The sequence below is a fragment of the Hakea prostrata genome, chromosome 7 (assembly GCF_041222555.1).
Source record: "Hakea prostrata isolate BN-2017 chromosome 7, UWA_Hpros_2, whole genome shotgun sequence".
NCBI lineage: Eukaryota > Viridiplantae > Streptophyta > Magnoliopsida > Proteales > Proteaceae > Hakea > Hakea prostrata.
This window is the reverse complement of record NC_142606.1, coordinates 34,782,112-34,853,535: the sequence shown is the minus strand read 5'-3', so window position 1 is coordinate 34,853,535 and position 71,424 is coordinate 34,782,112. Positions and strand designations below refer to the sequence as shown.

Sequence of the window (71,424 nt, the reverse complement as noted above, 5' to 3'; positions counted from 1 at the left end):
ATCTACAGGTTTATGGAAAGATTTAGAGTGACAGATTCTACCGGGACAATAATAATTACAGTATTTGATGCAATCAAAAGTATTGTTGATTGTTCAGCAACTGAATATGTAGCATCGCCAGAAAAGGTAAATATAATTTCTATTTATATTTAATTAGTTTTATAAAATTATATATTTATAATATTAATTTAGATGACTCAATTATAAGTTTAATATTATTGTTTTTGAATTTTACAGCATAAATGCAAATTGATTCATCGTGAAGGACGGACACATTCATTCTATTTCAAATGCGATAGGAGAAACAGATACAATTTAAAATCAAAAAAGGGTATCGTTGCAGATGCCATAGAAAATGAAGATGATAAGCTGAAGGAAGTAGTTGATTTAGACAAATATGAAAATGTTAAATGTAAAAAAATCAAAATAGAGAAATGTTAGATATGAGAAGTTTAATTTGTTTCATATGTATTAAATACTAAGATTTACTTTCATTTTCTTCCAATGTAAGTTTTTATTTTAATACACTATTTTAATCAAATTTTTTTATTTCATTCTTATAAAATTGTCTATTTAGCATAAATAATTTTTTATTTATCTTTTGGTTATTGGCTAAAAAGAGCAATATAAGTTGGTGGAAAAAACATTCAAATAGGTTGAGCTTCTGTAGGCAGACAAGTTCGCAAATCCCTTGGGGCAATTCAACAAGCTCATTGCAATAGTTGATCTTAATCTCCCCAAAATTAGGCAATATGTATGGGAAATTGAGATGCAACTTTTTCTTTCTAAAGGAGAGAACATTATATGCAGCAGAGAGAAACCGAGTTCATTACTGAGTTAAAAGCTGTCATTGTTTCTCTTTAAAAAATTCAATGGAGATCTACACGTAGCAGAGCACCACAGAGCTTGCTTGTTTATTTCATTGATTATTCCCTCACCCCAAAACTTGATTGTTTATTTCAATTGTCTTCTTTCTTAATATAAAATTTTTCTCTCTGTTTTTTTTACTCGATATCGTTTCTCTCTCATATGGCCATGTGCATTTGCACGTGTCTTACAAGTATGGAAGCTCGAGATATAATTGATCATACATGATCGAGAGAAAGGAGTTCTACATACAAGCAAAAGTTCTTTGCTGGATGAAGCATAACAGCTCAACAAAGACTTGACCTATCATGCTCGAGGGGAGTAAAGAAAGATATAAACATATCACATCTCGACCTCCTCGTACAAATCATAAAAAGTTTAAAAAGTGATAAGTAGCCATGCTCGACGAAAGAGGTCTAAATATACAAATCTAAAAGACTACTATACTAGAAACCTATGAGTCGACCACAATCACTCTGCTCGACCGACATTGGAAGGACCACCCATTGAATTTGAAACCTAAGTCTTCTCTAATGAATAAGACCACCCATTAAAGTCTTTGGGCTTCCTGAATAAGACCTATGAAATTAAGCATAAAAAAGAAAAGACCTAAAATTATATATACAACACAATAAGTGACGTGCATTTGCACGTGCACAGTTTTACTAGTATATATATATATATATGGGCTCGTATCTATGAAGCCCGTATTAATGAAACCTCCCAGGAGATTCAGCGAATCCTTGCAAGAACTGGTTGGTCCAATTTTGATCTTGATAATTATCAACGTCTTGTTTCTGATCTCATCCGATGTCGTCGACTCCTAAGCCAAATACGATACCGATTAAGGATGTATACTGCTTAACTCTTTATCATTCTAGTCTATGATCATATAATCATGAAGTATTTCATGATTCACTGCAGACAGATTATGGTCTACAATCTCTTGACTAAAAATGATTGCCTGAACAATCCTTCCAGTTCCCAGGATGCGAAGTTGGGAAACCGTTAACCATAACGGCATCAAAGAATAGTCTGTAAGCCGTGAGGGTAATATCGGCACCCTTTTACCCAGGGTAAAACATGGGTTACCGTTATTATTCCGGCACTGAATAGTCTGATATGTCTAGTCAGTAAAAAGGGCAACCGGTTCATCATTCTGGTTTAAGAATGGTCCAGCCAATATCCGGCTTGGTCAAATAGGATAAAACAAACCAGCCAAAACCCGGCTCAGCCAAATTGGGTTAATCATTTTTTCGCCAGACCAATAGGGAAAACAGTGTCTGTGACACATGGAATGCCCTGGAATGGTTCATCATCTATAATTTCTACATCCAACGATGCAAGATGAAGATTTGCATCCAATGGTGTAAAGCAAGCTTATCAAATCAATGCAACATCAAGGGTCAAGAATCAAGCCTCCAATCGGACGGTCAAGGTTAAAAGGAATCTTATCCCACCAACCTTATCTTATCCTTATCCTTGAAGATTGCTAGCAATCCAAAAAGATTTAATCATGGCCATCAATCAAGATTTCAAGGAATCCAACGGATGTCCATCTTCTACAAGGACCCTCCTTCTTCTATAAATAGCAGAGTGCTCTCAAAGGAAAGGAGGTTGGTTTCTTTGCAAGATTAGAGAGTTCAGAGGAGTGCTCCTCTAGGAATAGGAATTCTTCCCCCTTCCCCTCTCTGTATCATCTTGTAATGGTTGTAACAATGCAGTCTTGCATCTCCGATGCATGTAACAATGTTCTTCACCACGAAAGATCCTAATCTATCCCTAGTATCAGAGCCATGAAGGCGTGGTGTATGATTAGAACAACTCCGGTGTAACCCAAGCTTTCTCCGTGTAAGTCCGGTTACCCTTACCAATGCTCCGGTTACCCTTCTCCTTGTAACCTTATCTCTTCATCAATGCATTCTCATTATCATCTATGCATGAAAGGGATGGCTCTGCCGACCTTTCTTTTATTTTTCTTGCATCATTTGCATATGGTCGAAATATCGCCTAAATCTCTTTCTGTTATGCATTTAATTTCCTTAATGCTTTAAATTCTTTATTTTTCTTGTATTATTTTCTTATGGTCGGTTATACCACCTAAAATTTTCTTTAATTTCTGTTATGCATTTCCTTTTTATCACTTTTTTAAATTCTTTACCTTTTGTCCTATAATTTTCTTTATGCATATTTTCCTTTCTGAAAAATATTGTTCATACCTTGTTTCTTTCTTTTTAGTTTGGGTATATTGATGGCTGGATTTTCCGCCTGTTGACTTACTGTTTTGTTTATATGCTTTTGAAATCCATACTTTTATTTTCTTTCTTTTAATTTTCTTCCTAATAGTTTGGCTAGGGTATCCGAGAAGTAAAAAAGACCGTCATGGTTTGATTCCTAGAGGTGAGGCAGAAGGTGTGTAAGTCCTCTTTTGTGCTAGGTCTTAGTGACGGGAGAAGACTTCTCTAAGTAGACCCCTTTCTTTTAGGACGGAAAGAGAGAGTTTGAAATTATGAGTGTGTTTTCCCGAAGCATGTCTTCATCTACCGTGCGCCAGCAGGAGACCAATTTGGCTACCAGTATCCTTAACCAAGAAGAATTGAATAATGACTTTGACCAATCCTTGGCAGAATGGAGTATGCCCAGAGTACCCAAAAAAGAAATTTACCAACAATCAATCTTCGATTTTAGGGAAACCATTAAGACCGTTGAACAAACAATTCGTGTTTCTTCTGAATTAGAAGAAATCCCTCTTCTACAGAAGCAAACAATCCTCAACATTAAACAACAGTATAATTACATCCATTTTGGGTGTGTCCAAATAGCTATTAAGCCTCTCCATCGTGAAGGATTAAACACTTCCCTCATTCTGGCCCTTAGAGACCAAAAATTTACCCAATTTCAGGATTCCCTGTTAGAAGCGGTCGAGACAAGTCTCTGTCGAGGACCAATCTTCTTTAACCATTTCCCAAATTTAACAATATCCCTTGATGATAAAACATTTTGGATTCATTAGTTGTTAACCTCCAAACCAGTGGTTATGACATGAAGCCTGGATCCATACCAATTTCCTTAGTTTACAGAATTCAATACAAGGTTATGAAATCTGTAGCCCCTAAGGCCCTTAAGAAATCCACCAGAGGACGAACGGAGTTCTTTGAAGGCTTTGATTGCCAATCAAGAATGATTCAACCCAAGTACGTTCGTTGGGAAGAGGTTAGTTTTCCCGCACAATGGACCTTTTAGACTGTGCAGCCTCAGGTCAGACCTGCCTCTACCATTGCATCAATAACCCAGGACCAATCTGGTCTGGTAACAATGTCTTTTGACAGGATGAACCCCTCCGGCAGGCTACGAGGTGAGTCCTCACAGTCTATTAAATACCACCAACCATCCAGAGCTTCTTGCTCAAGCATTCCCTCAGACTCTAGTAGTCTAATGTCTGAACCTACTATCAGGCTCAGCAACCTAGTCACCAACAACCAAATTGCCCATGGTGTTTACACCAAAAGAGATCAATATGAACTATCTGAGGACAGCCAAGCTGACCCGGGGTCACCGACTCCTTCGGCTATGGAAGTTCCCCCCAGGAATTCTTCATTAATGATGATTATGTCCGATCGACCTTTCTCGATCGATAAAGAATTGCTCCGGCAAGACTTTAGCAGCCCTGACAATGCCCTTAGGAAAAATTGGTTTAACAATAAATTCAATCTTCCTGAAAAAATTCAGATTCGTGATGCTTGGTATCATGACATGGAACAATACAAAATTAACATGAGATTCTTTGTTTGGTTTACCTCTTATGCTGAGGAACATCAGATAGATTATCCATGGAATAATGGAACCATAAATCAAACAATTTACCCTTTCAAGAAATGGCTCGTCAACAAAGCCAAAGAAGCAATAACCTCTGTTCATCCCCCAATAGACCAAATCAAATTAAAAATTGAAGGTATAGACGTTTTAGATGCCGCTTTTAAAAACAACGAAGTTCTTAAAGGTAGAAGTCCTAAAAACGTTGAAAAATTAAGTAGATCTGAAATGCTTAACGAGATTGAATCCCGTTTAAGCAGCCTCATCATTCTTGATACTCCTGCAAAATCTGCAGAAGCGTCTGCCCCCAATACCACTCACCGAATCAAGATGATTCAAGATGAGTTTGATTCTAGATCTGATTCAAGTATGCCCATCATTGAGACAGTCCATGAAATCAATACTGATAACACCAATACTCATCATTACCCTCGAATAACAAATAGCTTTTGTAAGTATAAAGATAAGTATCGGAAACGACACAAACCCTTTACACCTTACCATAGATACAACAATACCAAAGCTTTAAACAATAGGCATACCAAGCCATTAAACAATACCATCAATATGATCCAAAATAAGGACATTACTACTCATTAACCCTCATCATATTATACACACCCAGGATTTAGACAATCAAACTTTGCAAACAACAACTAATGATCTCAAGAGTGAAGTTAAACTGCTTAAAAAGGAGCTTGTCCTCCTTAAAAAACAACTTCCTAACAATCCCATCCATTACCCCCTGCCTTGTGTCCCTAATCCAGACCAACTTATCAATGGCATCCATTCCCAACAATGGCATGTTGAGGTTAATCTCATCATCAATAAATCATTTAAACTTTCAACTATTGCCTTAGTAGATACTGGTGCAACCTCCAATTGTATCAAAGAGGGACTTGTCCCTACTCAACATTATGAGAAAACCACCCATAGACTTTCTGGTGCCAATGGCCAAAGTCTAGGAGTCAATTATAAATTGTCAAATGTCCACATTTGCACCAATCAAATATGTTTCCGACAAGTCTTTATCCTTGTCAAAGATATCATCACCAACGTCATCCTAGGACAACCATTCCTAGAAATGATCAAACCCTTCACTGTGTCTAACAAGGGAATTTCAACCAAAATCCAAGGAAAACAAATTTTCTTTGCTTTCTTACGAGAATCTCAAGCTCGTGAAATAAGCCAAATTAACCATATCCAAGCCAAAGAACACCAGCTCCAATTCCTACAAAATGAAATCACCTAAAAACGTACTGAAGAACGATTGTCTGAACCATTTATCCAAAAACAAATCCAACATTTCAAAAATATCTTTGAGAAGGAACTCTGTTCTGAATTTCCTGATGCCTTTTGGCATCGAAAGCAACACATTGTCAGACTGCCTTACATCAAAAGGTTTTCTGAAACTCAAATACCAACAAAGGCTCGTGCTGTCCAGATGACTCACGAGCTGCAGGAGGCCTGTAGAACCGAAATCAATGATTTATTACGTAAAAGGCTGATCTGCCCCCATAAATCCCCTTGGAGTTGTCCAGCATTTTATGTCAATGGTCCGGCTGAGCAAGAGAGGGGTACCCCTCAACTTGTTATCAATTACCAACCTTTGAACGAGGTACTCGAATGGATCCAGTACCCTATTCCAAACAAAAAAACCTCCTTCAAAAAATACATCAAGTAACCATCTTCTCCAAGTTTGATATGAAGTCTGGATTTTGGCAGATCCAGGTTCACGAACAAGATAGGTACAAGACCGCTTTTACTGTTCCCTTTGGCCATTACGAATGGAAGGTAATGCCCTTTGGCCTTAAAAATGCCCCAAGTGAATTTCAGAATATTATGAACAACATCCTCAATCCTTACCAACACTTCACCCTGGTCTACATCGATGATGTCCCGTGTTATTCCAAACAAAGATCCGATTTCTAGGCCACAACATTCACCAGGGAACCATTGTCCCCATTGACAGGTCTTTAGCCTTTGCCGACAAATTCCCTAATCTCATCCTTGACAAAACCCAACTGCAGAGGTTCTTAGGAGCCCTGAATTATGTCAGGGATTTCATCCCACAAATTGGATCCCATTGCAAGCCGCTTTACTCTCGGCTCAAGAAAAATCCAACGCCGTGGTCACCAAACCACACCAAGGCTGTCCAAACCATCAAACACCTGATCAAGACTATACCATGTCTTAGCCTTGCCAATCCTGACCTTCCCAAAGTCGTTGAAACAGATGCTTCTGAGCTAGGTTACAGAGGTATCCTCAAACAGACTGATCAAGGGAAAGAAGTACTTGTCCAATACACCTCTGGAGTTTGGAATCCGGCCCAGAGGGATTACAATACTATTAAAAAAGAAATTTTATCCATTGTTTTATGCATTCAAAAATTTGAAACGGATTTACTTAATCAGAAATTTTTAGTATGTGTTGATTACAGTGCTGCAAAACAAGTATTGAAAAAAGATGTTCAAAACATTGCTTCAAAACAGATTTTTGCTCGTTGGCAAGCATTATTGTCCAGTTTTGATTTTGACATTGAGCATATCAAAGGAGAATTCAATTCCATCCCTGACTTCCTAACCCGTGAATTCTTACAGGGATGCAAGACTACCAATACTCCACCTTTTGATACCATCCAATAAATCCCCTCTTTGACCGAGACTGTTTAACAATTGTCTTTTCCCCCATTCTTGAGAAATGTTAGCCATCAGACATCTTTGCAACTGGGCTCGTATCTATGAAGCCAGTATTAATGAAACCACCCAGGAGATTCAGCGAATCCTTGCAAGAACTGGTTGGTCCAATTTTGATCTTGATAATTATCAACGTCTTGTTTCTGATCTCATCCGATGTCGTCGACTCCTAAGCCAAACACGATACCGATTAAGGATGTATACTGCTTAACTCTTTATCATTCTAGTCTATGATCATATAATCATGAAGTATTTCATGATTCACTGCAGACAGATTATGGTCTACAATCTCTTGACTAAAAATGATTGCCTGAACAATCCTTCCAGTTCCCAGGATGCGAAGTTGGGAAACCGTTAACCATAACGGCATCAAAGAATGGTCTGTAAGCCGTGAGGGTAATATCGGCACCCTTTTACCCAGGGTAAAACATGGGTTACCGTTATTATTCCGGCACTGAATAGTCTGATATGTCTAGTCAGTAAAAAGGGCAACCGGTTCATCATTCTGGTTTAAGAATGGTCCAGCCAATATCCGGCTTGGTCAAATAGGATAAAACAAACCAGCCAAAACCCGGCTCAGCCAAATTGGGTTAATCATTTTTTAGCCAGACCAATAGGGAAAACAGTGTCTGTGACACATGGAATGCCCTGGAATGGTTCATCATCTATAATTTCTACATCCAATGGTGCAAGATGAAGATTTGCATCCAATGGTGTAAAGCAAGCTTATCAAATCAATGCAACATCAAGGGTCAAGAATCAAGCCTCCAATCGGACGGTCAAGGTTAAAAGGAATCTTATCCCACCAACCTTATCTTATCCTTATCCTTGAAGATTGCTAGCAATCCAAAAAGATTTAATCATGGCCATCAATCAAGATTTCAAGGAATCCAACGGATGTCCATCTTCTACAAGGACCCTCCTTCTTCTATAAATAAGCGAGTGCTCTCAAAGGAAAGGAGGTTGGTTTCTTTGCAAGATTAGAGAGTTCAGAGGAGTGCTCCTCTAGGAATAGGATTTCTTCCCCCTTCCCCTCTCTGTATCATCTTGTAATGGTTGTAACAATGCAGTCTTGCATCTCCGATGCATGTAACAATGTTCTTCACCACGAAAGATCCTAATCTATCCCTGGTATATATATATATATAACCTATGATATGTGAGTATATTTCTAGATTTTCTACTAAAATAGCTACCAAAGTTGTTAAGTTCTTAAATTTCAAGCTTAGTCCTCACAAATAAAATGGTAAAGATGTAAATTGCTAGTCAAAAACTTATATTCAATATGTATTCATGTCTATTTAGAATAATTTACTTAAGAAAATAGCTATCCGATTATCATCCGATTGCAACTGAATCCATTCGAAAACCAATAGGATATTACCCGAATCCGTCTGAATATAATAGGATGCAGATGTGGTAATAATCCAATCCAAATCTGGTCCATTTACATTCCTAACAGAAACCAAAAAACCTAGCCCTTACATAGTAATACCTTAGCCATTTCGAGGTGGCTGGAATGGAACCCTTTCCTAATAAGATTAGGAACTACTATAATTATGTGCACCACCATGTGATGAATCTAACTTGTATTATGTAATGTAAGAATACTAATACTTATATAAAGAGAAATACAATGAATTACCAAAAATACCCATATGAAAGAATGCAATGTACAACCAACTTCCTATGTTGACTTAGATTTAACAAAGCACCTTCAAGAAGACAAGTGTTGATATCAACTTAACATCGTCCTTGCTTGAGCCACACACCTTGCCTAAAGATAATCTTCTTTGTCTGACATCAACCAAACTCGCATGGTCTACACTGAGTCTCGATCCTCTACCTTATGTTCCCTTCACCCTCCTCTATACAATTAAGAGGGAGATGCCCACCTCTAAGTACTGATAAGGTGGACCATAAATGAATTTTCTTCCAAATATGTGGTAGAAAAATGTAATAGAAGCACAATCCCCTACATATCCCAACTAGCAAGACATCTTCTTGAGATCTTTTTTTTTTTTTCATTTTTTCCTAATGTAGTTATCTAACCCATATATTTCCCTTCTCCCTTCCCATGACAGGTGGCCAATTTGGGTTGGCCAAGCCTGGCTTAGAGTGGTATAGATCAAGATTAGATTATTTTGACCCTTATTTGGTGGGTCACAACTAGGCCTAGCTAAAGGTATGTAGGGTTTTGAAAAACCCAGCCCAATCCAATCTTGTTATAATTGGACATGAGCCAGAGTGTTCATCCCTTGTAACTCATAAAAACCCAACCCTAGTTCCCAAACCCATTAGTGCAATTAAATTACAAAATTACCGTTTCTGACACTTTCACATTCCCCTTCCATAACCTCGTCATCAAGTCTATGGGACCCCTCAAATTTATTTTTAATCTCCGTGTGGTTTTGGATAGATTTGTATGGAGAGCCTGGCATGGATCACATGAAAACCATAGTCCTTAGTGAAATGTTAGCCACGTTTTTTCTTTTCTTTTATTCTCTTTCATTTTTTCTTTCACCGTCTAGTCTTTTCTTCTGTTGTTTAACTATTCAAATACGAATGTGATTGACGTGATGTTAGTTTTGATACCAAATATTAAGTATTTAATTATATAATAAAAATTTAAAGTTGATGTCAGTTTTGATACCAAATATTAAGTATTTAATTAATATAATAAAAGTTTAAAGTTGATGGCACAGATTGAATTAAGCCCTTCAATCTTCTTTTTTTTTTTTTTGGTAGACGCTTCAATCTATCTTACAGACCTAATCTAGTGATCATACACAAAATTGGATTCCATTAGATACGTAATTAAATTTGCATATCAACAAACCAAACAGTTTAATAATAATTTATTTATAATTTTCAACAGAGAACATGGAGCAAGTCAGCGGGATCTACGGCCTCGAGCTTCTCTCATGTTCCCAATCACTCCAATTTGGCAATTTATTGAAATTTAAGATTTTGGATTTATTCTCATGAGCATTAAAATTTCAATGTGGTACAGTCAAGTGACTTGCTGGACACCCGATCATCAAGCCAATCGTACAGTCCATAAAAAATCATTAAACAATGGGCTATCTATGCTCATCAATGGATTCCATGGTTGTCTCTTTGTGTTTCATAGCCGTCATTCCTCTCTCACTCGCTCACTCCATTTTCAGATTCTAAGAAAATCAAATCAATTGTGACATGCAACAGAGAAGAGAAGGCACGGGCCATACTGAAAATCTCTCATTCCATACTAAAAAATGAGAATTCAATGGGTCACATGTCGACCCCATCTGCTATTTAAGTGGTTGAAAACTAACGAGGGAGTACATTGTTCTCTCATGATGGGGAGATGATCTGAACTCAAATTTTGTTGGGGGAGGAGAGGGGATTTACTAACACATTGTCCTCATGTACTAATAAATCCTTAAATTTCTTCAAAATTTTAATTGGGATTTTTAAAGGAGATAGTTGCTTCGATCAGGTTTTACAAATAGTAGAGAAACAATGTTGGTAGCTGAAATAAAAAAAGAAGCCATAGTAATGGTTAAATGATGGTTTTCCCTAATATGGACAATATGATGGTTTTCCCCAGTTTGACTTTTACTGATTTTAGTTTTCTTTGTACTTTTATCAGGCTATATAGTATTGATAGACCACAATTTAGATCTATAATTAAGCAGACCTTAGAACTTTTGTATGTTACTTCAATGTTAATTTCTTTTTTCCTTCACAATATGAAACCACCACAACTTTATCTTTCCCTTTTCGTCTAGAGATTGAGATTATAGAATATGATGAAAATAAGAATGTAAAGAAAAGAGAAGAAAGAAAGAAAAAAAGAGACTTAGCTCGACACATTAGGCTTGAAAAAGAAATGCCGTTGAGTGAAAACTTAATTTTCCAACGATGGTCTAGAGAACTAATCAGATACATATATTAAGACATGCAACATTAATGACCGCACCAGCCAACAATCACAATAACATTTATTGAGGAAATAACCAAAGTGCATCTACTTATTACTTGAGGAGATGACCAACATTAATATTTTTACACTCCTCAAGGTCCTAAAACATCACTTTGCTCTCAAGGAAATAACAAAATTAACCAGCTTACCCTCTTCCTTTAAGAGGTGCTTGCTGACATACTCCATGAACCTGCTAAATAAGGTACTAATGATAGAGTCTCCAAAGTGGTCAACAAGCATGGATTCAAAAATAGCCCTTATATACTTCGCAACCTTCTGCCCTCTTATAGAGGTATCCAACATAAACTCATTGTCATCAGTGTCACTTGCGTCCAATTGGTATCAAATATTTCTAAGTGATCAAGATAAAATGATCCTTCTGCACAAACTATACTCTCTAATTCTTTGCTAGAAGGCATATAGAATGGCAAATTGAAAGAATCCACTTTGGCTTCCTCAATGCGACCCTAAAACAAGATAAGAAAACTTGTACAAATTTGAAATACTAAGAGGAAAATTGTACGCAGTCATTAATTAAGCATGTATACCTCGAAGACCAAGTCATTTAGTGAATTAGATAACAGGTCCAAAATGCAACTCTCTTTGCCAAAAGGATCTTCACTTCTCCTACCAAGAAATTTCAAAACCATTCTTCCTTCCGGTGTCATTTCCTTCGAGCGCAAGCTAAGAAACAAGGAAAAATCCTTTTGAAATTGCACTAGGTAAGCTTTTAGCACACTAGGAGGGCTTGTCTTTGCCAAGTAAATATTCCCCTTATTGTTACTTCCAACTATTGAAGGAACCTGTAGTTTTCATTATACATAAAACACGTGAGCGTGCATGATATGTATCAATTAGGTTTCAAACCTGAGAGAGCCAATGAAGGCTGTAAGTGGAATGAAAGAAGTCTATAGTACTGCTTGGAAAGAGCCTCTCATAGAAAGAACTAGGTAATCCTGTGATAGAAACTGGCCCAAAATTTTCACCAAAATCCTTCTTTAGCTGATCGTAGAAGGTTGGCAAGGTTCTGAAAATGGTGTTGAAAGTCATTACTTGGAAGATCATTGAGGAACACTAGGAATTCCGGTGTTTTACAATTCAACTGATGACATGTTTCATAGATCGCTTCAATGATTAAAGTAATCACTTGTATGGTGTTAGGTCCCGATGAGCAGCCCAAATCTGCTATCCTTAGACATTGAGATAACTTGGTGGAATACAAATCTAAAATGCTTCGAATTACCAGTGGCTTTGCCCTAGTTATTGCTAGTTTCTGAAAGGAAAAAAAAACAAAGTTCATGCTAAGTTGCTTGAAAGAAATAAAAATGAAAGTATTAGAGAGAGAGAGAGAGAGAGAGAGAGAGAGAGAGAGTACAACTATAGATTACAAAATGCAATATAAATTTGTTTTTAACGTGCGAGTATAGATTTTTTTTCAAAAGATATGGTTGATCTTACTAGTGTAGCTTCCACCCCCACCCTCACCCCCAACAACCTGATAAACTCGTAAAACATGCAAGAGTTTTACCAAAGACGAAATGTGCACAATTATTAATTAAGTCTTCATTGGAAGATTACCTTCTTCTTTTTTTATTATTATTATATTTTTTTATAAAAACATATAAAATGAGAACCCCAGGGATAACTCTTGCAAAAGATCAACACTTCCTCATTAGAGATTTAAGTTTGAATCTCCTCCGGGTTAGAGGCAAAGTCTTGCCTGTATTAATTATAAAAGCTTTCTTGAGGATGTAGTCAAGGTAAGCAAGAGCTAGCCCGAATGAACATCGGATATAATAATAATAGAATATATATATATATATATATATTATAATCAAATCCACGTAATGTGCATCCAACGGTGAGTACTATAGGCACCACCACGTCAGACACACCACTAAAGCAAAATCTAGAAAAAAAGTGTAACATGAGTCATGCTCTACCAATGAGATATATATTATTAAAAGTTTTTTTCATGCTGTCAATTTTGGTTGGGCCAAAATTCTTGATTGCCCACTTAAGTGACAAATTACATGTTATTCACAGTGTATGTTTTCGAAAATTATAAGTTATCCACAGTTACTTTTTGGTTGACTTTGAAATTAAAATGATTATTTTTCCTGTGGGATAAAAGAAAGTATAAATTTATATTTTTACCAAACCTCATTTAATTTTTTAAAAATGACAAAAAGATAAATCCTTGGTTCGCACAATTCACATTGGTTGCCAAAAAAATATCCACCACCCTAGCATGAAAAATCTCTCTTTGCAATAGGTTGGTTTGTGGTCAAGAGGAGATCTACGTCCTCCTCAGTTCCTCACCAAAATCAAAGTGGTTGAGAACCATATCAAACCGATCGAGAGTTCTTCGAGTGATGATGAACCTTCAATTGCCGGCGGTGGACTCAGATAGGGGAAGGAGTGGGTGCTATTCGAGGAAGTAGTGTGTGTGTTTTACCCGAGGAAGAAATGGCAACTCTTGAAAGAGCTTGCTTGATCGAGCGATGGATGGAGAAGAAAGTGACAGAGAAGATCGAAATTCTTCTTTTGTTGAATTCTACATCTAGCTCCTTAGATTCCAGCTGTGAACAGGGAGTTCTTTTTGTAAATTTGAAAAAATTAAGTGAGTTTTTGTAAAAGAAAAAAATTATATTTTCCTTCACACCATGGGCAACATGGTCATTTCAGTTTTAAAGTTAACAGAAAAATAATTGTGGAGAACTTGTAATTTTTGAAAAGGGTCAGTGTGGGCAACATGTAATTTTTGCAATGAGTACTGTCAAGAGTTTTGGCACAACTTACGTGAGAAGCATGAAAAACGCTCTATAATTAATACTATACTTGTGCACGCTACTTTAGTGTCTGTATTACTTATCTTAAACGTCATTTTCATGAGATCAACATTTATTAATTGATTGCAAATGACAAATTAGCTTATTAGTAACATAAGATGTAGGAGAGATGAGGTATATATTAAACAACATTAGAAGGTTAGAAAATAAAGTAAGCTTTGATTACGATGGGAGGACTTGTCCTTGCCAAGCAAATATGCCCCTTGTTCTTGACCCAAAAAATAAAATAATATTCCCCTTGTTATGCTGACGTACCATTGAAGGAACTAGCTATACCATGCACACATTATGGTTATTAAAAAAATTGATCTAAAAATAATTAATGTAAATTATTTATGAAGTTCCAAACTTAAAAGTGCCAATGTAGGCCATAAGAGAAATGAAAGGAAGTGGCGTACTTACTAAGCCCCCCCCCCCCCTTTTTTAAAAATAGATTAATGCCTATAATATCTCCTTGTTTTTCTCTTTTTCTTGTAAAATACCAATATTTGCCCCCGCCCCCAATATTGGAAACAAATTTAAACATTAAGATAAATGATTTATTTGTCATTCTAATTTTCTATCTAAGGGTTATATTTGAAATCCAAGTTTTAAGGAGGAAACCATTAACTCCCAATTAGAAACTAATTTTCTCCCTAAAATTTCTCTCTATTTTTTCTCCCCCCGAGGAAGTAAATCGTGGTGCGCGCAAGCTGACCCGGATGAACTTTAGTTTAAAAAAAAAAAAAAAGTTTTACAACTTTTCTCGTGGAATCCTGGATTTTCTCTACACGATTACAACCACTCAACCAGGTTTTTTATTTATCTCTCTCTTTTTCGGTTTAATTTTTTTCTTTTCGCCCTTAATTTCTTTTCTTTGATTTTTATTTTTATTTTTTTTTCTATTGAATACTTGAATACACGATTAATGCTTTCTATTTCTTTTCTATTTTTTTTCGGTTTAATTTTTTTCTTTTCGCCCTTAATTTCTTTTCTTTGATTTTTATTTTTTTATTTTTTTTTCTGTTGAATACTTGAATACACGATTAATGCTTTCTATTTCTTTTCTATTTTTTATTATTTTTAATTTATGTTGAATATGTATTGCATGAAAGTTTATGTTTATTGCTGTTTTTTTTATTAAATTAATTATTTTTATTTGTGGTTGATTTGAATTTATTAAGTTTATTACGTATTAAAATACTTGAACACACCCTTAATGCTTTCTATTTCTTTTTTTTTCTTTTTTCCTTTTGTTGTTTTTTTTTTTTAATGTTGAGTATGTATTAAATGAATTTGCCAATGCAGGGTTGGTTGAGTGGAGAGGTCGTGGGTTCGACCTTTGCGGACGGCATTAAATTTCAAGTATTAAAAAAGCACCAATACAAAAAAAAAATATGTATTGCACGAAAGTTTATTGCTGTTTTTTTATTAAATTATTTATTTTTATTTGTGGTTGTTTTGAATTCATTAAGCTTATTACGTATCAAATAATATTATGTCATTATTGTAAAAAAAAAAAAGGAAAATTTTTTTTACAGTTTTAGGCATAAATTAATTATATACACTTATTAGTTATAGTAGTTAATTTTGGAAAACAAGGAAATTTTTAGAAAAACTTGAGAGGCCTATAGGAGAGGAAAATAAAAGAATCCAAAAATATTTGAATTTTTTTTTCTTTTTTTAGTAGTAGATCAATGAATCTTTTTTATGTTTACTTATTTCGTGGTTAATTACAAGTTTAGGAGAATGTTTTTATTCAACTTTTCAAATTTAATGATTAATCAAATCAAATGGATATAGGAGAACGAGCTACTTCTAGGGTTTCCTTGGGAGTGAATCGAGTGGTGCAGTCGTCAAAAGTATAAGGATTTGTTTAACCATGGGAAAGAAGTCTACCATTGATTCTTTCTTCAAAAGAAAAGGTGTTGAGAATGACATGGTTGATGCATCATTGCCTACCTCTATTCCTGAGACCTCAACTCGTGAAAAACATCCTAAACAGACTCCAATGCCTGAAAGCGAGCAAAATAATGATTTTGAGCGTGATCCAGGGTTGAGAAAATCAATTTGGGACTATCCAATTGATCAACGTGATGAAATTAGGCGTCGTTACCTTAAAGCTAAACCATATTAGCCTATTCTTCAAGAGTATCCAAAATCTTCGTGGTTTAAGGTTCATCCTTTTTTGTTAGAGTATTCTCCTTTAACAAATGCAGTATTTTGCTTGCCATGTTTTCTTTTCAATAAGCCTGGAGCGAACATTGGACAGGGGACATTCACTATTGATGGATTTAAAAATTGGAAGAAAGTGGGTGGAAAAGAGTGTGGTTTAATAAATCATGTGGGAAGACAAATCAACTCATGCCACGAAGTTGCTCAAAAACATCCACAATAGGATGCGGATATAGTATACCCATTTCTTACCAATTATTATCCGTCCAAGACAGGGGCGGACCTAGGATTCAATATTGTGGGGGGGGGGGGGGGAACAATAATTACAAAATTTTTAGTACTAAAATTCAAAAAGGAAAGCGTACTAATAATACTTCAAAATCTATGTTAAATTCTTAAAAATACAATAATAAGTGAAAAGGCACAAAACAAGTGTCTCATAATGGAACTCGACGATCTTGGAGATCGCGAAAATCCTCAATAATTGATTCTGTATTGATTTTCTCTGCAATTTCTTTTTCAATATATAACATCATAGAATCTGTGAGAAAATCATCCATCATCATGTTCCGCAAATCAGTTTTAATAATCTTCATGACAGAAAAGGCTCGTTCAGAAATTGTAGTAGAAATGGGAAGAGTAATCAATGGTTTGATTAACCGATAAATAAGTGGGTAGAAGTCAAATTTTGTTGACCTCACCAACCACTGACACAAATTGCTAATGGTTGACATGTTCGGATAATCTGGACCTTTGACTACATCAATCTCATAGTGTCGTAGTTGAACTTTCAAGTGATCTGTCTCATGCTCAGTAAAATCTTGGGGATAATATTTAACCACAAGTTTGCAAATATCATCAATTCTAAAATTCTCGCATCCGCTTATAGGATTCAAAGAAGAACTAAGAGTAAGCAACTCTATAACATGCTCATTGAATCTACTATTTAGCTCATTCAACTCGCTATCAATTGTAGCACAAAAATATTTGCTTGATAATGTTGTTCAACTGTAAAATCATCCTGTTGCTAGTGAGCTCGACCTTTCCTTCCAATAAACTGAACACTCATGTTAGGGACATCAATATTACGCTTTTCACATAAAGATGTCACCAAAATCAAAAGCTCATCCCATCCAACATCTCTCATTTCTTGAATAACCTTTTTTTTGTAGTGGACACAAGTTGAATAGCATTTAAAATGTCTTTAAACTTCTGCTGCAAAGCTTGACAAAGCAAATCAGTGATGCTCATAATTTTTTGCATTAGATGCAGAATCATAACAAAATCAAAGGAGGCCAATGCATCGTATGCCGATTCTGCTTCAACTCTCTGTGATGAAGTAGTCCCATTAATAATAATGGCGATCAAGACCTCACATGTAGCACCATACATACTTATCAAACTTAAAATAGATCTCAAATGAGAACCCCAACGAGTATCTCTAGGCAGTTGTAAAGTTCCAATTTGATTTAGCCCACTTCCAGTTTCAAGTTCATTGATCAATGGAGATCAAGTATGCAGTTTCAGAAGCATGAGCAACTTTTAACACATCATTTCGCTTACTGGAGGCACCAGCAAGATTGATAATAGGCACCAATTTGGAGAAAAATTTCTCAATTGGGTCAACACTTCTAGAAGTTGCAATTAATGCCAACTGCAGACGATGAACAAAACAGTGGATATAATAGGCATGTGGACAGTCAGTAACTACTAAGGCTTGTAACCCATTCCACTCACCTTGCATGTTACTTGTTCCATCTTGGCCTCGAATATTGTGAATGTTAAGCCCATAATGAGAAAGAGTAGAAAAGATAGCGGTCTTCAAAGTCAAGGCCTTTGTATCTGAAACACGAACAAGATCAAAAAAACGCTCTTGTACAAATCACGCGTTGTCAACAAACCTTAAAACAATAGCCATCTACTCTCTTTTAGATTCATCGCGAGATTCATCCACTATTAAGCAAAACTTTGCATCACCAATCTCTTTACAAATTAACTTCTTCACTATATTTGCTATAATATGTAAAACCTCCTTTTTTATCTTAGGTGATATGTATGATTCATTTTGAGGAGCATTATCCAACACAACTGCTGCAACTTTATCATTGTAGGAAGCTATCAACTTTAAGAATGCAATAAAATTTCCCCTGTTGGACGAATATTTGCTCTCATCATGACGTCTAAGAGCACAACCTTGAAACACAAGCAATCTTATCACATCAATTGAGCCTTTTAAACGCAATCGATTGTTTTCAATTACTTGAGATGTATACTTTTCAATCATCAAATCAATATGTTGATCTTGCTTCATTAAGTTTGCAAAATATTTTTGAGCAACTTCGTGGCATGAGTTGATTTGTCTTCCCACATTATTTATTAAACCACACTCTTTTCCACCCACTTTCTTTCAATTTTTAAATCCATCAATAGTGAATGTCCCTTGTCTAGAGTTCACTCCAGGCTTATTGAAAAGAAAACATGGCAAACAAAATACTGCATCTTTTAAAGGAGAATACTCTAACCAAAAAGGATGAACCTTAAGCCATGAAGATTGAAAACGTCAAGGATGACTTGATGGCCCAGATTTTGGATACTCTTGAAGAATAGGCTGATATGGTTCATATTTAAGGTAACGACGCCTAATTTCATCATGTTGATCAATTGGATAACCCCAAATTTGTTTTCTCAACCCTGGATCACGCTCAAAATCATTATTTTGCTCGCTTTCAGGTATTGGAGTCTGTTTAGGACGTTTTTCACGAGTTGAGGTCTCAAGAATAGAGGTAGGCAATGATGCATCAACCATGTCATTCTCAACGCCTTTTCTTTTGATGAAAGAATCAATGGTAGACTTCTTTCCCATGGTTAAACAAATCCTTATACTTTTGATGACTACACCACTCGATTCACTCCCAAGGAAGCCCTAGAAGTAGCTCGTTCTCCTATATCCATTTGATTTGATTAATCGTTAAATTTGAAAAGTTGAGTAAAAACATTCTCCTAAACTTGTAATCAACCATGAAATAAGTAAACATAAAAAAGATTCATTGATCTACTATTAAAAAAAGAAAAAGAAAAATTCAAATCTTTTTGGATTCTTTTATTTTCCTCTCCTATAGGCCTCTCAAGTTTTTCTAAAAATTTCCTTGTTTTCCAAAATTAACTACTATAACTAATAAATGTATATAATTAATTTATGCCTAAAACTGTAATTTTTTTATTTTTTTACAATAATGGCATAATATTATTTAATACGTAATAAGCTTAATGAATTCAAAACAACCAAAAATAAAAGTAAATAATTTAATAAAAAAATAGCAATAAACTTTCATGCAATACATGTTCAACATAAAAAAAAAGATAAAAATGAGAAAAAAAAATAGAAAGCATTAAGCGTGTATTCAAGTATTTTAATACGTAATAAACTTAATAAATTCAAATCAACCACAAATAAAAATAATTAATTTAATAAAAAAACAACAATAAACTTTCATGCAATACTGATGCGTCAAAAATCTGCTCAGCCCTTAGATCACTTGATAATGACCTGCAAAACAACCGTTAGATGTGGCCCGACCGTGGGGGTCGGGAATCCACCTCCGATGGCTAAGTAAGTTAATGAACTGATCACAAAGGCTCTGACTAGCTGCAGAGCTGAAATAAGAATACGATAACTTGGAATACGATTCAGATACCTTCTTTGTACGTTGGTTTTGTCTTATATAGAATTTACCTTTGAATCCCGTTCGTTGAACTCGTACGTGCCTTCTTCGGTGACTTGTCATATCAAGACGGTTAGACTCGTTAGTGGGGTAATGGATAACTTCCCTTGATTGCATGATCTTGATGCCACGGTCGTGGCAGTTATCCAAGTTGGCACGATCGTCCGCTCCCGCGAGTGCTGATAACCGTCACTTTGACAAGTTATTCATCTCGAGAATCTCGGACTCGTGCTTGCTAGCTGATCGCGTTAGGTTTCTTCCTGAACACGCCATCTTCGAACCCGGTTCACTCGAACCTAAATCAGTCGATTCATCCCCGATCGGGGTTGAGGGTTGAACCAAGGACGGACCAGGTTCAACGATATTTTTCCCGTATCACAAGCCCCCTAGAACAAGCGTTCAGGAACGCCAAGGGCTTGGTTGATTTAAACTGAATGTGAAAACCGAACAAGGAATCCAAACGATTGCTTGTTCTCATAAATGTCAAGTTGCATTTAATGTTGCTGCGTCACCACTTTCCTCAAGTTACGCGAACACCTTCAGCTTTCATGCGGGAGTCCCCACGTGTCTGTTACAGCCAAAACCATCATTACTTTTAACTCAAAATGACGGTTCCTCAAAACCTCAGCTCCGATTCGATTCATTTACACATTTTCGAATCGTCACTCAATCGCGATCGTTAATCTGAATTGATCTTTGATCATACACATGCCCACTAGCTGGCTTATTTAAAAACCGCCTGTTGCTTTTTCAAATTTCATTTTCGTCTGCAACTCGAAAACTCGTCGTCGTCTTCTTTGTGCCCTAACTGCCTTTCTGCTTCCAAGCTTCTTACTCTGGCGAACAAGTAAGTTTAGTAACTTTCTTGCCTTCTTTGCTTGCTTTAGTTACTCCTTTCACTTTCGCATTTGTTTCTTTTCTGATTTAAAAGTCACAACCAGACTTTCCTTGTAACGGGAAGTGGTAAAACTTCTGACGAGGGCTCTCCTGAACGTTACGCCGGTCAGGGCGATTCTAGTGGCAAGACCACTGTCTCTGTTTCTGTCGAACAGTGTTGTAAATATGTTTAAAACTTATTTTATATAAATATTTGTTTTAATTGTGTCGTTTATCCATGTTTTATTTAGTCCCACATCGGGTTGAGAGGATCTGATTATATGGTTTATATATAGTAAGGGCCCATGTATCATTAATTTGTCTGAATCCTGTTTTGACCCTGCCATGATTATATATATATATATATATATATATATATATATATATATATGACTTGGGACTTTGGTCGTGGGCTTTGATCCGGAAGGCCCATTTTGTCATGGGCCCTATTCTGGAAAGCCCGCTACTGGGTGATTACGTGGAGATTCCATTAGAGAGGCACTCTCCAGTAGGGAGGTCAGCTGGATAGGTATCTTCTTGAAGGGAGTTGAGCTGAAACTGTCACACCCCGCCCGCCAGGCCCGGGTTACCTACCCGACAACCCGTGGGTGCGATCCGTCACAGGATCCATGGTTTTAGTCTATCAATAATAATAAATACAAATACATGAATCAAGAGCAAGAATAGTACAATAATCAATAAAAAGGTTACAGGAGTCCAAATACTCCAATAAATATCCAAGAAATAATCAAAGGAAAGAATCAAGAATCAAATGTAATATCGAGTTCAGCGGAAGCAAAATAAATAACTAGATAATCTTCATCTTCAGGAGGCTTCATGCTCTGCAAGTCCATGTACCACTGTCTGTGCCACATCAGCTTCAAACGAGAAGGCTCTTTCATACGAATCATCTCCAACTTCCGACGTTGTGCAACCATCTGTACAGTTTATATAATACATACAATGAAAGGAATGAGTTCCAACGAACTCGATGAGGACAACAAGCAATTCTCATATATATGTCAACACAATCCACAAATGCACATATGAAATGATATGGATGATATGCGAAAATATGAATGCTACTAAGATCTAACTATGCAAGTCTCTAATGGCTGACATGCTTTAAGATATACACCAGCCCTCCTCTGGGTAAGTCTCATCACTCTGATCCGGCAAGGACTGGTTACCTCTGTAGGGATCCTGGGCAAAGGGGTAAGTCCATACCTGGCTCTCAAAGCCGTGGCTGGGGGTTAAGTCAACACTCTCTCACCACGACCATTGGCAATGAGTACTGGCGCATGTCGGGGTTTCTAATCCAATGCAAGGTCATAATGGTAACATACTATATGAAGTCCAGATACTTCCCCTATGGCACCAACCAACTCGGTTCAGTATCCTTCGCAGCCTAGGAGTAAGAATCCTCACGGACTGGCTACCTCTGTTGGACTCCACTCCTTAACCCTATGGTCATCCACATATTATTGGGGCGGATGCTCTCATGACTCCTCGCGACACCCGGTCCGCTCCTTGGACGTCCATGAGCCCAACCCTAACATATGCAACCCTACCATTACATGACCAATAGTGGACCACTGAGTCTCCGCACGGACTGGTTACCGTTGTTGGATGAAACATAGTCACGTCACCATTGTCATGGGTCACCCGGCTTCAATTCCCCTGCCGAAAGGGTAATAGCATGTGGGGTACCTAGCCATGCAATTCTAGACTCCCTAAGTATGTCATCAAGTAATCATGATAGTGCTTTGGAGACATCAGCGGCATGTGTCCCATTCCACAACCTTCGATATCCCAAGCCAAGATATCCCAATGGAATACCCCTTCCATCACAATCACACTACAACACTCTTTATCATACCATGAACAGTTTGTGCAATATCATGAAAGATGAAGTACATCAAGGAATACCACAAACAGCAAGTGTACAATAAGATTCACATACTTTATACAATTACAGCAAGTTACATGATCAAAGAATAGTAAATAGAACAACAGAATCATCATGTATATGTAATTGCATATAAATAAGAATGCATGTCCTTACACCGTAATTATGTAAAACTCCTCTAACTTGAATTCCAGAAACTATTATAAGACTTCTACTTGAAACAGAGAACACCTATATAGAGGGTTACAAGAATATAAAAGAGCCAAGAGTCAAAACAAATCCAAAATCAAACTTACACAGACACTGGAAACCGGCCGGTCGCTTGAGCCGGTCGCTTAGGTTGAGCGACCGCCACTAGTGACCGCCCCAAAAACAGAGAGTTACAGATCCGAAACTTAGGCTTCTGATCATCCGTTTTCAATCCGGATTTCGAGTGATCATGGCCAAAGTCTTGAATCTAACACTCCAAGACACACTAGGTGAAAAGAAACCTAACAATTATCATAAATGGATTACCCAGAAACTTTTACCTTGACTAGATCCATCCATTAACAAATGCAGGGATTCGTTTCTGGACAGGATCTCATCAAGAACATTGGAAAGGGAGTACAACAAATCAATTGGGTAACCACCAACAAAAAGGGGATGGGTTCAAATCAATTAGAGGTTAAAAAGAAGAGAATTGCAGATGGAGATTCATTACCTTAATCAGAATTACCAAGAATAGTAGAGAAAAGGTTTTATATCATTAACAGCACTTCAGACCTGAATCCCGTACGATTCCACAGCCGCCTAATCGCCCAAAATAGCAATCCCGAACATAATAATGCGTTAAAAGGGCGAGGGATGCTATTTATAACGAACAGGGGGCAAAATAGGGCATTTTCCCGCAAGCAGAACCGGGCGGTCGCTTAAGGCGGTCGCTTGGTTTAATCAACCGCCACTAGTAACCGCCCCCAAGTATATTGCTATACAAGGGTGCTTTGCTCATGGGGTTGAAGACCAAGTACAACCAAACCCAAATGAAGACATGGGGGAGATCATAGTCCGAAAAATCAATCATAATAGGTTTGTAACAAAGAGGTTAGGGTTTCATCATAACATATGGCTCATCAAAAGGTTATGATCACGGAAAGAGAGGGAATGATTGTTATCAAGAAAATAACAAGAAATCATAGGAAATCTAGTTTATGTTAACAGAAACATTACCCATGAGGTTTCCCGCACATGGAAGGTTACAAGAGGTTTCCAGAAAGGTCATTCAAGGGTTAGGGTTAAGGTTTCAAGAATCTATTAGCTAGGGTTAAGATCATGATGATGATCATAGATCTCAAAGAATAGAATGAGATCATGGAATAGATGGTTGCAAGGATGCATCATCTTTTTCCTGATCTCAATCAAGAATAAGAGCGAAGAAAGAATAATTAGAAATCCTAATTAGGTTAAACATGGATCATGAATAAAATATAGTGATCAAGTTTAGGTTAACACAAATATCACCCAAGGGAAAGAGAAACAACAAATCAAGATTCACCCATGGGAAAGAGAAACAAAGAATGCACAATCTGAAAAAGGTGTTGGGGAGTTTCCAACAAATAAAAGAACAATAGGGTTTCATATATGGTTACCTCTCATAAGAGTTTGGTTACCTCTCATGAGAGTTACCCATAATTAATTCTCACAAAAACAACCCAAGATAGATAAAGGAATATCTCATTAGTATTTCAAAATAAAGAATGGAATTAGGAAGGATCTACTAATGAGAGAAAATAAGGTTCTCAATTAAAGTGAAGGGAAAGAAATTCAAATCATACAATTAGGGATTTACTAACAAGAATCCGTGTATCCCACGAAAAGACTAAGGAGAATAAAGATTCACCCTTAGGGCATGGAATTTACAATCAAGAAAGGTTTTGGGGAGGGTCCAATGAATTAATAGAAAATAAAAGGGTTGCCAATTGTTCCAAGGAAAAACAAGGATCAACTCCTCAATCATGAGGACACAAGGGAAGGTCATGGTAATAATATGAGACCTTCCCCACAATAATAAAGATAGTTAGGAAATTAGGGAAAGTATCATTAAGAGCTTTGGTGGAATCAAATTCAAGGATCATCGCCATATGGCTTCAAGATCATAGAGTGAATTGGGGGATTCACTCTAGGGCTAAAAGAATTAAAGAAGAGGTCATTACAGTAGTGTAATACCCTTCTCATGATCAGAAAATCAGAAGTAGAGAAGAAAGAATGAATTAAAGAAGAAGCGAATTGAATACCAACCTTTTAGAAGAGAAACCGCTGAAGAAACCTGAACAGATACTAGAGGATCTTCCTTGGCTTCGAAGAAGAGGTTCTAGGGATCTTCCCACGTTCTCCCAAGGCTTAGAAACAGATTGAGAGTGAAACACTTGGAGTTCCCCCCTTTTAAAATGCACAAAGAGTTCAAGAGTTACTAGGGTTTCACCAAACTGACCAAACTGACCCTGGTGGTTGATTGGTTGCCAAAGAGGAAGTTCAAAGGTCGATCCCACACTATCTAGAGGTTTAGAAACATGGTGGGAATAGTTTACTACGAAATTAAAAGAAATAAAGCTTTTGAAAACCTTCAAAACAGATATTTACCAAAATGCCACTGCCTGGACAGCTTGTTCAAAAATAGGGATTTAATGGGCCTAACTTCAATATTTTTGGATGGGCTTCTTTCAATACATCGTACTACTTACCTAGTATGGAGGGAAGTCTTCAAACTAGGTCCAACTAAGCTTTAGGTCCATCAACCAAGTTCTTCTTCACAAATAAATAGTTCAACACCAAATCAAGTAAGGTTTCCATAAGGAAACACCATCATCAATATCCATGGGTTTTGGGTCAAACACCATATCTTCTACTGAGATGGCCCACAAAGAATTCTTCCTAATATTTTAAAAGATAGTAAAACTGAAATCACGGTCAAACTTCAAAGTCAACATTAAACAAAACCCGACTTCACGCAAAACAGATCGGGTTTCCGAGCTAGATTTGGGCTGGGTGTCACAGAAAGGTACCCTCAACAAAGAGAGGTGACCTTACCCTTTCACCCACAGCCTTTGGAGCTCTATATAAAGCCATTTCCGAGTTCATTCTAAGTACTGAATTTCCTCCTCCTCTTTCTGTCTCTTTCTCCCTGTTGTTGTTTTGTCAAGCAGTGGACATTACCTGATACACCTGAAGTAACCTTTCTAGGGTGCAACCTTAAAGGTTGGGCTGACTGATCTTTGGGTGAAGACACTGTAGAACCCGTATTGCACAAACCAGGGTGTCTAAATACCTTAAAGAAAGTACCTCTGGTACGTTTCAGCTCATTTGACAATATTGTGAGAACAAGCGCTCAAGTATATTTTCAGATTCCTCAACAACGTTTCAACAAGTTTAAGGTATTTAGTATTTTCTACTATGGCTACTGACAACACTGAAGTAGTCAACACGACCATTGGAAAAGAGACCAACATGAAGGACTTTGCAAACATAAGTGCACATGAGAAAGTCACTGAGAACATCACTCCTCTTCCATCTCTGCAAGCTTCACAACCACCAAACGGAAAGTCAGATTTTGACAAAATCGAGTAGTTCAAAGGTGAGGACTTTAAACGTTGGAAGCAAATGATGTATTTTGCACTTATGGAAGCTGGGATAGCATTTGTGCTGGATGAACCCCAACTTGATAAGTCAGGTGATCCTTCATTCGATCATAAAATGATTGAATGGTTCTGTGGATTTCAAATGTAAGAATCGCATTCTAAATGCGTTGGCAAATGAGTTATACAATGTGTATAGCTCTTATGAATTTGCTTATGAAATCTGGGAGGCATTAGTCAAGAAATATACTCTTGAGGATGCCGGTAACTTAAGGTTTGTGGTTGAAACCTTTCTAGAGTTTACAATGGTCGATGGGATTAGCGTCTCCGACCAAGTAAACAAGTATCAAGTGTTGGTGGGGAATCTGGCAAAAGAGAATATCATTCTGCCAGATGCCTTTATGACCAGTGCCTTGATACACAAGCTTCCTTCCTCTTGGAGTGCTTTCAAGGTCTCAATGAAACAGAAGAGGAAGGACTGGGCCTTTGACAGTGTTTTGGTTCGGATCAGAATAGAAGAGAGAAACCAACTTAGGTATGAACCTAGTAGTTCCAATAAGCCTAAGGCCAACTTGGTAGAGACTGAACAGAGAAAGAAATCTAATAAGTCTCTGAAACCCAATCAAGATGTTACCTTCAAAAAGAAGAAGAGAGCATGCTTCAAGTGTGGCAAACCTGGGCATTTCATAAAAGATTGCAGGGTAAATAAGAAAGGAGGATCGAAGAAAGCAAGGACTAATCTGATTGATTCTGAGATCTACACTACAATGATAACAGAGGCTTTTGTGGTTGAAAAGTCAACATCCTGGGTGATAGATACGGGTGCCACCAGGCACACTTGTGGAGATAGGAGCTTCTTCTCCAAGTACTCTGATGCTGCTGACAAGATCTTCATGGGAAATTCTCAACAACCCAATGTAATCGGAAAAGGACAAATCACCCTGAAGCTTACCTCTGGAAAAATTCTGAAGTTGGAGGATGTCCTCTATGTACCAGATATAAGGTGAAATTTGATCTCTGGTCCGCTCCTGGATAAAGCTGGGTTCAAACTTGTCCTTTGCAGAGACAAAGCAGTTCTCTTGAAAAATGATGTATTTATTGGAAAAGGTTATCTTAATGATGGCCTCTTTGTATTGAGATTATTGAATTAATAAATATTTCTGATTCTGCTTATGTTCTTGATTCTTTTGATTTATGGCATGGTAGACTAGGTCACAGTAGTGCACCTTATATATCTCAATTAAGTAAGTTGGGCATTATACATAGTGTTAAACCACCACTCACTAAATGTCAAATTTGTGTTGAGGCTAAATTTACAAAGAAACCTCATAAGTCAGTGGATAGGAAAACAAATTTGCTAGAACTAGTGCATAGTGATTTATGTGATTTCAAATCACAAGAATCAAGAGGTGGTAATAGATATGTTATCACCTTTATAGATGACTGTTCTAGATATACTATGATATATCTACTGAAATCTAAGAATGAAGCCTGCAATGCCTTTCTGTCTTATAAGGCAGAAGTAGAGAATCAACTTGGAAGAAAGATAAAAAGGCTAAGGACTGATAGAGGTTTAGAAATTTCAGCCTTAGTAATTTCTTTGAAGAGAATGGCATTATTCATAAAACCACTACCCCATATCAACCAGAAACTAATGGGATAGCAGAACGGAAAAATCATTCATTAAAAGAGATGATGAATGCAATGTTAATCAGTTCTGGCTTACCACTTGACTTGTGGGGGGATGCAATATTAACTTTGTGTTATGTTTTAAACAGAATTCCCCACAGGAAGACTGGAATGGTACCATATGAAAAATGGTATTTAAGGAAACCAAATGTGAAACACTTGACAACATGGGGTTGTTTGGTCAAAGTGGCCATTCCAAAACCTAAGAAGCGAAAAGTTGGTCCTAAAACCATTGACTGTGTGTTTTTAGGATATGCAGTACATAGTTCTGCATACCGTTGCATGGTTATAAGAACCATTGAAGAAATTTGTGAGGAAAATTCAATAATTGAGACAAGGGATGCTGAATTCTTTGAAAGAATATTTCCTTTTAAATTTAATAGACTTGATAGTGAGTCTAGAAGTAGTAGTATGAATCATGGAAATGATTTGGCTACAATCGCTGATTTATCTCATGAATTGACACAAGACAGTGGAAATGAGATAATATTGACTCCAAGTGGAAATGAGAATCCTTTACGAAAAAGCAAAAGACAAAGGAAATCTAAATTTTCATATGATGAGTGGATAGTCTATCTTATAGACAATGACCCTCTCACATATAGTGAAGCAGTTACTTCTCCGGATGTTGTCTTTTGGAAGGAAGCTATAAAGAGTGAACTAGATTCCATTATAGCTAACCACACTTGGGAATTGGTAAATCTTTCTCAAGGTTTAAAGGTGTTAGAAACCAAGTGGATATTTTGAAAGAAATTGAAACTTGATGGTTCTTTAGATAACTTTAAAGCCAGACTTGTAGTCAAAGGTTTTAGGCAAAAGAAAGACATAGATTACTTTGACACCTTTGCACCTGTAGCAAGAATAACCACTGTGAGAGTTCTCATGGCGATTGCATCTATCTACAATTTGGTGATACGCCAAATGGATGTAAAAACAACATTTCTGAATGGGGAATTGGAGGAAGAGATCTACATAAGACAACCAGAAGGTTATGTATCTCTTGGTCAACCTAATAAGGTTTGTAAATTAGTCAAGTCATGTATGGGTTGAAGCAAGCACCCAAGCAGTGGCATGAGAAATTTGATACTGCTCTCATTTCGAAGGGTTTTAGTGTCAATGATTCTAAAAGGTGCTTATATAGTAAGTTTCATCAAGGGAAGGGTGTTTTCATTCTACTTTATATATGTAGATGACACGTTGATCATGGGAACAAGCCTAGAAATAGTTAATCAAACTAAGAAATTGCTATTGTCTTTATTTGACACCAAATATTTGGGCACTGCTGATGTAATTCTGGGAATTAAAATTATCAGAAAAGAAAGAGAAATTATACTCTCTCAAGCTCATTATGTGGAAAATATGCTTAAGAAGTTTGGTTTTTATGATTCTGGTTCGTTCAAAACTCCTTTAACTATGGAAAGTAATTTTCAGAAAAATATTGGAGAACCAGTAAATTAGAAGAGATACTCACAGATTATTGGATCTGTAACTTATTTGATGAACTGTACTAGGCCAGATATTGCTCTAATAGTTGGAAAATGGAGCCAACATACTCATAATCCTAGTAAAGAGCACTGACTTGGAATTGAACGATTACTTCGGTATCTTAAGGGTACTATGCATTATGGACTTCACTATAGAGGAAATCCCTCTGTCTTTGATGGACACTGTGATGCTAATTGGATCTCAAATTCAAGAGAAACACTAGCTACAAGTGGATATGTGTTTATGCTAGGTGGAGGAGCAATCTCATGGAAGTCAGTTAAGCAATCATGTGGAGCATCTTCTACAATGGAAGCAGAATTCGTAGCTTTGGAAAAGGCTGGAAGTGAAGCTGAATGGCTTAGAAACATGATTGCAGATATACCTCTATGGCCCAAACCAATGCCACCTATATCGCTGCACTGTGACAGTAAAGCAGCTATAGGAAGAGCCAAGAATGGGGTATATAATGGCAAAAGAAGACACATACGTCTTCGACATAATCTTGTAAGGCAATATATTGATGAAGGAACAATTGCAATTGATTACGTGAAATTAGAGGAGAATTTGGCTGATATGTTCACTAAAGCTATGCCTACAAGAGCTTTTAATGAAGCACTTATTGGAATGGGATCAAGACCTATGACGGACACCCAACCTATGTGAAGAGGTTAAATCCTGAATTAGGTTCAAAGGGTAAGCAACAAAGTCGCTAGATGACCTATTTGTACTACTATACCCATTCTGAATAAATATAGTAAAGTAGTACCACCATATCGTTGATAGGATGAGTGACTGACTCTTAATCAAGCGTAGCTCACTAAATGTGGGGGTGTGTCAGATGTGGTGCACACCTAATGCTAACCTAAACAGATATAGAGGGTGAGGCCGCCTTCAGTTGGAAATGTTACATAGGCTAACATCCTTAAATATTTGTGAGACCAAGATTCGAGACAAGGCCTGTAATATCCAGCCCTATTCTAACCTTGACCCTGACCCGTATCCACTGTTGTATTCAGGTCCGAAGACCTGAAGCGGTGGAAGAAGAGATTTATGGACCATTCTGATTGATGATCATGATTCGGAGACTGAGCCCATGGACATTGACAATGATACCCCTTGCTTAAATGCATTGTCAGTGTTTAAGGAAAGTCTGCGCATCGGAGAAGATTAATATGGTTGATGTACCAAATGACCTCCTGTGCACAATCCGAAGGTATTGCTCGAAACTAGACTTCTTGATTGAATTGTGGAAGAAAACCTCACTCAATTTGACCTTGTATAGCCTTTCAAATCCCTACTTGAAGTTGCTGTTCTAAACCTGAGTTTTCTGCTGAAAATATTTTGGTCGATCCTTTTGGTCGATACCATCGACCAAGGACCATCGACCAAAATATCCCAGTCTGCCAAGTTAATGATTCCATGGAATATTCCTTTTCTATTTAATGTGACCTCGAGCCTTGAGCCTTTTGCAATCATTTTTCTCACCTGGGAACGTGGGGAGAGCTTCCCAAAGCAGCTCCTTGGTTAGTGTGAAGGGTATCTCATCAAAGACACTTAGTTTATCATTGATTCTTGTCTTCATCTTCCACACTAAGGTATGACTCCTCATTCCACTCTCTACCCTACCATTTTCTACTCTTTTCTACTGTCATCTTGCTGATGAGACATTTGGAATGGTGCTGCAACCTTGCAACCACCACTCCAAGTGCCTACTCATGCTCAATCCATGATTCCCTTAGCCATTCATTGATGCTATGCTTATATCTCATGCCTAGCATATGTATTCCATGATTTACCTATTAACATCATACTGTTTGATATCAAACTGAGCTATAGAGTGTATTATGTTCATGTTTAACATTGCCATATGATCCCAATCGAATTTCTATTAGTTCCTCTAGCTATTGCATGCTATTCCTCATCAATGTAATCAATTCCAACTCATGCCATGATGTTTATCACTTGAACTTGATAGCTCAAATTGGGGCTTTTTAATTAGACCATTGGATTGGGTTAATTCCTTGATTTATAGTGTCCTACTACTGTTGTTAAGTATGCCTCCAAGTTTCAGATCGATCCGAACACCGGAAGTCTCATTTCGGACCAAAATCCCCAAAATCCACTATTCTGCCCCGAGGACAATTTTGGTCGATCCTTTTGGTCGATACCATTGACCAAGACCATCGACCAAAGTTGTTGCTGACAGCAACCTTGGTCAGTTTCAGCAACAACTTTGGTCAAGTTTGACCCAAATGACATCTGATCTTCCCGACTTCTTTTCTAACTTATTATTGATGTTTGTTTAGGGCCTTAACGATTCTATTGGACTATTCTTGGTATTCTCAATTCATCATCAACTCATCCAAGGTAAGGATGGTTATATCCATAAACATATAAGTCATCAAATATTGAACTGTGCTTTATTTAAAGAATGAAATCCCTAAATTTCCTTTCAATCATTATGAGACTCATTACATATGTGTTAGAACAGTAGCATTTAAATCTTTATAATTTTGTTGTGTTACTTTATCATTTTGATTTGCTTATGATTATAATGATTCATTTCAATATCATGATTTGATTACTATTGTGAATATGCATTGGATGCATGAGAAATGATGAGATTTGATGTGTGATTGCTTACGTATGACTTGGGATTTGGGGGTGTCCTACTGACACTTCTGTCTTTGGGCATCGGAGGGAATAGTATGGGATGTTCTCCGATGGTGCCTATCGACACTTTCCCGAGTTATTGGATGACATACATAGGATTGTCTAGTTGTGTGGCTAGGTTCATCCTTGTCGTGTCAGACCCGAATCGGAAGGGCATTGAGACCAAACAACCCGTGGTAGTGTATGGTTGGATGGGCGCTCTAGGCCGGTAGCCAATCCGGTAGGGGACATAAACCATGCTACGGATACCTGAAAGGGGCCATTTATTGGTAGAGTTGCATATGGATAGACTTGGGCTCACGGGCGCTCAAGACCGGTAACCAATCCGTGAGAGGACGTGAGAGCTTCCCGTTTACTATATGTGGATGACCAATAGGGTTGATGAGTCCGAAATCCGGGATTTCGCTGACTCTAGTGTGAAGGATACTGGAAAGGATCGCTGGGGGCGAGGAATGGACGTATCTGAATCTGACTTGACCGACTGAGTAGATGACCTGCATTGGGCTAGGCTTTACTGTGACATGCGCCAGTACTTGACCAAATGGTGATGTGAGAGAGTGGTGACCAATCCCCTTACCACGGCTTTTTGATGACTTTACCGATCTTCCCCGGGCATTCCCAAGATATGAAAATGGGAGAGTGACTGACGACCCAGAGAAGTACGGTGCTATGACTTAAAGCATGTCTACCCTAGAGACCAGCATTCATAGAGTTAGGCTCATATCTGCATCATATATTCCATATCACATTGCATTACTATATGTTCTGAATGTGTATGATTTCTAATTATGGAATAACTTCCTTGCTGAGTTCTTCGAACTCATTCCTTTTTGTGCAAATGTTTTAGATTACATTCCAGGTACCGAAGATTATGATGGCACCTCCTATGAGGCGGACTATGATTCCACATACTACCCTCTGGGTAGTGGCGTCGGTGAAGATCCGTATATTGGAGCCGAGGAGGATTACTATCCGCACCAGGGTTAGCCCCACAGTTGTGCGGGAGCGGCAACGTTGGGTTTACTTCATCCGTACGGTTGAGGAGACTACCATTAGTATAGAAGAAACCCTAGCATAGTGCCCCATTCCCCTGGTGTATTTGTGGAACCTTGGATATTGTAATTAACTTGTCTTTGAATTATTCTGGTGACATTTGGATATGTAACTAACTTGATTTACTTATTTTCCGCTGATGTGAGAGGGTGGCTACCACACCTTCTCACCCTTTATGATTTTGATCACACTTTATTATTATCTATATTCCGCACTCTGATTTAGTTAATCTTATCTTTTTCATGATACTTAGTATTAACTGTTTTTACTATTTATTATTACTGTTCATGATTGTGTTACCGTGTATGTGGGAGGCATGGACCTCAGATCATTGATCCTTGGACTGTGGATCACATCCCGGGTATTCCAAATGGGGTACCGGCTGGGTGGATGTGACAAGGCTGATAAAATGTCTATTTCTCTTTATAAAGGGGTTGTAGGAAGGTCGACCAAGTTGATATGAATGGTGGAGTTGTCAGCTACACTGAAGAGGATAGGTTCAAGAAGTCAGACTTCACCGGGTACGTGTTTTTTTTTGTGTTTAGTGTGAATTTCAGAAGCCACCACCACCACGCCGTCTTTTTTTTTTGTGTTTTTGTTTTTTTTTTGTTTTTTTTTTTTTTTTTTAGTTTTTAATTTTTGGGGGGGGGTGTTGTGGATTTTTTTAATTTTTTTTTTTTTTTATTTTTTTTTTTTTTTTTTTTTTTTTTTTTTGTTTTTTTTTTTCCCCCCCCCGGGGGGGGGGGGGGGGATTATTTTTTTTTATTTATATAGGGGGGCGCCCCATTTTTCATCCCCCCCCCCCCCCGGCCGGGCCGCCCCCCCCCCCCCCCCGGGGGGTGGACCCCCCCACGGATCCACGATTTTAGTCTATCAACAATAATAAATACAAATACAGATAATCAAGAGCAAGAATAGTGCAATAATTAATAAAAAGGTTACAGGAGTCCAAATACTCCAATAAATATCCAAGAAATAATCAAAGGAAAGAATCAAGAATCAAATGTAATATCGAGTTCAATGGAAGCAAAATAAATAACTAAATAATCTTCTCTCTGGTTTTCTTTTCTAAATCTAAAAACTAGTTTTCTAAATTAGCAAGTAAAGATGTCCTCCAATCTTTCTCCAAACGATCATCAAAATCCTGGCAATCTGCCTCTATCGCCCATCAATGGGTGCTAAAAGTGCACACAAGCATCATCAGGAGGCTTCATGCTCTGCAAGTTCATTTACCACTGTATGTCTCACATCAGCTTCATACGAGGAAGCTCTTTCATATGAATCATCTACAACTTCCGACATTGTGCAACCATCTGTACAGTTTATATAATATATACAATGACAGGAATGAGTTCCAACGAACTCAGTAAGGAACAAGCAATTCTCATATATATGTCAATACAATCCACGAATGCACAGATGAAATGATATGGATGGTATGCAGAAATATGAATGCTACTAAGATCTAACTATGCAAGTCTCTAACAGCTGACATGCTTTAAGATATACACCAGCCCTCCTCTGGGTAAGTCTCATCACTCTAATCCGGCAAGGACTGGTTACCTCTGTAGGGATCCTGGGCAAAGGGGTAAGTCCACACCTGGCTCTCAAACCATGGCTGGGGGTTAAGTCAACACTCTCTCACCACAGCCATTGGCAATGAGTACTGGCGCATGTCAGGGTTTCTAATCCAATGCAAGGTATAATGGTTACATGTCTACATGAAGTCCAGATACATCCCCTATGGCACCTACCATCTCGGTTCAATATCCTTCGCAACCTAGGAGTAAGAATCCTCACGGACTGGCTACCTCTGTTGGACTCCACTCCTTAACCCTATGGTCATCCATATATTATTGGGGCGGATGCTCTTATGACTCCTCGCGACACCCGGTCAGCTCCTTGGATGTCCATGAGCCCAACCCTAACAAATGCAACCCTACCATTACATGACCAATAGTGGACCACTGAGTCTTCGCACGGACTAGTTACCGCTGTAGGATGAAACATAGTCACGTCACCATTGTCACGGGTCACCCGGCTTCAATTCCCCTGCTGAAAGGGTAATAGCATGTGGGGTACCTAGCCATGCAATTCTAGACTCTCCTAAGTATGTCATCAAGTAATCATGATAGTGCTAAAGGCATCAGTGAGCATGTGTCCCATACCACAGCCCTCTGATATCTCCAGCCAAGATATCCCAATGGAATACCCCTTCCATCACAACTACACTACAACACTCTTTATCATACCATGTACAGTTGTGCAATATCATAAAAGATGAAGTACATCATGGAACACCACAAACAACAAGTATACAATAAGATTCACATGCTTTATACAACTACAGCAAGTTACATGATCAAAGAATAATAAATAGAACAGGTGAATCATCATGTATATGTAATTGCATATAAATAAGAATGCATGTCCTTACCTGTAATATGTAAAATTCCTCTAACTTGAATTCCAGAAACTATTATAAGACTTTTACTTAAAACAGAGAACACCTAGGCATAGGGTTACAAGAATATATAAGAGTCAAGAGTCAAAACAAATCCAAAATCAAACTTACACAAACATTGGAAACCGGCCGGTCGCTTGAGCCGGTCGCTTAGGTTGAGCGACCGCCACTATTGACCGCCCCAAAAACAGAGAGTTTCAATCCGAAACTCAGGCTTCTGATAATCCGTTTTCAATCCGGATTTCAAGTGATCGTGGCCTAAGCCTCGAATCTAACACTCCTAGAGACAATAGTTGAAGGGAAACCTAACAATCATAAAAAATGGATTACCCAGAAACTCTCCCCTTGACTGGATCTATCCATTAACAAATGCAGGGATTCGGTTCTGGACAGGATTTCATCAAGAACATTGGAAAGGGAGTACAACAAATCAATTGGGTAACCACCAACAAAAAGGGGATGGGTTCGAATCAATTAGAGGTTAAAAGAAGAGAATTGCAGATGGAGATTCATTACCTTAATCAGAATCACCAAGAATAGAAGAGAAAAGGTTCCATATCATTAACAGCACTTCAGACCTGAATCCTGCACGTTTCCACTGCCGCCTAATCGCCCAAAATAGCAATTCCGAGCATAATAATGCGTTAATAGGGCGAGGGATGCTATTTATAACGATCAGGGGGCAAAATAGGGCAAAACCCCAAAAACAGACCGGGCGGTCGCTTGGTTTGATCGACCGCCACTAGCAATCGTCCCTATGTATATTGCTATACAAGGGTGCTTTGCTCATGGGGTTGAAGACCAAGTACAACCTAACCCAAATGAAGACATGGGGGAGATCTTAGTCCGAAAATGAATCTCAATAGGTCTATAACAAAGGGGTTAGGACTTCATCATACATAACCTATGGCTCTCATGGAAAGGCTAGGGGGAATCAAGATTCACCCTAGGGAAAGAGAAACAAAGAATGCACAATCTAAAAAGGTGTTGGGGAGTTTCCAACAGATAAAAGAACATTAGGGTTTCAGATATGGTTGCCTCTCATGAGAGTTACCCATAATTAACTCACACAAAAACAACCCAAGATAGATAAAGGAATATCTCATTAGTATTTCAAAATAAAGAATGGAATTAGGAAGGGTCTACCAATGAGAGAAAATAAGGTTCTCAATTAAAGTGAAAGGAAAGAAATTCAAATCATACAATTAGGGATTTACTAACAAGAATCCGTGTATCCCACGGAAAGACTAAGGAGAATAAAGATTCACCCTTAGGGCAAAGAATTTACAATCAAGAAAGGTTTTGGGGAGGGTCCAATGAATTAACAGAAATAAAAGGGTTCGCAAATGGTTACCCTCTCATGAGAGTTACCCAAGAATTTCCCCTCAAAATCTCACCCTTTTGGTTTCCAATGGCCCAAAGAATATCAGGGATCAACTCCTCAATTATGAGGACACAAGGGAAGGTCATGGTAATAGTATGAGACCTTCCCCACAATCATAAAGATAGGTAGAAAATTCAGGGAAAGTGTCATCAAGATCATTGGTGGAGTCCAATTCAAGAATCATCGCCATATGGCTTCAAAAACATAGAGTGAATTGGGGGATTCACTCTAGGGATAAAAGAATTAGAGAAGAGGTCATTACATTAGTGTAATACCCCTCTCATGATCAGAAAATCAGAAGTAGAGAAGAAAGAATGAATTAAAGAAGAAACGAATTGAATACTAACCTTTTAGAAGAGAAACCGCTGAAGAAATCTGAACAGATGCTTGAGGATCTTCCTTGGCTTCGAAGGAGAGGTTCTAGGGCTTTTCCCACGTTCTCCCAAGGCTTAGAACAGATTGAGAGTGAAAAATATGGAGTTCCCCCTTTTAAATAGCACAAAGAGTTCAAGAATTACTAGGATTTCACCAAACTGACCAAACTGACCCTGTTGGTTGATTGGTCGCCAAAGAGGAAGTTCAAAGGTCTTTCCCACGCCATCAAGAGGTTTAGAAACATGGTAGGATAGGTTACCAAGAAATTAAAAGAAATAAGACTTTTAAAAACCTTCAAAACAGAAAATTACCAAAATGCCACTGCCTGGACAGCTTGTTCAAAACAAAGGATTTAATGGGCCAAACTTCAATATTTTTGGATCGGCTTCTTTCAACACATCATACTACTTACCTAGTATGGAGGGAAGTCTTCAAACCAGGTCCAACTAAGCTTTAGGTCCATCAACCAAGTTCTTCCTCACAAACGAGTAGTTCAACTCCAAATCAAATATGGTTTCCATAAAGAAACACCATCATCAATATCCATGGGTTTTGGGTCAAACACCATATCTTCTATTGAGATGGCCCACAAAGACATCTTCCTCATTTTGGGACATCGGATCAACTCTAAGGGAAAGGTCTGACATGGCTTCCTAAGATTTTAAAAGATAGTAAAACTGAAATCACGGTCAAACTTCAAAGTCAACATTAAACAAACCCTACTTCACCCAAAACAGATCGGTTTTGGCCCGATATTTTTTGTGTGTCCCCTTTTTTTTTTTTTTTCAAACCTGTTTTGACCAAGTCATGATTTTATATATATATATATATATATATGACTTGGGACTTGGGCCATTGGTCGTGGGCTTTGATCCAAAAGGCCCATTTTGTCATGGGCCCTATTCTGGAAAGCCAGCTATTGAGTGATTACGTGGAGATGCCATTAGAGAGGCACTCTCCAGTAGGGAGGTCAGCTGGATAGGTACCTTCTTGAAGGGAGTTGAGCTGAAAGGTACCCTCAACAAAGAGAGGTGATTACCCTTTCACCCACAACCTTTGGAGCTCTATATAAAGCCATTTCCGAGTTCATTCTAAGTACTGAATTTCCTCCTCCTCTTTCTGTCTCTCTCTCCCTGTTGTTGTTCTGTCAAGCAGTGAATATTACCTGATACATCTGAAGTAAACTTTTTGGGGTGCAACCTTAAAGGTTGGGCTGACTGATCTTGGGGTGAAGACACTGTAGAACCCGTATTGCACAAACAAGGTGTCTAAATACCTTAAAGAAAGTACCTCTGGTACGTTTCAGCTCATTTGACAGTATTGTGAGAACAAGCGTTCAAGTATATTTGCAGATTCCTCAACAACGTTTCAACAAACAATCATACAATGAAGAACATAAACTAACTGAGGCCTGGCGTGAATTTGATGAGGTTAGCCTAAAGAAAGAGATTGAGGTTCCGACCCTTCCTCTCTATTCCAAACCATCTAAACCTTCGAAGGTGCCCGGCCAAGGCCCTCGGCAATCTAATAGACCCAAAGAAAACCCGAGTTTTTATGTTTCTAGATATACCGATGCCGAGTTGACTTCGGCATTCCAACACTTTGAATTTCCTTCCTATTATTTTCTTCGACTTCCCAACTCTGTTGAGAGGGCCAACTCGAATCTTTCTGACGAATTTTCGTTGTATCTGGACACTCTAGAAAGTGGAGTCTGGTTTCCCTTTTTCAATGCTTTGTTTTCTGCCATTTTGAATCACTGAGAGATTTGTCCCGGAATGCTTCTCCCCAATAGCTGGCGTCATATTGTCAGCTTCCTTGGTTTGTGCTTCGAACTTAGCATCAAACCTTCTCTTGCTCTTTTTGTACATTTCTATGCTTTGTCTCAATCCAACCCTCTGGGTTGGTCTTTATTTCCAAGCGTAACAAGATTGAGCTTGGATGGTCAGGCATCATCCTCGCCAGGGGTACCTGTCCTTCTAACCATAAAGGGTGGCGCGAATGGTACTTTTTCTGCCGAGCGCCCCAAAAAGATTTGAACTTCCCAATCGGTTGGAATCGGCTTGATTCCTATACTGAGGCTAATCGCGTTCTTCCGTTGAACAACTCCGAACAAGCGGCTGTTAAAAAGATCAAGTCAATTCTGTGGTTCCAAGAGATTCACGGTTTGGAGATGGAATGCACAATTGTCCTTCAGTATTGGGGGCTGGCTAAGTGTGAGCTTTCTATTCTTCATGTTTTTTCCTATCATTATATCACTTCCTTGAGCTCTCTAACTCCATCTTTTTTGTAGTGCCTCCAAGAGTTAACCCAAAGGCCATCTGAGCCAATGCGGCCAAGGGAGTCGAGGCCACAGAGAAAAAGATCTCCCCGAATGGTAACATCGGCTGAGAGGGCTGTTGCTGAAAAAACTGCCTCCCCCGCCCCAAAGCTGCCCATCCGGAGCTTAAGAATACCAAGACCCGTGGGTGAAGGTTCGGGGAAAGGAAAGAAGCCTGCCGAGGAGGATGAGGTCGTCCATCCTCTTGTCCGAACCAAGAGGAGGCATGACCCGATGGACGCTACTGTCTCGAAGAAACAAAAGAAGATCCAGGAATCGGAGGAGGTCTTCGTTTCCCAATGGACTTTGAGCGCATCCGATCAGGTTACGATGGATCCTGAGAAATCCTCTGAATGGAGTTCGCTTTGTTTGATGCCAGTCGACCATCAAGCTTTCGAATCCCTCAGTGACGATGCATTTTTCCTACTTCTACCAGGGAACTATCTTTTTTGGTTCACTAGCTTCTTGATTATATTAGCCTTCCGAGTTCTTTGACAATTCTTCATCTTATCTGGACCGCTGTAGAGAACTTTTATCAACAAATTGAGGCTTTGAACCGAGTGGGCCGCAGTTTCTCCCAACTTCAATATTATGAGGAGAGATGAGGTTGTCGAACTCAAAGTTTGCCCGTTTGAAGAAGAAGTGGCCGCGCTCAAAGATGAAAATGCCTCAGTCGGGCGTCTTAAGAAAGATCTTGATCTGGCCAATAGCCGCATTGGAGCCTTAACTCATGAATCAAAGAAGTTTGAAGGGATCGCTGCTGATCTTGACAAGAGGGTCGAAGCTCTAACCAAAGAAAAAGAAGATCTTCAGACGATGGTTATTCCCTCCAAGCCCGAACATCTCTCCCAAAATCTTCGGAAGGCCTGTGTTGGAAAATACTTGAACAACGTTCCCTTCAGCAAACTGGTGCGCCCCTACAACACTCAGGCCTATCAAGAGGGACATAATGATGTGTTGGAGGCCATTCTTTCGGCTGATCCTTCGTTTGACACTACTTCTTTCAAGAAGGTTTGTCACTCTGAAGTTTTTGATAAGATGAAGATACCTCTTCCCTAGTGGGCCCAGGAAGATGAAGATCCTTATCCGTCCGATCCGGATCTTGATTCCTATCTTAGTGACTCTCCGCCACTTCCTGACATCGAGACCGTTGGTGAGAATCAGAATCCTCGGGAGCAGGCTTTAGCTGCAGATCCTTCAACCACTCCAATACATCAACCAACGCCGGAATGAGAGTCCATTTTCTTATTTTTTATTTTTTATTTTTTATGTAAGGGTTGGCCCCCTATGGTTATTTCATAAATCTATGAATAGACCATAATTTATTGTCGTAAGAATTTTGTACTTACTACCATGATTGATTTGTGGGATTTCCCTTTCAGGAATATCCAGAATATGATGACCTATCTCCATTAAATATAGCTCACACCTCCTTTCGGAGCCTTGTTGAATCTTGACGAATAGCAACATTCGGGACAAGCTTAGGTTTCATCGTTCGGGAATCTCACTCGGTGTAGAACTGATGCTTTATTCGAGGGTCTCATTCGGTTTACCAAAGCCCTGCTTCAGGAAACTTGAAGTTTCCTTACTATCACGATCCATTCTTGACATTTGCGAATGCTGCATTCGGCACGATCCTTCTGAAGAAAACCAAACATTTCTTGTAATTTTTTCTGGGTTTACCTTCCCAAGAAAATTTTCCATTCCATCGCATTTATTGCAATTGGGTGACGGTTCATTTCTCGAGCTGCCCTCCTTCATAACTGATGTTTAATTTGCCACATGGAAGATCGTGACAGCTCGACTCATTTGTGTCGAATTCAAAAGGTCATTAATTTGCAGCCGTTGATCTGAGATCCAGCGATCGTTACTCGAAATGTCACTCTTTTTTGGCCCTTGATTTGTTTGGGTCACGTCTCTTCATATCACCTCAATGGGCTATTTAAACCCCTTCGACGTGCTTTGAAACCTTATTTCAGTCCATTACGAACGTTGCAGCACCAAAAACCTGCAAACTCCTTCTTCATTACGCTCATAACCTTCGTACCTCTTGTCCAAAGATTCATTTCTTGAAGATTTGCAGCAAGGCTTTGAACGAGTATGTTTTTCTTTCTCTCATCCTTTTCATTCTGGTTTTCTGCTCTTTTCTCCCTGATAAACTCCAAAGTAGAATACTTGGGGTCATTGCTTCATAATCGTCTTTTTGGCGTTGGAATCCTTGTTCTTGATGTCAAAAAGTATTTCTGAGCATCTTTGGGAGAAAACCAATCGTTTTGTTCTAGGTTTCCTTCTTGTTTGCCCTAGAGACTTCTAGGGTTTTAGGTCCTGCATTCTAACAAGTGTGCTTGTTCTTTCTTTTCAGTGCCTTCAAGGTTTAATCTAAATGCCGTTGGGGCAAAGGCTGCCAAGAAGACTACCTCAGCAGAGAAAAGTGTTGTCGAGTTTGGAAAAGTAGATGCTGCTCCTTCTTCTGAAGTTCAGATTCCGAAGGCATCAGCTGTCGCCTCGTTAGCATCTTCCTCAGAGAGAACGGTCATTCGGCCTACGGAGGAAAGTGTGACTCCTTCTACTGTCGTCCTGATCCCAGAAGTTACAGTTGTTGCCTCGTTGGCATCTTCCTCCAAGGCTCCCTTGGGCATGGAGGCCCCTACCCCGATGGTGGAGGATCGGGTTGTTTTTAAGGAAGCCGAGGGCGTCGCTTCTAAGAAAAAACGTCCTCGTTCCGATGATGAAATATATAGGCCTGCTTGGTTGTTGAAGAGGTCTAACTTTGTGATGAAGAACTTTGACAAGGCGTTGGAGTGGTGCACCTTCGCCCAGATGCCCGCCGAGAGTAGAGCCTTCAACGCTGTTCTTGATGAGGCCTTCGTGAACTCATTAGTAATGTGAGTATTGCTTTTCCTCCTGCTTTCTTTTTGGAGTACTTCATTCTCGAAATAACTCTGATAATGTCACAGGAGTACTGCTGATAACTTCCACAAACAAGTGGAGTCAGCTTTCCAGATCGGGCGACTGTAGTCCAATCTTTTTAAGCTTCATGAGGAAGTCAAAGCCAAAGACGCTGAGAACGAATGCCTTCGAGACAAGCTTTGGGAGGTAGCCCGAGTGAAGAACACCGAGATCGGGCAACTTTCCTCTTCTCTGGACGTTGCTAATGAGAGCATTCGTAGATTAGAGTGAGAAGTTGAGAGGCTCTCGGGAGCGCTGAAGGAATCTACCGAACTCCAAAGGTAGGCAGCTCCTTCTTTACCCAAAAATATTCCCGTCGAAGTCCGGAGGGCTTGCATCTTCAAATACTTGCATAGTAAGCTTTCTGATGATCTGTTGGATATCTATCATTTGCAGGCTTACCGAGAAGGGCAAAACGAAGTATGGAAGTCGATCCTAAAGAGGGATCCGAGCTTTGATACGGCTCCTTACCAACTGCATTGCCATCCCAAAGTATTTGGAGAACTGCAACTCCCACTTCCTGACTGGGTTGAGGATTTAGAGGATCTGCCTACTGCAGATCCGGATATATTGCTATATCTTGATGATTCTCCTCCTTTCACTCCATTTAGGGATGTGGTTTATGAAGAGCGTACCCCGAACGTCAGTCCGGCTGCCGATCAAGCTTAGGTATCGGTCGAAAAGAGCAAAGAGGGAGAAGCTTAGAGTTCGTCATTTCTCCCGTTCTTCATTCTTCTTGCTTTTACTTGGGGGCAAGCTTACGGAACTCTTCGCAATCTTCCCTGAAAAAGCTAGATGAAGGGTATGGAATTGCAGAGTCTTCCTCAAGCTTTTTTAGGTGGGAGCTTACGGAACTCTTCACGATCGTCCCCAGAAAAGCTAGATGGAATTGTGGAATTTCTCCCGATTCTCCTTCGACACATGGAGGCTGCTTTGGTTTTTCTTCCGGACTCTGTGTTGACAAGAGGAAGCTGCTTCGGTGTTTCTTCTTAACTCTGTGTTGACAAGAGGAAGGCTGCTTGGATTTTTCTTCTTGACTTTGTGTTGACAAGAGGAAGCTACTTCAGTTTTTCTTCCCGACTCTCCTTCAACAAATGGAATCTTATGGAACTCTTCGCAATCACTGATGATGATACTTAGAATTTACCCTTTTTTGACCGAAAATTAAGATTTGACCTTGACAACTGTTGTCTCATATGTATTCTTTCTGAGGAAAACTTTTTGATATTGTAAAGGTTGGGCCCTTACTCGTCGTTAAAGAAATAAAGAGTTGACTTTATCCTTATGTTTTGTCGATCATTGGAGATATTGTTCGGGTTTCTCACCGAAGTTTTCTTTTGAGCAACTCCTTAGAATTTTTTCTCTTAGCCGGTCGGAACCGAAGCCTTTACTTTGGAAGGTCTTAGTCGGTCGGAACCAAAGCCTTTACTTAGCGATTCCTAAGAATTCCACTAAGCTTTCGAAGGTCCCACTCGGGTTTTAAGCCGATGCCTTTACTTAGAGAATCTTAAAAATTCTTCTAAGCTTTCGGAGGGTCCCACTCGGGTTTTAAACCGATGCCTCTACTTAGGGATTCCTAAGAATTCCTCTAAGCTTTTGAAGGTCCCACTCGGGTTTTAAGCCAATGCCTTTACTTAGAGAATCCTGAAAATTCTACTAAGCGTTTGGAGGTCCCACTCGGGTTTTAAACAGTTGCCTCTACTTAAGGATTCCTAAGAATTTCACTAAGCTTTTGAAGTCCCATTCGGGTTTTAAGCTGATGCCTTTACTTAGAGAATCTTGAAAATTCTACTAAGCGTTTGGAGGTCCCACTCGGGTTTTAAACCGATGCCTCTTGAAGGTCTCACCCGGGTTTTAAATCGAAGCCTTTTGATTTATCATCATCGTTCAGGTACTGATATGTAGTGGTAGCCCCCAATCAAAAGATTTGTTGTTTGAAACTTTTAATTGCATTGAATGAGCAAAAGACTACATCAGAAACGAAAATGATAAATCTTTAAGGATAATACTTCTTCAAGTGCCTTGCATTCCACGATCGGTCAAGTTCATGCCCGGTGGCCATATTCTTTAGCTTTGTATGCTGCCGAACCGAGTGGCTTGGCTATCATGTATGGTCCTTCTCACGAAGGATCTAGCTTCTTTTGGTTGCGAGGATTTGAAGCCAACATGTTCCGTAGAACTAAATCTCCCGATCAGTACTGGCGACGCCTAACTCGAGAGTTATAGTGCGATGCTATTCTTCGCTGGTACTACTGAATTCGGGCATTTGCTTTTGTTCGGACTTAATCCAATAAGTGGAGACTGTCTAGTAGCCCTTGTTCATTTGCTTTTTCCTTGAACTCCCTTTCTCATAGTGTCCCCGCCATTACTTCTACGGGTGCTAATACTTCAGATCCGTACGCCAGTTTGAATGGAGTTTCTCCCGTTGGGGTTCGAAATGTGGTTCGGTACGCCCAAAGAACATTTTGTAGCTTTTCGACCCACAAAGCTTTGTCCGACTCAAGTCTCTTCTTTATTCCATCTAACAATGTTCAGTTCATGACTTCCACTTGACCGTTGCTCTATGGATACACCACCGATGAGATTTGGTGCTTCATCTGATAGGTGCCGCAGAATTGCTCGAACTAGGGATTGTCAAATTGTGTTCCATGATCGGTGACAATGACTTTTGGCATCCCGAACCTATAGATTATAGACTTTAGAACGAACTTCTCCACCTTCTTCTCAGTGATTGTTGCCAGAGCGCTTGCCTCTACCCATTTTGTGAAATAATCGATTGCCACAATAAGATATTCCCGTCCGCCAGATGCCATGGTGAATTTTCCCATAATGTCAATTCCCCACATTGCAAATGGGATAGGATCAAGAATTGATGTTAGGGTTTCTGCCGGCCTCTTTGATACAGATTGCATGAATTTGACAATTGTTGCAAGCAAGAACATACTCTATTACAGCTTCTTGTAACTTTGGCTAGTATAGCCAAAGCCTGAGGATTTTGTGAGCTAGGGCCCAACCGCCCATATGTGCTCCACAAATCCCTTCATAAACTTCCACCAAAGCGGTTCTTGATCCTTCGGGACCTAAGCACCTGAGGAATGGACCAGCATAAGATCTTCGGTATAATCTTCCGTTTTGCATAGTAAATCTTGATGTTCATACTCGAATCATCCAAGCCTCCTTCACGTCTTCTGATAATTTGTCGTCCCAAAGATACTCCACAATTAGGTCCATCCAGCAGCGCTCGGCTTCAATATAAGATATCTCATTTTCTTGATTGCTCGGAAGGGCTAACTCCTATATATAGACCGAAGGGTCTAGCATCTTTTCCTTGGCGTTAGCCAATCTTGAGAGTTCGTCCGCCAATTGTATTCTCCTTCCTCGGGATCTGACACACCTTCAGATCTTTGAATTCTTTTTGTAATGCCCGCACAATTTCTTGATACTTCTGCAATTGGGGCTCTTAAATGCCATACTCTCCTTGCACCTGATTAACTATCAGCTAAGAATCACTAAAGATAGTGACATGAGCTATTGCCAGGGCCTTCATCAAATGGAGTCTAGCTATTAAGGCTTCATATTCGGCATCATTGTTGCTTGCTTCAAATGCGAGTCTCAATGTGTACCGAATGATAAAACCTTCTGGACTCTTGAGTAGAATACCTGCTCCAGCTCCATGTTTATTGCTTGAACCGTCAACGTATACCTCCCACATGGTTGGAATACTCGGTTCGGTTTCTTCTTCCATTGGAGTTGTGGTTTCCACGACAAAATCTGCTAGCGCTTGAGCCTTGATTGCTATACGAGACTTGAAATTCACTTGGAATTCACCAAGCTCAATCGACCATGCCACCATCCTTCCAGAAAAATCAGTCTTATGAAGAACTTTTTTCAAAGGAAAATTTGTTAATACCTCTATCGGGTGTGCCTGGAAGAATGGGTGTAGTTTCCTGGCCACCATCATAAGAGCCAAAGCCTGCTTCTTTATCTGAGAATACCGCGTTTCTACATCAAGGAGAACATGGCTAACATAATAAATAGGCCATTGCTTTCTTTCTTCTGCCAAATGAGGACTGCGCTTACAGTCGAGGGTGAAGTGGCTAGATAGACCTGCAAAGTTTCTCCTTTTTCCGGTCGGGACAATAGAGGTGGCTTACTGAGAGTTTCTTTCAAATTCTCGAATGCCTTTTGGCCTTCGTCCATCCATCGGGCTTCCTTGCTTCCCCTTAAATCCTTCAAGGCTTTCAAGAAAGGGAGGCACTTCTCTCCCGACTGCGACATGAAGCGGTTCAGCGCAACTACTCTTCCTGTCAAGCACTGTACATCCCGAACGGTCTTTGGGGGTTCCATGTTAATCAAAGCTAGTATTTTGGCTGGATTAGCCTCTATACCTCTTTGAGATACCATGAAACCCAAGAATTCCCCAAAGATATGCCGAACACGCATTTCTCCAGGTTCAACTTCATTTGGTATTTTCGTAGCACCGAAAATACCTCTGCAAGATCAACAATGTGCCCCGAACGTGCTATGCTCATGACCAACATATCATCTACATAAGCCTCCATATTCTTCCTGATCAAGTCTTTGAAAATCTTGTTCACTGCTCTCTGATAGGTTACTCTAGCATTCTTTAAGCCGAACAACATAACCTTGTAATAGAAACTTTCACGATCGGTCATGAAAGCAGTAAACTTTTCATCCTCTTGATTCAAAAGAATCTGGTTGTATCTCGAATATGTATCCATGAAACTCAGAGTCTCATATCCTGTTGTAGCGTCTATCAACAAATCTATCCGAGGCAATGGATAGCAGTCTTTTGAGCAAGATTTGTTGAGGTTTGTGTAGTCAGGACACATCCACCACTTTCCATTAGCTTTCTTGACCATTACCACATTGGCCAACCAGGTCGGGCATTCAATAGGTTCAATGAACCCCGAATCCTTCAACTTCTCAACCTCGCTTCTGATAGCCTCATGCTTTTTGATTGAAAAGTTTCTTCTTCGTTGGATCACTGGCTTGGCCTTTGGATCTATCCAAAGCTTGTGCTCTGCTACTTGCCTATCTATTCTAGGCATGTCTTCAGCAGACCATGTGAATACATCTCTATTTTCCCAAAGGAAAATCTTTAATTCTGACTTGAACTCCTCCAGCTGTTCGGATCCAATATGAGTCATTTTCTTTTCATCCTCGGGGTCCAACTAGATTCGTTCTAATTTCTCTACTGGCTCAGGTCTTTGCATCTCTTCCCCATCCCGATCATCACGTATCTCAATCAGTAATGTTGTGGCCTTCTTCGGGCCCTCTTTGTCCTTCAAATAAGCTACGTAACACTGTCAGGAGATTCTCTGATCGAAGACACTTGACCAATTCCCTTATCAGTGGGGAACTTGATCTTCATATGCTTCGTTGAGACCACCACTCTTAGCTTTGTCAGGGATGGCCTGCCGAGTATAACATTATACGCCGGAAGCTCTCGAACCACCAATAAATTCACCTGAACAGTAGTTTCCTTGGGGAAATTTCCAACCAAAGATCCAACTGAACCGATCCTTCAGCCACAGCCTACGACCTAGCAAATCCATACAAATGTGTGGATGATGGCTCCATCAAATCCTCCTCGATCTTTAGTTTCTGATAAGCTTTGTAAGACAAAAGATCTGCGGAAGAGCCGGTATCGACCAACACTCTGTGTACTTCCCGACGTCCAATCTCCACCTTGATGACTATGGCATCATCATGAGGTGTGCAAATACCTCTTTCATCCTTGTCATCGAAGGTGATCGAACTTTCACAATTCAGCCTTTTCCGCTTCTACACTTCTCCAGTTCCAACGAACTTAGATTTGGCCTTCAGCTTGTGGAGTGACTCCCATTCGGGTCCCCCAAAAATAGTTAGGATAGGAGATCGGCCAGCACCAATCACTTCCTTTCCCTTTTTTGACTTGGGAGGCTCGACCTATCATTCTCGGCTTCTCGAACGGTCCCTCTTCTCGACAACTATTCTTGGCTCTAGAGGTCGTCGTTTAATGTAACTTGAGAGATGTCCTTGAGAAATCAATCTCTCAATGTCGGCCTTCAGGTGTCAACAATCATTGGTGTAAGGCCCGTAATCTTTAAGAAAATGACAATACAACTGCATGTTACGTAGTCCCATTAATACTCATGGCGATCAAGACCTCACATGTAGCACCATACATACTTATCAAACATGAAATAGATCTCAAGTGAGAACCCCAATGAGTATCTCCAGGCCGTTGTAAAGTTCCAATTTGATTTATCCCACTTCCAGTTTTAAGTTCATCAATGGAGATCAAGTATGCAGTTTTAGAAGCATGAGAAACTTTTAACTCATCATTTTGCTTACTGGAGGCACTAGCAAGATTGATAATAGACACCAATTTGGAGAAAAATTTCTCGATTGGGTCCACACTTCTAGAAGTTGCAAATAATGCCAAGTGCAAACGATGAGCAAAACAGTGGATATAATAGGCATGTGGACAATCGGTAACTACTAAGGCTTGTAACCCATTCCCCTCACCTTGCATGTTACTTGCTCCATCATATCCTTGGCCTCGAATGTTGAGAATGTTAAGACCATAATGAGAAAGAGTAGAAAAGATAGCGGTCTTCAAAGTCAAGGCCTTTGTATCTAAAACATGAACAAGATCAAAAAAACGCTCTTCTACAAATCCCGCTTTGTTTACAAACCTTAAAACGATAGCCATCTGCTCTCTTTCAGATTCATCAACTATTAAGCAAAACTTTGCATCACCAATCTCTTTATAAATTTCCTTCTTCACTCTATTTGCTATAATATGTAAAATCTCCTTTTGTATCTTAGGTGATATGTACGATGCATTTTGAAGAGCATTATCCAACACAACTGCTGCAACTTTATCATTGTAGGAAGCCATCAACTTTAAGAATTCAATAAAATTTTCCCTATTGGACAAATATTTTCTCTCATCATGACCTCTAAGAGCACAACCTTGAAACACAAGCAATCTTATCACATCAATTGAGGCTTTCAAACACAATCGATTGTTTTCAATTACTTGAGATGTATACTTTCCAATCATCAAATCAATATGTTGATCTTGCTTCATTAAGTTTGCACAATCCTTTTGAGCAACTTCGTGGCATGAGTTGATTTGTCTTCCCACATGATTTGTTAAACCACACTTTTTTCCACCCACTTTCTTCCAATTTTTAAATCCATCAATAGTGAATGTCCCCTGTCCAGAGTTTGCTCCAAGCTTGTTGAAAAGAAAACATGGCAAACAAAATACTGCATCTTTTAAAGGAGAATACTCTAACAAAAAAGGATGAACCTTAAACAACAAAGATTGAAAATGTCGAGGACGACTTGATGACCCAGATTTTGGATACTCTTGAAGAATATGCTGATATGGTTCAGGTTTAAGGTAACGACGCCTAATTTTTCATCACGTTGATCAACTGGATAATCCCAAATTTGTTTTCTCAACCCTGAATCACGCTCAAAATCATTATTTAACTCGCTTTCAGGTATTGGAGTCTGTTTAAGACATTTTTCACGAGTTGAGCTCTCAGGAATAGAGGTAAGCAATTATGCATTAACCATGTCATTCTCAACTTTTCTTTTGAAGAAAGAATCAATGGTAGACTTCTTTCCCATGGTTAAACAAATCCTTATACTTTTGACGACTGCACCACTCGATTCACTCCCAAGGAAGCCCTAGAAGTAGCTCGTTCTCCTATATCCATTTGATTTGATTAATTGTTAAATTTGAAAATTTGAATAAAAACTTTCTCCTAAGCTTGTAATGAACCACATAATAAGTAGACATAAAAAAGATTCATTGATCTACTATTAAAAAAAGAAAAAGAAAAATTCAAATATTTTTAGATTCTTTTATTTTCCTCTCCTATAGGCCTCTCAAGTTTTTCTAAAAATTTCCTTAATTTCAAAAATTAACTACTATAACTAATAAGTGTATATAATTAATTTATGCCTAAAATTGTAATTTTCTTTTTTTTTTTTTACAATAATGGCATAATATTATTAATATGTAGTAAACTTAATAAATTCAAAACAACCACAAATAAAAATAAAAAATTTAATTAAAAAAAAAAAGCAATAAACTTTCATGCAATACATATTCAACATTTAATATATATATATAATAATGTATTAAGGATTAATATAAAATAATAAAAAAGTCAACATTAAAAAAAATAAAAAATAAAAAAAAATATAAAAAATAAAAAAAGCATCAAAGAAAAAGAGAAAAACAATTAAACCAAAAAAGAGAGAGATAAATAAAAATACCTGTTTGAGTAGTTGTAATCGTATGGAGAAGATCCAAGATTCCAGGAGGAAAGTTTTAAAACTTTAGTCATGCGTTAGAGAAAATTAGAGAATGAGAGAATGAATAGGAAGAAAGGAGAATAAATAGAGAGAAATTTTAGGGTGAAATTTAGTTTCCAATTGGGAGTTAATAGTTTCCTCCTTAAAACATGGATTTTAAATATAACCCTTAAATAGAAAATTAGAATTTTTATTTTACAAGAAAAAGAGAAAAAAAAGGAGATATTATAGGCATTAATATATATATATTTTTTAAAATGGGGGGGGGGGGGGGGCATGGCCCCCTGGCCCCTTAGTGAGTCCGCCACTGCGTCCGATAAAATTATTCGATTAAGTTACTTATTTTGATTTATTTTTTTTTTTTTTTTTTGATTAAGTTACCTATGATATGTGAGTATTTTTCTAGAATCTCTACTAAAATAGCTACCAATTTGTTAAGTTCTTAAATTTCAAACTTAGTCCTCACAAATAAGATGGTAAAGATGTAAACTTGTAGTCAAAAACTTATATTCAATATGTATTCATGTCTATTTAGAAGAATTTACTTAAGAAAATAGCTATCTGATTATCATCCCAATTCGACTGAATCCGTCCGAATATAATAAGATGCAGATATGGTATTACCACTATCTGATCCGAATCCGGTCCGTTAACAACACTAACAGAAACCAAAAAACCTAGCCCTCATAGAGGTGGATGGAATGGAACCCCTTCCTAATAAGATTAGGATCTACTATAATTATGTGCACTTCCATATGATGAGTCTACCTTGTATTATGTAACGTAAGAATACAAATACATATATAAAGAGAAATACAATAAATTACCGAAAATACCCATATGAAAGAATGCAATGTACAACCAACTTCCTATGTTGACTTAGATTTAACAAAGCACCTTCAAGAAGACCAGTGTTGATATCAACCTAACATCGTCCTTGCTTGAGCCACACACCTTGCCTAAAGATAATCTTCTTTGTCTGACATCAACCAAACTAGCATGGTCTACACTGAGTCTCGATCCTCTACCTTATGTTCCCTTCAGCCTCCACTATACAATTAAGAGGGAGATGCCCACCTCTAAGTACTGATAAGGTGGACCATAAATGAATTTTCTTCCAAATATGTGGTAGAAAAATGGAAGAGAAGCACAATCCTATACAGATCCCAACTAGCCAGACATCTTCTTGAGATCTTCTTTTTTCATTTTTTCCTAATGTAGTTATCTAGCCCATGTATTTCCCTTCTCCCTTCCCATGACAGGTGGCCAATTTAGGTTGGCCAAGCCTGGCTTAGATTGGTATAGGTCAGGATTAGATTATTTTGACCCTTATTCGGTGGGTCACAACTAGGCCTAGCTAAAGGTATATAGGGTTTTGAAAAACCCAGCCCAATCCAATCTTGTTATAATTGGACATGGGCCAGAGTGTTCATCCCTTGTAACTCATAAAAACCCAACCCTAGTTCCCAAAGGCCCAAACCCATTAGTGCAATTAAATTACAAAATTACCCTTTCTGACACTTTAATATTCCCCTTCCATAACCTCGTCATCAAGTCTATGGGACCCCTCAAATTTACTTTTAAATCTCCGTATGGTTTTGGATAGATTTGTATGGAGTGCTTGGCATGGATCACATGAAAACCACAGTCCTTAGAGAAATGTCAGCCACGTTTTTTCTTTTCTTTTATTTTCTTTCATTTTTTCTTTCACCGTCTAGGTTGTTTAACTATACGAATACGAATGTGATTGATGTGATGTCAGTTTTGATACCAAATATTAAGTATTTAATTAATATAATAAAAGTTTAAAGTTGATGGCACAGAATGAATTAGGCCCTTCAATCTTTTTTTTTGGTAGACGCTTCAATCTATCTTAAAATTGGATTCCATTAGATACGTAATTAAATTTGCATACCAACAAACCGAACAGTTTAATAAGAATTTATTTATAATTTTCAACAGAGAACATGGAGCAAGTCAGCGGGATCTACGGCCTCGAGCTTCTCTCATGTTCCCAATCACTCCAATTTGGCGATTTATTGAAATTTCAGATTTTGGATTTATTCTCATGAGCATTCAAATTTCAATGTGGAACAGTCAAGTGCCTTGCTGGACACTCGATCATCAAGCCAATCGTACAATCCTTAAAAAATCATTAAACAATGGGCTATCAATGCTCATCAATGGATTCCATGGTTGTCACTCTGTGTTTCATAGCCGTCATTCCTCTCACTCGCTCACTCCATTTTCAGATTTTGAGAAAATCAAATCAATTGTGACATGCAACAGAGAAGAGAAGGCACAGACCATACTGAAAATCTCTCATGGACCATTCCATACTGAAAAATGAGAATTCAATGGGACTCATGTCGAACCCATCTGCTATTTAAGTGGTTGAAAACTAACGAGGGAGTACATTGTTCTCTCATGATGGGGAGATGATCTGAACTCAAATTTTGTTGGGGGGGGGGGGGGGGGGGATTTACTAACACATTGTCCTCATGTACTAATAAATCCTTAAATTTTTTTCTAAATTTTAAATTGGGATTTTTAAAGGAGATAGTTGCTTTGATCAAGTTTTACAGGTAATAGAGAAACAATGTTGGTAGGTGAAATCAAAGGAGAAGCCATAGTAATGGTTAAATGATGGTTTTCCTAATCTGAACAATATGATGGTTTTCCCCAGTTTGACTTTTACTGATTTTAGTTTTCTTTATACTTTTTACTTTTATCAGGCTATAACGTATTGATAGACCACAATTTAGATCTATAATTAAGCAGACCTTAAAACTTTCGTATGTTAATTCAATGTTAATTTCTTTTTTCCTTCACAATATGAAACCACCACAACTTTATCTTTGCCTTTTCGTCTAGAGATTGAGATTATAGAATATGATGAAAATAAGAATGTAAAGAAGAGAGAAGAAAGAAAGAAAAAACGAGACTTAGCTCGACACATTAGGCTTGAAAAAGAAATGCCGTTGAGTGAAAACTTAATTTTCCAACGATGGTGTAGAGAACTAATCAAATACATATATTAAGACATGCACCATTAATGACCGCACCGGCCAACAATCACAGTAAGATTTATTGAGGAAATAACCAAAGTGCATCTACTTATTACTTGAGGAGATGACCAACATTAATATTTTTACACTCCTCAAGGTCCTAAAACATCACTTTGCTCTCAAGGAAATAACAAAATTAACGAGCTTACCCTCTTCCTTTAAGAGGTGCTTGCTGACATACTCCATGAACCTGCTGAATAAGGTAGTAATGATAGAGTCTCCAAAGTGGTCAACAAGCATGGATTCGAAAATAGCTCTTATATACTTCGCCACCTTCTGCCCTCTTATAAAGGTATCCAACATTAACTCATTGTCATCACTGTCACTTGCGTCCCAATTGGTATCAAATATTTCTAAGTTATCAAGATAAAAGGATCCTTCTGCACAAATTGTACTCTCTAATTCTTTGCTAGAAGGCATATAGAACGGCAAATTGAAAGAATCCACTAAGGCTTCCTCAATGCGGCCCTAAAACAAGATAAGAAAACTTGTAAAAATTTTATATACTAAGAGAAAAATTGTACGCAATCATTAATTAAGCATGTATACCTCGAAGACCAAGTCATTTAGTGAATTAGATAACAGATCCAAAATGCAACTCTCTTTGCCAAAAGGATCTTCACTTCTCCTGCCAAGAAATGTCAAAACCATTCTTCCTTCCGGTGTCATTTCCTTCGAGCGAAAGCTAAGAAACATGGAAAAATCCTTTTGAAATTGCACCTGGTAAGCTTTCAGCACACTAGGAGGGCTTGTCTTTGCCAAGTAAATATTCCCCTTATTGTTACTTCCAACTGCTGGAGGAACCTATAGTTTTCATTATACATGGTTAGAAAAAATATACTAAAACACACGAGCGTGCATGATATGTATCAATTAGGTTTCAAACCTGAGAGAGCCAATGAAGGCTGTAAGAGGAATGAAAGAAGTCTATAGTACTGCTTGGAAAGAGCCTCTCATAGAAAGAACCGGGTAATCCTGTGATAGAAACTGGCCCAAAATTTTCACCAAAATCCTTCTTTAGCTGATCATAGAAGGTTGGCAAGGTTTTGAAAATGGTGTTGAAGTCATTACTTGGAAGATCATTGAGGAACACTAGGAATTCCGGTGTTTTACAATTCAACTGATGACATGTTTCATAGATCGCTTCAATGATTAAAGTGATCACTTGTAAGGTGTTAGGTCCCGATGAGCAGCCCAAATCTCCTATCCTTAGACATTGAGATAACTTGGTGGAATACAAATCTAAAATGCTTCGAATTATCAGTGGCTTTGCCTTGGTTATTGCTAGTTTCTGAAAGAAAAAAACAAAGTTCATGCTTAGTTGCTTGAATGGAATAAAAGTGAAAGTATTAGAGAGAGAGAGAGAGAGAGAGAGAGAGAGAGAGAGAGAGAGAGAGAGAGAGAGAGAGAGAGAGAGTACTTGAAGTTGGGAGTTACTGGCATAGCTAGTTTCTCCATCCCCACCAATCATGTGAAGAACTTGCTGAACTTCCATGGCTTTTCTTCCCTTAAGATTCCTAAGCATCTATTTTGCATTCAATGTGTTACACATGTAAATCATCCTTGTATATATAGGCAAGGATTGATACAACTATAGCTTATAAAATGCAATATAAAATTTGTTTTAAACGTTCGAGTATAGATTTTTTTTTGAAAACATATGGTTAATCTTACTAGTGTAGCTTCCACCCCCACCCCCAACAACCTAATAACTCGTAAAACATGCAAGATTTTTACCAAAGACGAAACGTGCACAATTATTAATTAAGTCTTCGTTGGAAGATTACCTTCTTTTATTATTATTATTTTATATATATTATATATTATTATTATTATTTTTTTTTTTTTTTTTTTTTTTTTTTTTTTTTTTTTTTTTTTTTTTTTTTTTTTTTTTTTTAATAAAAACATATAAAATGAGAACCCCAGGGATAACTCTTGCAAAAGATCAACACTTCCTCATTAGAGGTTAAAGTTTGAATCTCCTCCAGGTTAGAGGCAAAGTCCTACCTATATTAATTATAAAAGCTTTCGCGAGGATGTAGTCAAGGTAAGTGTGAGCCAGCCCGAATGAACATCGTATATATATATAATTAAATCCAGATAATGTGCATCCAACGGTGAGTACTATAGGCAACACCACGTCCGACACACTACTAAAGCAAAATCTAGAAAAAAAAGTGTAACATGAGTCAGCTCTACCACTGAGATATATATTATTAAGGGTTTTTTTCATGCTGTCAATTACGGTTGGGACAAATTCTTGATTGCCCACTTAAGTGAAAAAAGTTACATGTTGTTCACAATGAATGTTTTCGAAAATTACAAGTTATCCACAGTTACTTTTTGGTTAACTTTGAAATTAAAATGACTATTTTGCCTGTGGGATAAAAGAAAGTAAAAATCCTTCGTTCGCACAATTCACATTGGCTGCCAAAAAAATATCCACCACCCTGGCATGAAAAATCTCTCGTTGTAATAGGATGGTTTGTGGTCAAGACGAGATCTACGTCCTCCTCAGTTCCTCAGCAAAATCAAAGAGGTTGAGAACCAGATCAAACCGATCGAGAGTTCTTCGAGTGATGATGAACCTTCAATTGCCGACGGTGTATGCCGGTAGGGGAAGGAGTGGGTGCTATTCGAGGAAGTAATGTGTGTGTTTTACCCGAGGAAGAAATGGCAACTCTTGAAAGAGCTTGCTTGATCGAGCAATGGATGGAGAAGAAAGTGACAGAGAAGATCGAAATTCTTCTTTGTTGAATTCTACATCCAACTCCTTAGATTCCAGCTGTGAACAGGGAATTCTATTCGTAAATTTGAAAAAATTAAGTGAGTTTTTGTAAAAGAAAAAAATTATATTTTCCTTCACACCATGGGCAACATGGTCATTTCAGTTTTAAAGTTAACAGAAAAATAATTGTGGAAAACTTGTAATTTTTGAAAAGGGTCAATGTGGGCAACATGTAGTTTTTGCTATGAGTACTGTCAAGAGTTTTGGCACAACTTACGTGAGAAGCATGAAAAAAGCTCTATAATTAATACTGTACTTGTGGATGCTACTTTAGTATCTGTATTACTTATCTCAAACGTCATTTTCATGAGATCAACATTTATTAATTGATTGCAAAAGATAAATTAGCTTATTAGTAACATAAGATGTAGGAGAGAGGAGGTATATATTAAACAACATTAGAAGGTTAGAAAATAAAGTAAGCTTTGATTAGGATGGGAGGACTTGTCCTTGTCAAGCAAATATGCCCCTTGTTCTTGACCCCAAAAAAAAAAAATATTCCCCTTCTTGTGCTGACGTACCATTGAAGGAACTAGCTATACTATGCACACATTATGGTTATAAAAAACATTGATCTAAAAGTAATTATTGTAAATTATTTATGAAGTTCCAAACTTAAAAGTGCCAATGTAGGCCATAAAAGGAATGAAAGGCAGTGGCGGACTCACTAAGCCCCCCCCCCCTTTTAAATTATATATATTAATGCCTATAATATATCCTTGTTTTTCTCTTCTTTTTTTTTAATGTTGAATATGTATTGCATGAAAATTTACTGTTTATTGTTGTTTTTTTATTAAATTAATTATTTTTATTTGCGGTTGATTTGAATTTATTAAGTTTAGTACATATTAAAATACTTGAGTAGTGAATACACGTTTGATACTTTCTATTTTTTTTTAATGTTGAATATGTATTGCATGAAAGTTTATTGCTGTTTTTTTCTTAATTTAATTATTTTTATTTGTGGTTGATTTGAATTTATAAGTTTATTACGTATTAAAATACTTGAATACACGCTTAATGCTTTCTATTTTTTTTTTTTTAGTTGAATATGTTGCGGTTTAGCTGTTTTTTGTAAATTGTTTATTTTTATGTGTGGTTGTTTTGAATTTAATAAGCTTATTACGCATTAAATAATATTATGCCATTATTGTAAAAAAAGAAAAAAAAATTACAGTTTTAGGCATAAATTAATTATATACACTTCTTAGTTATAGTAGTTAATTTTGGAAGACAAGGGAATTTTTAGAAAAACTTGAGAGGCCTATAGGAGAGGAAAATAAAAGAATCCAAAAAGATTTGAATTTTTCTTTTTCTTTTTTTAATAGTAGATCAATGAATTTTTTTTATGTTTACTTATTTCATGGTTGATTACAAGTTTAGGAGAATGTTTTTGTTCAACTTTTCAAATTTAACGATTAATCAAATCAAATGGCTATTGGAGTTCAAGCTACTTCTAGGGCTTCCTTGTGAGTGAATCGAGTGGTGCAGTCGGCAAAAGTATAAAGATTTTTTTAACCATGGGAAAGAAGTCTACCATTGATTCTTTCTTCAAAAGAAAAGGCATTGAGAAGGACATGGTTGATGCATCATTGCCTACCTCTATTCCTGAGACCTCAACTCGTGAACAACGTCCAAAACAGACTCCAATACCTTAAAGGGAGCAAAATAATGATTTTGAGCGTGATCCATGATTGAGAAAACAAATTTGGGATTATCCAGTTGATCAACGTGATGAAATTAGGCATCGTTGCCTTAAGACTAGACCATATCAGCCTATTCGTCAAGAATATCCAAAATCTTGGCCTTCAAGTCATCCTTGACGTTTTCAATCTTCGTGGCTTAAGGTTCATCCTTTCTTGTTCGAGTATTCTCCTTTAAAAGATGCAATATTTTGTTTGCCATGTTTTCTTTTTAATAAACCTGGAGTGAACTCTGGACAGGGGACATTCACTATTGATGGATTTAAAAATTGGAAGAAAGTGGGTGGAAAAGAGTGTGGTTTATTAAATCATGTGGGAAGACAAATCAACTCATGCCACGAAGTTGCTCAAAAGCACACACAATAGGATAGCAAGCTCTTTAGGCTACTTGTATCGATTTTCCACAATGTGGAACACAAACTTTACGAAGTCACTTAGCTCGACATTAGGTGAATCAAGGGGGAAAGCCATACCTACATAGAAGAACCGCTGTTCGTTGATTTTCTATGGTCTAACCTTTCTCCCCTACTGAAAAGGGGCAAAGCCGCTTGCACCATTGATAGACTACTACAGATTCCATTCAGAAGGTGCTACTTAGTTTCGCAAGCCTTTGTCATTGTCAGTCAACTAAGGGCTTGAGGCCCCCTCTTTTATCAAGAATGAAAAAAAAGGAAAAAAAAAAAGGGAGACTTCTTCTCCTGTTCTTACAAGTGCAATTCAGTTGCATTCAAGGGTGTGAAGCTGCAAACTCCGTTTGCTGGAGCAAGGTAGGGCTAGCAAGCAAACTCCGTCAACAAGCGAGAAAACTACAGTGCGCTACCGCGCCCCACCAAGAGAAGAGACGTCTATAGAAGTATAGCCCTTTTGACTACAGCCCTGGTCTCCGACCGCCCTATATAAAAGGACTAACGCGCTTCAACCCAAAGAAGCAACGGCCCTCCCAAAACCATCTGCCAAAAATTGGGGCCAATCCATTCCTCTTTTGAAAGAGGAATGGATGTCTTATTGAGAGTGATCACGGAAGAACCTTTTCATAGAGGAGAACAATAGGCCGGTTTGAAGAGCATGCTTGGAAATGGAGAAGTCATTCATTCATAGTAGAAAAAGTGCTCACTCACTCGCATATGAAAATGCAGGCAGAGGCTCTCTATCCAACTAGTTTAGTTGATTCTTTTTCTGAAGCAGCAGCCTTCTTTCATTGATAATCAGTAGTATTCCTCTCGCTAGCTATCCTGAGTAAGAGGGGGGGACTTGATGTGACTTCTATTATACCTCCAACCCGAAGAGACTCTACCATCATTATGAGTGGATAAACCTTTCCTTTCCCTTCTATAGAGGGGTAGTTACCCCTTTCTCCCCGGCTAGTTCACTCACTCCCAATGCCTATCGTTTTTATATACTTTTGAAAATAGAGAGGGAGAGCTGGGAGCTCAATATTGGAAGAGCGCCCTTCTTCGGGAAATCGAGTTAGCTAGGCTGGTTCCCTGACCCCGATATGTAACTCTAATATTTTTTTGTTTACCGCATTCATTCATGAAAGCATCTGCCTCTCTCTAGTGGGCCTTGACCAATAAAATAGAGGAGAGGTAGTCGCACCAGGAGAAGCGGAGACGCACCCCTAGACCCCTGAGGTGTTGATCACTCGATCACGACCGGTCAATCTCCTTTCATTGCTCTCTCGTGCGCGAAGGGTTGCCCATGCTCCTAATTAAGTCCATCAGGGTCTTCCATCTTTAAATTTAGGTTCTGACTTAATCGGCTGTCCTCTCTAATTGGCGAAGGTCTTAGTCGAAGACGGCGGAGGGGACAACCCATGAGGGCCTTAGGGGAGGTCACGATTTTTCATGATAGAGTATTCTTACCAATTATTATCCGTCGGAGACAGGGGCGGACCTAGGATTCAATAACGAGGGGGGGAGACAGTAATTACAAAATTTTTAGTACTAATATTCAAAAAGAAAAGCGTCTTGATAATACTTCAAAATCTATGTTAAATTCTTAAAAATACAATAATAAGTGAAAATCCACAAAACAAATGTCTCATAATGGAACTCGACGATCTTTGAGATCGCGAAAATCCTCAATAATTGATTCTGTACTAAATTTCTCTGCAATTTCTCTTTCAATATATAACATCATAGAATATGTGAGAAAATCATCCATCATCCTGTTCCACAAATCAGTTTTAATAATCTTCATGACTGAAAATGCTCGTTACGAAGTTCCAGTAGAAATGAGAAGAGTAATCAATAGTTTGATTAATCGATAAATAAGTGGGTAGAAGTCAGATTTTGTTGACCTCACCAACCACTGACACAAACTGCTAATGGTTGACATGTTCGGATAATCTGGACCTTTGATTGCATCAATCTAATAGTGTCGTATTTGAACTTTCAAGTGATCTGTCTCATGCTCAGTAAAATCTTGGGGATAATATTCAGCCACAAGTTTGCAAATATCATCAATTCTAAAATTCTTGCATCTGCTTCTAGGAGTCAAAGAAGAACTAAGAGTAGCACAAAATATATTTGCTCGATAATGTTGTTCAACTGTAAAATCATCCTGTTGCTGGCGAGCTCGACCCTTCCTTCCAACAAACTGAACACTCATGTTAGGGACATCAATATTACGATTTTTACAAAAAGCTGTCACCGTAGTCAAAACCTTATCCCATCGAACATCTCTCATTTATTGAATAAGCTTTTTTGTACTTGACACAAGTTGAATATCATTTAAAATGTCTTCAAACTTCCATTGCAAAGCTTGACAAAGCAAATCAGTGATGTTCATAATTTTTTGCACTAGATGCAGAATTATAACAAAATCAAAGGAGGCCAATGTATCGTATGCCGATTCTGCTTCAACTCTCTATGATGAAGAAGTCCCATTAATACTAATGGCGATCAAGACCTCACACGTAGCACCATACATACTTATCAAACTTGAAATAGATCTCGAATGAGAACCCCAACGAGTATCTCCAGGCCATTGTAAAGTTCCAATTTTATTTAGCCCACTTCCAGTTTCAAGTTCATCAATGGAGAACAAGTATGCAATTTAAGAAGCATGAACAACTTTTAACTCATCATTTCGCTTACTGGAGGCACTAGCAAGATTGATAATAAACACCAATTTGGAGAAAAATTTCTCGATTGGGTCAACACTTCTAGAAGTTGCAACTAATGCCAACTGCAAACAATGAGCAAAATAGTGGATATAATAGGCATGTGGACAGTCGGTAACTACTAAGGCTTGTAACCCATTCCACTAACCTTGCATGTTACTTACTCCATCATATCCTTGGCCTCGAATATTGTGAATGTTAAGCCCATAATGAGAAAGAGTAGAAAAGATAGCGGTCTTCAAAGTCAAGGCCTTTGTATCTGAAACATGAACAAGATCAAAAACACGCTCTTCTACAATTCCCACTTTGTCAACAAACCTTAAAATGATTGCAGTTTACTCTCTTTTAGATTCATCCACTATTAAGCAAGACTTTGCATCACCGATATAACAACCCCCGTATTTCTAACCCGAGATCCGTATTTCAGGTTCGAGAACCCGAAGGTCTAGTTGGGTAAATTTGTTGAGTGTCCAGATAGAAGTCCTTGATCCATACCCTGAACCCATGGATCTGGATTCTTTGTCTGAAGAGCCTGCCTTGCTTGGTATTTGGAATTCTGGAAGACAAGTGTTGTTCGGAGAGGTCCAGAATGAAGGTAAGATCTCCCCCATCTCTTCTTTAGGGCTAGTTTGGCCTTGGTTATCAACCCCCTAGCAAAAGCATCCTTGTATGGCAAATTACATGGGGGCGGTCGCTAGTGGCGGTTGATCAAACCAAGCGACCGCCTGGAGCAACCGCCCGGTCTGTTTTTAGGGATTTTGCCCCCTGACTTCTATAAAAGGTAACCCTCGTCTAAGTAACGAATATTTTATTCGTGGTTGCTAAATTTGGAGGTTAGACGGCTGCGGGGAAGCTCCAAAAGTGGATCTGAAGTGCTGGCAGTGACTTGGAGATCAGTCCTTCCCTTTTTCTGGCTTTCTGACGTGAGGTAATGAATTTATCATTTATTCTTTACTCTCTTTGTCTGTTAATTTAGTGTTAACCCATCCCCTCGTCATGGTGGTTACCCTCTTTGATCATTATGACTCTCTTTCCAATCTACTTGAGATGAATTATCCGTAAACGAAACCCTATTTTCGTGAGAAGGATAATCCATTCAAGGGGAGAGTTCTGGGTAACCCAATGATGGTAATTGCTAGGTTTTCCTTCACCCCTTGGCTTTGGGAGTATTAGATTTGAGACTTAGGTCATGATTACTCGAAATCCGGATTGAAAACGAGTGATCAGAAGCCTGAGTTTCGGATTGAAACTCTTTGTTTTTGGGGCGGTGGCGGTCGCTCAACATAAGCGACTGGCCCGAGCGACCGGCTGGTAAACAGTGACCAAATGACTTTTGGTTCTGATTCTCTTTGATTCAATTAACTTATATAATATTGTAACACTATGTTTAGGTATACTCTGTTTGAAAAGAAAGACTTGTAATAGTTAACGGATCTCTTTTTACGGACAGTTTACTTATATGCAGGTAAGGACAATTTATCCTATCTTTTGAATAGACTTGAAATATGCTAATCTAGTGTCTATTAGAAATTTTATTTCTTTATATATGCTGCTGTATTCATGTCTTAAATATAAATCTTGTTATTTTACTGTTGTTTGTCATGTTTACATACATACTGTGTTGATTATGAATGTTATGTATTGATGATAGTTGGTATATGGTTCTGATGGAAGAGGTATCTATTTTGGGATATCTTAGCCAGTCCTTGCCGGATCAGAGTGATGAGACTTAGGCTGGTGTATATCTTAAAGCATGTCAACTATTAGAGACCTGCATAGTTAGAAATCATAGTATCATTCATACTTTGCATTCATTCATATTATTTGTGCGTTTTGGCAATTGTTGGATAATTGATGGGATTTGTGATTGTTTCTTACTGAGTTCTTTAGAACTCATGCCTTTATTTTTTATATGTTTATTAGCCTGCACAGAAGAAGGAGTTGTACAGGAAGATGGACTGGTTTCCTATGAAGGAACCATCCCGTATGGAGAAGATGTGGCACCGTTAATGGGAAATGGATATAGCATGTGCGGGAGCTCCTGCGGGTGCATGGAGTGCGCTTATCGCACCTATTGATGGTCAAAGACAGAAGGTGGTCAGAAAGTTCGCTCGGGGAATGGAGAAAACTGGAGGACACCCTACCTTGAGATTCATGAAAAACACTATTTAAACTTAGAAAAGGAAACTGGGAAGAAATTGATATAATTTTTTTGTTTACTTCCGCTGAACTCTTATTCATGATTTCTTTCCTTTATTATTGTTATTGGAGTATTTGGACTCCTGTAATTCCTTTAATTCATTTATTGAACATTTGTTGCTCTTGATTATCTTTATTTGTATTTAATATTGTTGATAGACTAAAATCGTGGATCCTTTGGCGGATCACTCCCACGGGTTGTCTGGCGGGTAACTGAGACCGGCTGGTGGGGTGTGACAGAGTGGTATCAGAGCTATGGTTTTACGAAGTCAGTAATATTTGATATAAGTGTTGGATGAGCAATCTGAGTCATAGATCCAGAAGTGACTCAAAAGAATTAGAATGAATAATAGAACATCTTTCGTTAGAAACAAACTGAGAAAGTAAATGAATTCTCTTTTGCATAACTTACTATAAGTCAAGTGAAATACATTCTCACATTTTAATTATTAAGAAAGTGCATAAGAGACGATAATACAAATGCAACAAACATAACTATACTTCATTAAGAAGGTAAAGCTTTACATAATTTGGAGTGTACTCTACGCTTTACAAAATGATAGGAAATGAACATGTGCTGAATAAAAACTACAATAAACATATCTAAACCCTAAGTCTGTGCTGAATCAAAAAGGATCAAAGTCTAAGTCTATCTACTGCTGTGGTGGAGGTGGTGGTGCTAGTCTCATCTGGCGGAGTATATCAAGGCACTCTGCTATCTGGCCCCTCATCTCTACCTGCCCCTGCTCGAACTGGTCCATCCGAGTGAACAAACCTCTAACCCAAGGTGGTGCAACCTCCGAAGTATCCTGAGCCCTGTATGTGCCTCCTGTCTCGAACTGAGAAGGTGGTGGCGAGTCTGCATGATCCTCATCATCAGCCTCTACATCCATGTCCTCCAGCTCGGCTGGCATCTCTGGTAAGTTTGGTCCGCCCAGTAAGTACATCTGAGCAACCAATCTGTGACCTATCATGCAGCCATGCCCAACCGGAATAGCCTCCTCTCCCTCTAAGTCAACCCCAAAGTGCTCGAAGATCCGTGTCGAAGGTTGCCCGTATCCAAGGTTTGCTCCCCTCGGATAAGCCTCTCGATAGATCATGACATTCTGGATTATGTAAGCCAAGTCTATCTGGTAGCGAGTGTAGATCGAGAAAGTCATCATAGCCTACATGAGTGAAATCTCACTCTGATGACCTGCCTTAGGCAGCAGGTTCCGTGCTATGATCCAGGAGATGATCCTGCATGAAGGAAGCAGCTCGGTCACTGACTCTACCCCGCTGCACTCCCGTGGGCAAATTCTCGAGTAGACGAGAGCTCTCTCCTCCCAGTGAATGACATCGTATGACTCAGCCCCTGGCTCGGACCATTTCCTGTTACTGTGGATGTATGGCACATCTAGGATGTGAGCCAGCTCCTCTGTGGTGAAGCGTATGTCTGTAGTCTTCACCCGACTCTCTATCACCAGCCTAATGTCATGCTCTCCCACCCTCTCTCTGTGGAAGGTCAGGTTGCTGTAGAATAACCTGACTAGCTTTGGATAGGCATCCTCGTTCAAGAACAAGGTACATCTCCAGCCCACTGCCGAGAATCTACTCTCGATTTGGAACTGCTCGAACCTCTGAAGTCAATACCGGTCGACCATACTCGATCTGGCGCTGACTGAAATGGCCGAAGTACAGCTCCTGTGCCTTCGGTGACCTGAAGTAGTTTGGATGGACTGGGTCATGTGCGTCACCTCTACCTGGATCACAACCTCGGCCACGCATGGGTACTCTCCTACCTCCGCGTGCAGCCATCTAGCTAGAAAATCTGTTTTTAGGCGAAAAAGATGCAAAATGAGAAGCCATGAGATGTCCAGTGAATTACCGTTAGCGAAAAAATGCATAGTGAACAGTAGATCTATGCCTAGACATGTTGTGGGAAGTAAAAGAAACATTTTGCACCAAAGAAAACCTAGAAATAGTTGCACCTTGTAGTTTCTTACATGCAAACCATGGAAATGAAGGGTTTTGTGAGAAGATTACCTGTGTAGTGTGTAAGCGTCGTGTGGGAAGAAGATTTGAAATCAACGGAGTCTCCAAAATGCTTTCCTAACCCTTAGCACGAAATCCCCAGAGCCCAAATACTGTTTTGAGAGGTGTAGAAGTGCAAATGAGGCCCAAAACCATATTTGAAGCGTTGCTGTCACGCGTATTTTGGGGCGGTCGCTACTGGCGGTCGATTGATTTAAGCGACTGGCTCAAGCGACCGGCCCAGTTATTGTTGCACAGATTTTTGGATTTTGGCTCTGTTTTGATTATTCTTGGACTTTGTGCTTGTTGTTGCTTTTGTTTGTGAATGTTGGCCAAGTTGTGGAGTTACTTTGACTTGAAGAATCTTTTTCCGGAATTGATCATTTAGTGTTGCTAATTTCTGGAATTCTTTTCACAGAATGGTTCAATTAAGGAATCGTGCTGTTAATGATCAAGATGGTGGAGAAGGTGGGGAAAATCAGAACCGTGTTGAGATACCTGTCGTGAACACTGGAACTGAGCCTCCCCGAGTTGAAATTCCTTCCACTGGCGAAAATCCTTCGCATGCACCGCAAGTAGTCTCTATTCAGGATGTAATGAACATTCTGGGAAACATGATGCATCAGCAGCAGAATCAGTTTACTACTATGATGCAAGGTTTCGCGACTACTCAGCAGAATGCCCAAGCAGCTCTTGACCCTAATGGAGCTGGTACTTCTGCAGCTGGTTCTTTTGTGGACGGTTTTGCCCCTGGTCCGCATGCAAGGTTGATGGAGCATTTCTTGAAGCTTCAGATCGCTGCTTTTACTGGTATTTCGTCGGATACATTGTTCCCTAACAAGTGGATCCGAGGGATGGAAAAAGCTTTTTGCAACCTCTGTTGCAATGAAGCTCAGAAGATTCTATGTGCAGAGCAGAGACTGCAGCATGAAGCTGATGCGTGGTGGAATGCTACCAGACTTATTTTGGAAGCTTCGCACCCGGTTCTTACTTGCGAAATTTTCAAGGAAGCTTTTTGTAAGAATTATTTTCCTGAGTCTGTGAGAGATGCTAAAGAAGCTGGGTTTATTGCACTCATGCAAGGACCTCGTACTGTTCTGGAGTACCAGAAGAAGTTTGAAGAATTGTTTTACTTTGCCCCTGCTGCTTTCAAAGGTGATCGTGAGAAGGCAAAGAAGTTCTTCAAAGGTTTGAGGCCGTCACTGAAGACTTACCTGGCAATTCATCCGATTGTGGATTATGCTGAGATGGTACAAAATGCAAAGAAGGTAGAAGATAATGAGAGAGAGAATTATCTGCTCCAGCGTTCTGTTGCGAACAGGAATCATTTGGGTGACCGTAATCGGATATTCTCTAGGCCTGCTCCTTATACTGCCCCTTCGTTTCAGCCTAGAGGAGCTAGTTCCAGTTTTAGCTCTGCTTCGAGCTTTGGTTCTAGTGGTGCACCGATGCATCCTGTTGCTGGTAGTCAGGGTACTAGACCGATATATGCTAACCCTCGTCCAGTGGTTAGTAACCAGAGACCTGCATATCCTTCTTCAGCAGCTCCTGTGAGTGGTAGGGATTTGATCTGCTTTAACTGTGGGAAGCCGGGTTATTATTCTCGTAACTGCACTCAGAAGCCGAGTTCTCAGGTGTCAGCTTTGAAGCCTACTTCGAATGTTCCCACTGGAAAAGTGTTCAGTGTTGTTGGTTCAGAATCTGAGATAGATCACGATGTTGTGACAGGTATTATTTCAGTATCATCTACCTCTGCTTTCGTATTATTTGATACTGGTGCATCGCATTCATTCATAGCATCTTCTTTTGTGAGTTGTATTCCTGTTAAACTTGCAAAGTTGGAAAGAGGACTAGTTATTAGTACTCGTACCAGATCTATTGTTAGATTAGATGAAGTGGTTGAATCTTGTTCCGTCGTTATTGCTGGTAGAACCCTTAAAGCCCGTTTGATCAAGTTGGATATGTCTGATTATGATGTGATACTTGGAATGGATTGGTTATCTAAGTATGGTGCAGTTATCCTTTGCTCTGAAAGGAAGGTATTGTTTCATCCTAAGGATGATAGTCCGTTTGAGTATCAAGGTAGTCAAGAGAAGTTGAGCAAGAAGATAGTGGCTGCGACTCTGAAAGTCAGGCAGTGGACTAAGGACGTTGGACTTCTTTCCTCTTCTGTGGATGTCTCGGAAGGTGTGAAATGGTTGTCTGATATTGAAGTTGTCAGGGACTTTCCAGATGTTTTCCCTGATGATTTGTCTGGTTTGCCTCCAGAGAGGGAGTTAGAGTTTTCAATTGATCTAATTCCTGCAGCAGCTCCTGTGTCGAAAGCTCCATATCGGATGGCTCCAACTGAGTTGAAGGAACTTCAGACTCAGTTAATTGATTTGTCAAGCAAAGGGTTTATCCAACCCAGTGTTTTGCCTTGGGGAGCCCCGGTCTTGTTTGTGAAGAAGAAGGACGGTAGTATGCGAATGTGCATAGACTATCGGGAATTGAACAAGTTGACGATTAAAAATAAATATCCTCTTCCTAGGATCGATGACTTGTTTGATCAGTTGAAAGGTGCCTCTGTGTTCTCAAAAATTGATCTGAGATCTGGGTATCATCAGTTATGAGTAAAATCCAGTGATGTCTGCAGGACTGCATTGAGGACTAGATATGGGCATTATGAATTCCGAGTTATGCCTTTTGGTCTTACTAATGCACCGGCATCATTCATGGATCTGATGAACCAAGTATTTCAAGATGTCTTAGATAAGTTTATCATTGTATTTATTGATGACATTCTGATTTATTCAAAGAGCGAAGAAGAACATGTTGTGCATTTGAGTTTTGCTCTGCAGCGTTTGAGAGAGAAGAAGTTGTTTGCCAAATTTAGTAAATGTGAATTTTGGTTACCTAAAGTTATGTTCTTAGGTCACATTGTTTCTGCTGACGGTATTAAGGTTGACCCTGCAAAGGTTCAAGCTTTTGCTGATTGGGACCGACCTAAGTCAGTCACTGAGATTCGAAGTTTTCTTGGTATTGTGGGATATTATAGGCGCTTCATTGAGAATTTCTCTAGACTCTTAGCACCTATGACAAAGCTTACCAAAAAAGGAGTCAAGTTTGAGTGGAATGAATCCTGTGAAAAGAGTTTCCAAGAACTCAAGAAAAGGTTGACTAACGCTCCTGTGTTGACGATACCAGATGACTCTGGAGGTTTGACAGTGTATATCAATGCCTCTAAAGTTGGTTTGGGTTGTGTTTTGATGCAGCATGGGAAGGTCGTAGCTTATGCTTCTAGGCAGTTGAAAAACTACGAGCATAACTATCCTACTCATGACTTGGAATTGGCAGCTGTGGTTTTTGCTTTGAAGATCTGGCGTCACTATCTTTATGGTGAAAAGATATCGATTTTCACTGACCACAAGAGTCTCAAGTATTTCTTTACTCAAAAGGAGTTGAATATGAGACGGAGAAGATGGCTAGAACTGGTGAAGGACTATGATTGCAATATTCAGTATCATCCAGGAAAAGCTAATGTGGTTGCTGATGCCTTAAGTAGAAAGAGTAATCGAGGAAGTGTGGTTCTGACATCTCTCAGTAAGCCCTTATTGTTCTCCGTTGTTAGATTTGGACTTGAGATTTTGTTAGAAGGTTTTGGTGCCATTTTGGCAGCTGTGTCAGTTTGACCGAGTTTGAGGGACCGAATTGTTGCTCTACAGTCGACTGATCCGGAATTGAAGAAGAAGATTGACTTGATCACTTCAAAGACTAAGGACGTGGAAGATTTCTCCCTAGCCTTTGATGGTGCTCTTGTTTCTAGAGAAAGAGTTTGTGTTCTTGTTGTTGATGACCTCAGAAGCGAAATCTTGACTGATGCTCATCAGTCCATCTTTACTATTCATCCCAGAAGTGTGAAGATGTACCATGATATGAAAGGATATTTTTGGTGGACTGGCATGAAGAATGATGTGGAAGACTTCATTGCTAAGTGTGGAACTTGTCAACGTGTGAAAGCTGTGCGGCAGCCTTCGTCTGGCCTTCTGCAACCTCTTCCAGTACCTAGTTGGAAGTGGGAAGACATTGCTATGGACTTTGTCACAGGTCTACCCCAATCTGGCAAAGGGAATGACTCAGTATGGGTGGTAGTGGATCGATAAACCAAATCGGCACACTTCATTTCGATGAAGATCACCTATTCTATGGATAAGGTGGTCGACTTTATGTTGATAATGTGGTGAGACTGCATGGTGTTCCTGTTAGCATTGTGTCAGATAGAGACCTGGGGTTTACTTCGTGTTTCTGAAATAGTCTGCAGAAAGCTCTGGGTACTCAGCTGAATTTGAGTACTGCTCACCATCCTCAGACCGATGGCCAATCAGAAAGGACCATACAGATTTTGGAAGATATGCTTGGAGCGTGTGTCATAGAGATGAGTGGTAACTGGGATGACCACCTAGCCTTGGTGGAGTTTGCTTATAATAACAGTTATCAGTCTACTATTGGAATGGCCCCGTTTAAAGCTCTATATGGAAAAACTTGTAGAACTCCTCTGTATTGGGATGAAGTTGGGGAAAGGCGTGTTCTTGGCCCTGATCTAATCGAAACTACTGGTACCATGGTGGATATGATTAGAGAAAGGATCAAAACTGCCCAGTCTCAACAGAAGTCTTATGCGGATAAAAGAAGGTCAGACCTTGAGTTTCAAGTTGGAGAGCGTGCGTTTTTGAAAGTTTCGCCGATGAAAGGAGTCATGCATTTTAATGTCAAAGGAAAGCTCAACCCTAGGTATATTGGTCCCTTTGACATTATTGAAAAGGTTGGACCAGTAGCTTATCGGTTGGCTCTACCTCCGTCTCTTGCTGGTGTGCATGATGTTTTCCATATGTCTATGCTAAGGCAATGCTTGACAAGCGCAGAGCAGTTGCTCCAGCATGAACCGGAAGGTTTGAGTGCGGATTTGATATATGATGAAGAACCGGCTGAGATTTTGGATCGGAAGGACAAGCAGTTGAGAAATCGGACTATACCTTTGGTGAAGATCAGATGGAAGAATCATTCGTTTGAGGAAGCATCTTGGGAGAAAGAAGAAGAGATGTGGTTCAAGTATCCTCACCTTTTTGGACCTTCAGGTATGTTGTAATTTCGGGGACGGAATTTCTTTTAAGGAGGGAGGAATGTAACAACCCCTGTATTCTAACCCGAGATCCGTATTTCAGTTCCGAGAACCCGAAGGTCTAGTCGGGTAAATTTGTGGAGTGTCCAGATAGAAGTCCATAATCCATACCCTGAACCCATGCATCTGGATTCTTTGTCTAAAGAGCCTGCCTTGCTTGGTATTTGGA

General features: G+C 38.8%; 6 protein-coding genes across 6 annotated transcripts; all 6 read right to left on the bottom strand.

Moving 5' to 3' along the window:
- Positions 1-11,627: 11,627 nt before the first annotated feature.
- On the bottom strand, positions 11,628-12,858 carry LOC149010960 (S-adenosyl-methionine 4-1-methyl-2-pyrrolidinyl-3-oxobutanic acid methyltransferase-like). The gene is made up of 5 exons (XM_089162523.1): positions 12,802-12,858; positions 12,397-12,616; positions 12,211-12,299; positions 11,892-12,146; positions 11,628-11,810 (listed from the first exon to the last, which is right to left on the bottom strand). Exons 1-5 carry the CDS (start codon positions 12,856-12,858, stop codon positions 11,628-11,630), a joined length of 804 nt encoding a protein of 267 aa, XP_089018649.1.
- Positions 12,859-16,786: 3,928 nt separating this feature from the next.
- On the bottom strand, positions 16,787-17,741 carry LOC149010959 (uncharacterized). The gene is made up of 3 exons (XM_089162522.1): positions 17,661-17,741; positions 17,408-17,508; positions 16,787-17,312 (listed from the first exon to the last, which is right to left on the bottom strand). The coding sequence occupies exons 1-3, from the start codon at positions 17,739-17,741 to the stop codon at positions 16,787-16,789; spliced, it is 708 nt and encodes a 235-aa protein (XP_089018648.1).
- A 100-nt stretch (positions 17,742-17,841) lies between these two features.
- LOC149010958 (uncharacterized) lies at positions 17,842-19,212 on the bottom strand. Its single transcript, XM_089162521.1, has 3 exons — positions 18,921-19,212; positions 18,327-18,542; positions 17,842-18,191 (listed from the first exon to the last, which is right to left on the bottom strand). Exons 1-3 carry the CDS (start codon positions 19,210-19,212, stop codon positions 17,842-17,844), a joined length of 858 nt encoding a protein of 285 aa, XP_089018647.1.
- A 27,143-nt stretch (positions 19,213-46,355) lies between these two features.
- LOC149010957 (uncharacterized) lies at positions 46,356-48,027 on the bottom strand. The gene is made up of 4 exons (XM_089162520.1): positions 47,546-48,027; positions 47,258-47,348; positions 47,011-47,170; positions 46,356-46,858 (listed from the first exon to the last, which is right to left on the bottom strand). Exons 1-4 carry the CDS (start codon positions 48,025-48,027, stop codon positions 46,356-46,358), a joined length of 1,236 nt encoding a protein of 411 aa, XP_089018646.1.
- A 965-nt stretch (positions 48,028-48,992) lies between these two features.
- On the bottom strand, positions 48,993-49,766 carry LOC149010956 (uncharacterized). The gene has a single exon (XM_089162519.1). The coding sequence runs from the start codon at positions 49,764-49,766 to the stop codon at positions 48,993-48,995; it is 774 nt and encodes a 257-aa protein (XP_089018645.1).
- A 4,393-nt stretch (positions 49,767-54,159) lies between these two features.
- LOC149010955 (putative jasmonic acid carboxyl methyltransferase 2) lies at positions 54,160-55,821 on the bottom strand. The gene is made up of 4 exons (XM_089163579.1): positions 55,691-55,821; positions 55,157-55,561; positions 54,820-55,074; positions 54,160-54,738 (listed from the first exon to the last, which is right to left on the bottom strand). Exons 1-4 carry the CDS (start codon positions 55,793-55,795, stop codon positions 54,379-54,381), a joined length of 1,125 nt encoding a protein of 374 aa, XP_089019705.1. The 5' UTR covers positions 55,796-55,821; the 3' UTR covers positions 54,160-54,378.
- Between the last annotated feature and the right edge of the window lie 15,603 nt (positions 55,822-71,424).

Coding starts and splice junctions, on each gene's coding strand:
- LOC149010960 (XM_089162523.1), bottom strand. CDS start 12,858: ATGTTTTACGAGTTTATCAGGTTGTTGGGGGTGAGGGTGGGGGTGGAA. Junction 12,617..12,801: donor TGGGGGTGGAAGCTACACTA/GTAAGATCAACC, acceptor TTTTCCTTTCAG/AAACTAGCAATAACTAGGGC. Junction 12,300..12,396: donor GTTCCTCAATGATCTTCCAA/GTAATGACTTTC, acceptor TTTCTATCACAG/GATTACCTAGTTCTTTCTAT.
- LOC149010957 (XM_089162520.1), bottom strand. CDS start 48,027: ATGACTCATATTGGATCCGAACAGCTGGAGGAGTTCAAGTCAGAATTA. Junction 47,349..47,545: donor TTGAATCAAGAGGATGAAAA/GTTTACTGCTTT, acceptor TTGATCTTGCAG/AGGTATTTTCGGTGCTACGA. Junction 46,859..47,010: donor GAATTTGAAAGAAACTCTCA/GTAAGCCACCTC, acceptor TCCTTGATGTAG/AAACGCGGTATTCTCAGATA.
- LOC149010956 (XM_089162519.1), bottom strand. CDS start 49,766: ATGGCTTCCTACAATGATAAAGTTGCAGCAGTTGTGTTGGATAATGCT.
- LOC149010958 (XM_089162521.1), bottom strand. CDS start 19,212: ATGGGAAAGAAGTCTACCATTGATTCTTTCATCAAAAGAAAAGGCGTT. Junction 18,543..18,920: donor TCCAAAATCTGGGCCATCAA/GTCATCCTTGAC, acceptor TTGTGTTTCAAG/GTTGTGCTCTTAGACGTCAT. Junction 18,192..18,326: donor GTTAATTTGTAAAGAGATTG/GTGATGCAAAGT, acceptor TTCGTGTTTCAG/ATACAAAGGCCTTGACTTTG.
- LOC149010955 (XM_089163579.1), bottom strand. CDS start 55,795: ATGCTTAGGAATCTTAAGGGAAGAAAAGCCATGGAAGTTCAGCAAGTT. Junction 55,562..55,690: donor CCAGTAACTCCCAACTTCAA/GTACTCTCTCTC, acceptor TTTTTCTTTCAG/AAACTAGCAATAACCAAGGC. Junction 54,739..54,819: donor TAAATGACTTGGTCTTCGAG/GTATACATGCTT, acceptor ATCTTGTTTTAG/GGCCGCATTGAGGAAGCCTT.
- LOC149010959 (XM_089162522.1), bottom strand. CDS start 17,741: ATGTATGGTGCTACATGTGAGGTCTTGATCGCCATTATTATTAATGGG. Junction 17,509..17,660: donor AGAGAGTTGAAGCAGAATCG/GCATACGATGCA, acceptor TACAAAAAAAAG/GTTATTCAAGAAATGAGAGA. Junction 17,313..17,407: donor GTCCCTAACATGAGTGTTCA/GTTTATTGGAAG, acceptor TACAATTGATAG/CGAGTTGAATGAGCTAAATA.